The sequence below is a fragment of the Chroicocephalus ridibundus genome, chromosome 2, assembly GCF_963924245.1.
Source record: "Chroicocephalus ridibundus chromosome 2, bChrRid1.1, whole genome shotgun sequence".
Classification (NCBI taxonomy): Eukaryota; Metazoa; Chordata; class Aves; order Charadriiformes; family Laridae; genus Chroicocephalus; species Chroicocephalus ridibundus.
Window position 1 is genome coordinate 121,597,145 of NC_086285.1, and position 72,089 is coordinate 121,669,233.

Below are 72,089 nucleotides of genomic sequence, written 5' to 3' on the forward strand. Positions count from 1 at the left end.
GCTGTAGAAACCCATCTACACCATGCCTAGTCCCACAGTTGACATCTTCTCCCCTCCAATTTAGGTTGGGGCCGAGTCCACCCCTGAAAAACCTCTTACTTAAATGTACATTTCAGAGCATAATAACATTTCCAGTATAATCAGAGTGTGGCAAGTAGAACATTAGCTAGATGATGAAAGGTGCTACCTGTCTATGCTAGTTGACTAGCATTTCACTTTTCTGAGATTGTTATCTTCCCAAGGGGACAGAAGTCTCCAGATGTCTTCCCAGTGACAAGAGGAAACCTCAATGTCTACCTGAAGATTAGGCAAGATGAATCCTTAGGAACTTCTGGGGAGAGGCAGAAGTTGTCAGATCCTATCAAAGAGATAGTTTCTTCAAAAAGAAACATTGCTCCTTTTCAACAAGCAGGGGAACTGCTTGGGAATCTGTCTCCCAGCATGGACCATTACCACTGCTTGAGTCAGACAACGAACAAGCTCTATCACCCATATACTGAGTCTGCATCTATATACGGGAACTGATCTTCAGAAGCATTGAATACATTGAGAAGAAACATGGAGCAGGCACTGAGAAAGCATTGTGGCATTATCGTGCACAACCTGAGGGCAAGGTAAAGAAGGTCTCCTAGAACTGGTTGGATTTCTGGGCAAACAAAGGTCATTTACATTATTTTGTGGAGGGCTTTCTACGAGCCTAATCTCCCCAGGCAAGGGTCATGTTTGTGTCCGTTACTTATTCTCTTTGCTCTAGTGATCCTGCGGTCCTTCCATTGACTGCAATGGCAGTGCTATTCATGGACTGACTCTAGGATTGGACCGTGTACTAAGCAAATAATCAGAATCAGCAGATTTGGAGTCATATGGGCACCCAATAAGCAGCCTGTTTTGTTGTAGGATTGGGTATAAAATCCCAAATCCTCTCAGCTCCTAGCTGCTGGCACCAAGGCTCACTAACAGCAAGCAGAATGGCCTTTCACTCTGTGCTCTTTGTTTTCTTAGCTGGACTGGTATTTTTCTCTGAAGCTGCACCACTGGTGAGTCTCCTTTTATTCAAACTCAATCATTACAAGAATGATAAGCTAGATTTTCTACATGACTAGCATCCTTCTCATCCATGAAGTTCTATAACCATTAGGCTTTGCTGGAGTGTTATTTTACTACCATTTTTTAAGTAGCTTCTTCAGAATTCTTAAAACGTTTTTGACATTTACCCATCTATTTTAGGATATTAAGGAAAGGTCAGGGACCTAGCAGGTGTGACCTTTTATTTCTGTTTCTGTCAGTTCGTGACTCAAATCCTGTATCTTTAGTATAGAGGTAGCTTTACCTTCTTCACCAAACAAGTGCTTCTCTAGAGCACTAAAAGTATGACTAAGTGTTCCTTATAGCGTAATGAAGCTTAAGAAACAAATATTCTTTCAGCCCTAGGGATGTAATAGGTATTTATTTGTTGGCTTCCTAGGCTAACATACTCTGCCTGCACTTACAATAATTTACTACTTCCTTATTTGTGACCTCATTAAAAAGGTGTTCTTATTAACATTTTCCCAGGGCCATGTGCAATTCTAAATATTTATCAAGCAATCTCTTTGTGTGTGTAATAAAGTGATCACTATAAAGCTCTAAGGTACTCTGCTGTGAGAAACAGATGTTTGCAAACTACCTTTGAATTCCTTTTGGCAAAGAACTTGCTTTTAAGTCAATGTTAATTCTGCAATAAGAATCAACCTTTTCTTTGAAAGAAGGCTTTTGCAGAGCTGGTGAACAGCTCCTATACAATCTCTCCTGCTTTCCTCAAGGTCTCCCATGGCTCTGTTGATTCCAAATGCCCTCTCATGGTGAAAGTGCTGGATGCAGTCAGAGGAAGTCCTGCAGCTAACGTAGCTGTTAAAGTCTTTAAAAAGGCTGCAGATGGAAGCTGGCAGGACTTTGCTACTGGGTAAGTTACATGGTCTTATGGAGCCGTTTTCAAGGTGCCTTGCGCAAACAATTGAGAAGTAAAGGGAACAGAGCTCTGATGAAAAAAGCAATATGTTTTCTAGCACATCTCTCACACGATCCCTGTTAACAGCATGTGAATTCAGGTCTAAACCCCGTCAGATTCATGTGGAACTTAACCATGACTGAAATACATGCTAATTGCAAAAACATGTTGAGATGCTCATCTTATCTTTATAAAGGAATAGGTTTAATAAATAATTTTTCTCCTAGCATCGGTATTATCTTTCCTTTCTATAAAAAGAAAAAAAAATAAAAACCTATTTACCAGAATTTTCTAGGTAATACACAGACTAACCTAGCGTCTTTATATGCAATGGATATAAAGCTTTATTTTCAGCAGTCACACACAAAATCCTCTCTGTAAGCTTTGTCCGTACTCATGCAAATAATTAGCATGTTAGTCTTCTGTGTAACAAACGTGCTGGTTGGAAGAAACTCCTTGACCAGAAAGTTTTAAGAAGTCCTATTGTAACAAAACACAGAAGCACAATCTTAGCATTTGTTTGTGGTCGTTTCTATAGATCAGCATGGCTTTTGCTAGAAAGACAGCTTAAAACTTACAAAGCATCCTCAGAACATCACTAAGGGGCAGGCAATAATACTACTACCTTCAGTCTGTGGGGAAAAAATATGGGTAACGGGGGAATACAGTTTACTAAAACTCAAATGGGTGAGTTATTCAAGGCTTTAAGTTTCATTGCAACAACTCATTAAATGAGATTTTTAAATAAATCAAGGGAAATCTCTAGTAACAACAGGATATTCAAGCACAGAATGACAAGCACAACCATGGACAGGAGCCACCAGGGCATCCAAACTGTACTAGGATTTTTATAGCATGATTTACATAAAAGCTGCAGAAAGAAACAGAGGACAAGACTATAAGAAGAGAGATACCTTTCTCTCCACCCAAAGGGTTTCTTTTTATGAAACTCAAAACAAAAAATACTTTTCCCCATTGAAAAGGAACAAAAAGGTTAGGAGATTAAAGGAGAAATAAACTCCTCCACTCCCAAATGCTGAGTGTTAATCTAGAAACAAATCACTCTTGGAATGGATTTATATACTTTAACAGAAAAACCTCATAAGAAATGACATGTTTTCAAGGGAAGTGGAGACAAGGACAATGTCTTGTCCTTAGTGAGTATTTCTGCCATTATTAGGAAACCCAGATTATTTCAAATGTTTCATCAAGTGCTCTTGAACAAGTAATATAAAATAGAATTTACAGAGGAATAAGACAAATGTAACATCAGTGTTAAAAGCCCTCACTTTTTGGGGCATAACAACATTTTCTTGTTCAGTTTGCAACGCTACTCTCAACAAGCCCAAGGAGACAAAACCCACCGTTCTTCTTAGCCAAGTTCTTTTGACACTTCAGGTCAGTACACCCCTGCGAAAATCAAATCACTTTTTAAATATAAATTGAGAGGATTAACCTTAGCCAAGTGAGAAGCATTTTGTTGTGGGAAGGCAGTGGAGGAACACCAAACCACCGTTCTCATTGCAGGCAAAGTTTTTGACTTTTCCCTTGACTTGCACCTTAACCAAGGCTGCTTTCAGCAATACCATTTAGCTGATGACACGTGTTTGAATTGTTTCTTCACACGTGGTTGCAGTTTTTTTTGTCTGGGAAAACCAGAGTTTCTCCATTAAATAACATGAAAATCGGAATGCAGTCAAGGAACACAATCTGTAACTATTCCTGTCAGGTTAATAATATTTTTAAGTTACAGTACCTAGCAAATGCATATGGCAAAGTTACATTTTGTACAAATGTCTATAAAAGTTATTTTTTTACATTTTTTTTACCTTTTTGTTTGTTTGTTTTTACTTTACTAACACATTTTAGGGAATTAAGCAAACGCATCAAGCAACTATTGTATTTGCAGTAATAGCATTTAAAAGACAGGAAGGAAGTTAGCATAGCAACAGCTGACTTTATTGAGGCTTATTTCAAAATTAATCTAGCCAAAAATATGCAAGAAGAGATAACTGGAGCTGAGACACACTTTGAAGAAGGCCTTAGGGCACGGAGACCTGGGAAGCATGTGATGTGGGTTCTCCTTCCATGACTACCTTTGACCTTCTCACTCCTCACATGTTTTCAGAAATCTAGGTCTTGTCATGTAGTTCAAGAGTTGCATTCACCACAGTTCTCATGTGATCTAGCTTGTACATATTAAAAAAAAAAAAAAAAAGAGACTTCAAGACTTCAGCATATTTGAAGTGATTCCCCTCAGCCACCCTTTTTAAAAAATAAAAATAAAAATCCAAAACAGTAATTCATGTTCCCCAGATATTTCCTCAGCAGCGTGCATCTGAGGGCAGAGTTTATCTGTCTCACTGCTGTATGTGTCTCAAGAGTTCATAAATGTCATTGCACGACAGTGTAGATTTAACCTGGTCACAGCATACAACTAAGGTCCAGACAGCAAAAAGGAGAATCAGGATTGTGGTCTAGGCTGGAGCTGTAGTAACTTAACCAGCAGTTTGCAAATTTTTTGCTGGAAAGCTGCAGCTTTTTTAACTTTACTGTCCATCTTACAGCAGGTGCTAGCAGTCCACGTCCTGTTAAGAACGAGCAACCACACTGTATTTATTCCCCCACTCAGAGAGAAATACAAGGGCAGTTCAGAAGGAATCACTTGTAGCGTTTTGCTACCAGGGCTGAATGCAGGGCATCCCCTGCCCTGTGCTAATCCCATCCAGGTTCTGAATCACGCGCTGTCCTGTTGGTTGTCAATACTCCAGTAATGCTGAAGGGTTTTGCTTGTGAGACCACTTGCATTGAATGGCTATCACTTAGTCACTAAAATTAAGAAAGTGCCATTTACCCCAGGTAGTGGGTGAGAATCTTCAAGTGAGCTCGTTTCCAGTTTCCCAGCTGTTCTGGATGGTTAACATCTGCAACTCTGCATCAATCAATTACGGAAAGCAACATTCAAGCTACATCCACACTTTTCTTAAATTAAAAATTATTTGTTTACCTCAACAAACATTTTGAGGCAGACACCATTTTTCCTTATAATTGGTTTGTGCCTAGACTATCCAACGTACAAGCAGATGCATGTGAACCGCTGACTTGCAGTCTAAACACTTCTGCAGAATCTCAGCAATTCTGTTTCACTGTTTCAAGGACACTCACCCATGAATTCTTCATCCTTTTACCTATGGCCATTTACAGGCAATATAGGTTAAGCCAGGAAGTAGTAATAAAACTAAAATCTAACAGATGTTTACACTTCACAAATTGCCTGTGGGCCACGCGTCAAACAGGGCTTGGATTCTCTACAGGTTTGCTTTACCCAGAATACGGTTGACTGATTTCACGTGTATTGGACCAGTGAGACTTCTGTCGGTCTTCAGAAGTGCTAAAGTTGAAATATAAGAAAACCTGAAAATTAGCATAGGATTCTCAGTCCTGTTTAAGCGAAATTTAAGCAAAAGCTCTGTCATTCAGACTTTTTTCATCCACCACCATTAACCAAAATTGATAAATAAGATGAAGGAGGCAGCAATGGCTGTGAAAGAAAAGCTGCAATAGCATAACTGATTCTGTCTCTGACAAGCAGCATATCACTGCTTTCTCCCCTCCCTCTCTTCCTCCTCAAGCTTTTCTGTTTTCGACTTAGACAGCTACTCCTTGCCACAAAATGGGCAAGTTCTTCAAGTCAAGGCTTTCTTCGTTTTTCCTTCAACTATATCATGTGGCCATGAAGTGCTATAAATATCATACAAATATTTTCAGCAGAACAAAAAAAACAACTGATTAAAATAATCAGAAATAAAATAAAAGGTGGGAAAATATATAAATGGGCTTTAGGAGCTAAGTATGTAAATAAAGCTGTCATACAAAGCTTGCTCCTTTTCAAGCAAATAGGGTGAAATGCCAGCTATATTTTCTTCTTGCTTCCAGACTTCATTCACCCATATTTTTTGTTACACGATCAGTACATAATCTCTCTGAGCTGGGAATTCCTATTGCTCATTTACATAGCACCCAGTGGAAAGGTGCCTGCTCTTTGACCAAGGCATTGTTAATTCAAATTAATAAAATCTTGTAATCCTAAATTGCTATTCCAAGACACTACCACTCAGGGTCACATAAAAATTCACCCGTGCACAGATGTAAAACCTATAACCTCAGTGCTAATAAGAGGGGAATAAAATTATTTTCCTCTAAAATCTCTCTCCCCTGTTTAATTATAATTTGAGATTTGGCACCTTGCCTTTCATCATGACAATCCGTTTCCTACGCCACTAGCATTTGGTTCCAGAGGTCACTTGGTACAACTTAAACATGACATTAAAAGAGGAGCCTTAACTATAATCCCTGCTGTAGCAACAGAAATGACCAAAAAAAGCCAGCCAGCTTTGATTTGTGACGTACGTGGATGAATTGGTAGCAAGGACAGGATCTGCAAAATGGAAACACACACTACTTAGGAGGAGGGATTTATTTCAAGTGATTAGAAACAATTCAGTGCAGGCTGTGCAGCCCCTCTGCTATTAAATATTATACATTGACTGTTTCTGTTTAGCATTTAAATGATAGTACAAAATACTTATGTAGATATTTTACTATTGCAGGAAAACCACAGAGTATGGGGAGATCCATGAGCTCACAACAGAAGAACAGTTTGTAGAAGGAATATACAGGGTTGAGTTTGACACCAGCTCTTATTGGAAGGGACTTGGCCTTTCCCCATTCCATGAATATGCTGATGTAAGTATTTGCAAATATACCTAATAAGTTATATACTGTGTAGTGGCATCGGCTGGAAAGAACAAATACAGTCCTTTAATACTGAAAGAGCAGCATAATTTGGTGAAACAGTTCATTGCCACAAAAGATTGGGTAAATAAAGGCAGTATATAGCCTTTGGCTAAGTCAAAGGAAGTAGCCAACTTCCCTGCAAATACTGCCACAGCTCTTCCAAAGTGAAGCCGTGCCCATTCACTTTTCAAAAAGAGCTACATTCTTCAAAAGCACGTAGTGTTTAAAAAACAAACAAGAAAAAAAAAAAGACTGCATTTATCATTGCTGAAGGAATATAGGGATTTAAAACCCCTCATTTTATAGGAAATGAGCTCTTCTTTAATCAGAGGGATTTCCCTCATATCAGTCACCTGGAAATCCGTGAATTCTAGTATGACTTGTAATTACAGGATAAACAAATTCTTTCTGATGTGCCTTTTTTTTTTTTTTCAATATTGATCAGTACTGAAATACATAATAGAAAAAAAAGGCATAAAAATATAAAGAAATAATCATAGTGGGAAAGGAAAAGTAAGCTCTTTCATCAGTACCTAAATTTCATAAGCAGGTCAGCAATATAATCGTGTCTTGTGCCTCCCTTTGCTCTCAGCCCTACACTGATTTACTGTGTGCTCTATCTTACCACACTCACTTAGCAGTTTCAAAAGTTTTGCTTAAATTATTCAGGGTTAATCTGCCATTAAATCTAAGTTGCCCCAAATTAAGTGGTCTGAAATGGCTATAGGTTGTGTTGTAAAACATTTTAAACCACAACTCTATGAAGCTCTGCGAAAGACTAAAACAAATCACTGAGGCCCAGGTCCCTAAAAGCCTGAGGTACAGCTTGGGTCATTTAGGTCAAATAAACAATCTTAAAAAAAAGGTTCCCTAACTGTTTGGATGTCTGAAAGTTGCTGGGGCCCACAGAAGGGCTTCAAGTCAAAAGGTGCTTAAAAGCATGTGTTTGAGACTGTTCCAGCTAGGCTGCTGAGGATGCTTTTCTTTGATGTAATAGCCCATGGGTCAACAAATAAGCCTGGGAAGCGGGCAGAGTTCAATGACTGTCTGTGTACAAGGTAACTGAAGCCTACAGTCCTCACGTCCCAGCAGCTTAGACTTTGGCAGGACCAGGATGTAGGAGGGAACTCTCTAGTCTTGTAGAAAGTATGTCATGGTTAAGAAAGCGGATCAAATATTAGGCTAAAGAGAGCCAAGGAAAGTGGTGGCTTAACCCAGGTGGTGACACTTTCCTGGGAACTGGACGTCCCAAGTTCCAGGGACTGATATAGAGAGCAGCAAATTTGAATTATCTTAGGACAAGGGTCTCCCCCTGTTTTGGGAAGTCTACCCACTCAGTTCTTTGGTGCAAGAACTGACCCATCACCAGCTGTGTTAAAAACAGGAGTGAAGCACTGAAGAACAGAAAGCAGCTTTGGACTCCAACCACCTGCCTTGCTTGGACAATTCACACAGAGATTGTATTCAAGTTCACTAGGTGGGATTTCACCCCTCTGTCTTTCTTATTAATCATTTGAGATACCTTCCCCTCATTCCACATCACAAAGTAGAAATATGCCTGCCTGACTCAGGTGCTAGGTAGCTCCATGTAGCTTCACCACAGCCAAGGCTCTTTATGGACCTGGGTGCAAACCTCACAAATTTCTCAGTATTCAGTGAGCATCACAAAGTAACGGGGAGCACGACCCTTCAGAAGGGTAAAATCATCGATTGAACAGAACTGGCAAATTAGTCTGCAGAAGAAATAGAGTGTGCTTCCTAGTTCTTAATAAGGAAGTTTCGAATGTACATTGCTCGTCGTGATCACAAGTTTTCTCTTTTCCAGGTGGTGTTCACTGCTAATGATTCTGGTCACCGCCACTATACCATTGCCGCTCTCCTCAGTCCTTTCTCTTATTCAACCACTGCTGTTGTCAGTGATCCCCAGGAATAAACATGTAGTGTCATTACGCAAGCACCCTCCTCCGCTAGAATTACCGTAGGCTTTTAGGAGGAAGGTTTTTCCTACTGCTAATGCATAACTTTTTGCTACGTTAGTTTTGTTTTTTTTTCATTTTGTAACCTGGCAAACTTCAGACAAGTCAATAAAATGTTACTTCTTTAAAACTGTTTTGATTCTATTGGTGAAGTTTTATTGTGCTCTAAAGGTGTCATGATATTCGAGTGCAAAGGACATCTGGAAGCCATGCATGGCATATGGAAGCAAATTAGCCCTTGGTTTGATTCTGTTGTCTTCCTCCATTACCTTAAAAAAGTCTCATCAAATGCAGTGGCTCAAAATAAGAAAGTTAGAGAGTTGTGCTACCTTAAGAAAGTGACTAAACACATGTACTTAAAAATAAGAATGCCATCCATGCTACTCATAGTTTACACACAGAAGAGACCATCCCACTATCAACTAGGTCACAGGGTAAATAGGAGAAATTCTGAATACCTAGCAGCAGAACAAACAATGTAGAAAGATTGTTGGAAAATATATATATATATCCAGAGAGCTGAAAGAGTTAAAATCTGTGTACCCTTACTTAAAACTTCAGGTAAACCTCAACACTTAATGGCTTCAAGAGGAAAGTTTGCTGCTCAATCAATCTTGGAAGTTTTAAAGCAATTTCGATTAGCGCTGTTTTTAACAACTTTGATCTTTAACCCACTTGGCTACCGTATTCAGGTGCATTCCAATTAAATCTCTAAGAAGTCAAATCTCTAGCCATTATTAAAAAAAGTCCTAAAATAGACGCATCATCTTAATAGTCCCTTCCTATTTTTAGAAACAGAAAAAGATAAGCTGTAGAGTGACTATGATTCAAGTAACGTTGTTGATAAACTGACCAAGGAGTTTGAGGGCTTTAACAGTGATTTCTGTAGTCTGATTGCATTTAAAACATCCTGAAGCAGAAAAATTGTTACTTAATGGGTAACAGAAACTACAGAGATTGTTACTGAAACCATGCCATTCAGAAACCACTGGCACTCATCTGCCATTGACCTTGGGAGTTTATCTCTACACCCAGAGCCTGCTGGGATGACTGCACACCAAGTGAATTCACCAATTACAAAAGCTTGCCTTTAATGTATCACTGTTTGGTTACTTTTTTCCCTGATTTCTGGACACTACCTCGGTTACGCAACTCTTGTAAGCAGTGCAAATAGTTCCAACACAGCTCCCAACTTAAAGCACACAGATCTCATGGGATCTTGCTATTCCTAGAGCTTGAAAACCAGTAAGTTTGATTTCCAGTGGCCTATGCGTAGCCCTCAAAATTTGACGTAAATATGTTCATACAAGTGTAATCATTAAAAAGAAAAACAACACCAAAAAAAATGCTCTGCATGTAGTCATCTACCTGAGGACAGGATAAACCTACTAAGAGAGTGTACACACGTGTGTCTGACCTAAGATCAGAAAGACGAAGTTTCATTTCAAGAGGTAACATTTCCCTAAAACGAAGCAGATGCTTCTGGTGGGGGCTGACTTGCAGTTGTACAGGGCAAGTCCTGAGCTTGTACTGAATCTAAGCAAAGTGACAAGACTTAAACCACTGTTTAACTCGGCTCCAGAAATGGGTACGTAGGTATCTAGTTATCATGCTGGAAACCAAAAGTAACATATTTTTCGTTCAAGGGAATGCATAAGATAATTAGTTAGCCCACATATTATCCACTTCTCTTTTGTCAGAGGTGGGGGGGAGGCCACCACAGCCAAGCTATAACCACAGAGAAATTCTCACTGATACTGAAATTGCTGAGTTGACAAGAAATTTGTATTTCTCTCAACTATGAGAACTACACAGCACCATTCCTCAATAAAAAGAGAAAAATAAAACAGAATAGATATTGTTTCCAAGAAAATACATCATTGCAGTTGAGCTAGGCAATATTCACAATATTTCCATAGGCAATGACAGAAGAGACTTATTTTTCCAGACAAGGTTCATGTTTGTATGGGTTACTCATTTTCTCATTGTTTACTAAGTCAATAGGATGAATTGGCATGTTGAAAGTCATATGGGTTTTCTGATAAGCAGACTCATTTTAGAGGCCTTGATATAAAAATCACGGATCCCACCAGTTTCGACTTGCTGACACTGAGACTTCCTAGTTGTAGGCAAAATGGCTTTTCATTCTGTATTTCTTGTTTTCTTAGCTGGCCTGGCATTTTTCTCCGAAGCTGCATCACCGGTAAGTGTCTCAGGAATTGAGGTCCTTCCTATGGATATAGTTCCAGCTTTTTCTTCCCCCCCTCCCCTTTTTTTGTATACTTTAATTAGTGTAAATGAAAATAGAATATTCCATTTTATTGCAATTATTTTGATTTTATGGTATGCATTGACTACAGTTCTCTCCTACTGTTCTTTTTCTGGTCCTTCTTTCTCCTTCTCTAGTGACTACTTTTCATTAGACTCAGTGACTACATGAAAAACAATGTAAAGGAAGAAAGGAAAAAAATAAATCCCTACACAAAAGCCTTGGGCCAGTTGAAAAGTAACTAATAGCTCTTATAACACAATAAACAAGCTCCTGTTGTGTGGGATCTCATTTCCTATTGCGAGATCCATGGAGAAGAATGGATTCCCTTCTCAATGTCTCAAAAGAAACAGTAGCGAGGAGCCTATGCGTTCCAGAAAGGGAGCCTGAGGACTCAGGGCGTGCAGGTGGAATAGACACATGCCAATACACTGGTGTGACACAGGGCAGGGTTCCTGGCCTATGGGAAGTTCAGTACATCACAGGCTGTAAGAGGGGATCTAAGAGAGGGCTCTTAGTCTTTAACATCTACATCACAATTCAATTTGCAGTGATTAAATGGAAATCAACAATTGCTATTTTGAGAGCACCCTTGATTAGCACCTTCCACAAAGCTCTGTCTTACTTTGCACTTACAGAATTAGGTAATGGATGGTCAAAGGCCTGATTCAACTCTACCTTTGAATAGGTAAAACAACAGGGCATAACCATTGCTTGTGATGAAAATATTGGGAGTGAAACTACAGCCATCCCATCTTTGGAGGGAGGTTTTCCTCTCCTATCCCTGCATAGCTGCCAAGGGCTGACAAATCTGATCCAACATGGTGTTAGGAGAGAGTCCATACGTGGTACTTATCAGGTTTACAACAGAATTAGGATAACTCTACGGCAACAAGACATCAGAGGCTCTCCAATCCAGAAAGCTGTGCTCAAATTGCCACTTCAAAATACAAAGGAAGAGTTGCCAGATTTTTAAATATTCCTACTACCTTTGATGATTTCATTATTTCCTGTTGAGGTCACAATTTAGTTACAACTTCGTGCTGGAGACGATGTGTAGCTAAGCCGTGACAAAGAAAAAACAGAAATATGTTCTCACACACAGTCACGGTGCCTCCCCAGCACACGTGGCTACACTCCCCCTGACATCTTCCTCCCCAGTTCCACTGTATCCAGCCCACAGAAAGCTTTAGGCTGTATTTCTTCAGTACACAGTGATCTTGTTGAAGAAAATATGATATATTCTGTAGATCTAAAGAATTATGTTTCTTATTGCTTTATTACACACTATTGCTTGCCTTTCTTACAACATAAAAATTCTCTCTTCCTACCTGAAGGACTCTGTTGACTCCAAGCATCCTCTCTTTATAAAAATTCTGGATTCAGTCCGAGGAAGTCCAGCTCAAAATGTTCCAGTTAAGTTATATAAAGAAGCTGCAGACGGATCTTGGGAACTGTTAAATTCAAAGTAAGTCGTACCAAAATAATGAGTGAAAGAAGGGAAAGGTAGTGGGAAGAGGTCAAAATTGAAAAAACAGTTTCACATTCTCTAACAAACAGGTTTCTTTTACTCAGAGGGAAGATAACATACTATTGAATGAATCTGCTGGAAACTGTACTACAGCTTCAACTACCAAAATGTTTTTTAATGCTTTATAATTACTGTGAGCAGAAGAAAGTATTTTAAATTATCCTTTAATTCAATAATCCCTTCTCTTCAATTTCATTACAAAGGATTGTATTACTTTTTAGTAGCCACCAATGAACTGCTGTATTCTTACCAGAAGAATCAGACAGACTCTTTTAGTTTGTTTGAAACTAAGACTCTGGTTGAGAATCCTACCTTTATTGGCTATTTTACTTCTTTCTAAATGGATTTTCATTTCATACAACACTACATCTTTAAAAAGAAAACACAGAACTGTTTTCAACATATATCACATCATAATTGATAGCCTTTTTTGCTTCAAGAAAAGGAATCAGCCAAAAGGAAAAAAAAAATAGGGATAAAGCATTCTCACCTCCTCTCCCAGAGAAGCAATTACATCTTAAATAAATAAATAGAAAAAAAATAATTCTCCCAGATATTTAAATACTACCATGTCTTTTTAAAAAATACAACTGTAGAATTTCAAATGTAGATGACTTATTTTGAAATTGTCCTCAATTTTAGTATATCTCAACACTTTAAAAACCCAAGAGCAAATTTACTTAAAGTTTAATCTGAAATGAAATGGAAAAAAATTCTTAGTGGGTACACAGAGTGAACATTGTTTACCCAACAAGCAACATCCCACTTCCACACTTATCTCTTCAAGATAGTTGCAAAGTCTCATCGGAGATCTTTCGAGGACTGTTAATGGTCCATTCTACCTAAAAAAATGAGATAGGGCTCATAAGGGCCAAAGCTGGCATAGTGCAGAAATTTCAATAGTGGGATCCCAGACTCAGACGCATTTCTAGAAAGTCCATGAGAAACTGTAGGTAAGTGACTCCTTGGTGTCATAGAGCAGTGGGCCAGCAGAAGCAACAGTGCTCTCATACACATCCTTGAAAAATATAGCTACAGTGAAGGCCACACAGATTTGTACAAGGTGGGGAAGAACAATCTATTCATGTTGTCCTACTTGAATTGCCTCCCACCCCTCAAGTGAGAAGATAACTTCACACATATTCTGTCACTGGAAATGCGTGAAATTTTCCGTTACAAGGATGTTCAGTTTTCTTATCTTCAAATCTGATTTTAGGGATTTTATATAAAGATACTCAGCTGAACAGCTAGATATTGACTGAAGCCTTAAAAACATACTTAACATTTGAAAGAAAGAGCAAAGTAACCTTTAGATGAGGTATGCAGAAGTCATGATAATACTAAATCAACCTCCCCTTTTTAATTTGTAAATAATTGAATGATAGCAAGAGATTCTGAAATAACTGTTCTCAGTTAGAGATATGTTTGGTTTTAGCTGAGAAAGCTTATTAGTAAAATGAACAGTAGTCTAACAATGATCAATCTATGACAAAGAAAAAATAGAGACATTTGAACAGATTAAAAAAATCTGATAACTTGTAAGATACAAATGGTGTTCTGACTTCATAGTTCTAAGCTACATTAAAACATAAATCCTAAGTAATGCACTGGACAATGACATAAAATAATTATTTTTCCCCACATGCAATTTGAATAAAATATGTTCAGAAAAAGATTTGGCAGATAGAACACAAAACAGTGGTTTGTGACTACTAAAATCAGGCAGTAGCAGCACTGTTATTTGTGGATAACCAACCCAATCAAAAACCTGGTATTATATAACTTGTTTCACAGAAATAGGTCTCATCCAAGAGACATGTCTGAGACACAGCATTCAATATTGGTTCTGGAACCCCAAATCAGTTGGCCTTCAGGGGTCTGTAGTTTCAAGTCAGCACTATGGTCTCAGAGAGCACTGATAGCATCTTCAGATCAAACAAAACCGTCTGTTTGTTGAGGATGGAAAAAGCAACTGATCAATACAGACAACAGGGAATTCCACAGTCTACACTGTTGGCTGACCTACCATCACTTCAAATAGCGGATCTCAAATTTCAGATAGCGAACTGTAAAAAATATTCATACTGGTAAAACAACTCAATACATTTAAATAAGTAAGAAAACGATGGAAAAATCAAGAGAGTTGACCCTATTTATTTGCACACTAAGTGCATTGTGGAGCTTCCACATTGCTTACAGCAGTGGTGAACTTTTCCCTCTGACTGGGTTCATTTAATTAACTCCAAGAACCTGCCAAGAGTCTGTGAACAATAATGCCAGCTTTTGGCTCACGCCCAAACCATGCAGAGTAGTGACATGGCAGGCAGCCATCTGCTGTGGCGATCATGGAAGTAGCGAATGCCAAGATAAGCTCTGAAGCATCCATAATACAGATGGACGTAAGCCACTGCAGATCAATAGGAGTATTCATCATATTACTTGAGCTACACAACATCGCTCAAGTTCAATTGCTAAGAACTGCATTTTCCTCAGGCTTTTAACCGAAATATAAAAGTGGATTCTTCTGCCATCACACAGACAAACCAATGACAACGGAGAGTTCCATGAGCTCACAACTAAAGAACAATTTGTAACAGGAGTATACAAGATTGAGCTTGACACAGCCTCATACTGGAAGAAACTGGGCTTGAATCCCTTCCATCACCATGCTGATGTGAGTATTCATTCTCTCCTTTACTTTTGTTGCAAAGAGTAAAGATATTTTATATGTCTAGGCTTCAATTAGTAATTGCACGTTTTGAACTTCCTTTTCACTTTAAAATATTTTCACAGTAACACTTTAAATCCACAGTCTTGAAGCTTTGTAACAACATACTCATGAGAGAACACAGTTACTAGCTTCCCTGTAACTCTCACTAAGCTCTTAGATGCATTAATTACAGAGGTTTTCCATCCTTCTACCTCTACTTAAGCCTGTGATTCTGTCTGTGACTATTTCTAGACACCTGAGGTAGAACAGGTGGAGTACTCTGTCAAGTCCCTTGGGAAAAGGGTTTTCATGCCTTCTCATTTTTCTTGTATTTTTTTTTTCCAGGTGGTTTTCACAGCTAATGATGCTGGTTATCGACATTACTCCATTGCTGTTGTCCTCAGTCCCTTTTCTTACGCCACTACAGCAGTAGTTAGTGAGCCAGTGGAATAGAAGCTGAAATTAAGCATGAAAATTTAGATGTGTAAATTAAAATTTCCATAAATAATAAGAACTTGGTTTCTCACTGTTATCAACAGCTTTAGATTTCATAGTAAAACACTAACAGTCGTTTATTCATTTTGCTAACTTTAGGAAGAATATGTGTTGACTTTGTTTTCAAATGGTCTTCTGAATAAAAGTATTCTGTATTGCTCTTCTGAATAAAAGTTTAGGGTTTGAAAAAACACATTAAGCTTAGAAAAAATGCATTGAAACTCCATTACCGGGATTCTGAGAATAAACCAAAGTCTTCCATGAAGTTAATAGACTACATTCCTTCTTGCAAAGGAAGCGAACAAAACACACCTGAAAGGTTATCTCGTGAAAAGTAAGCACACAGGAAATGCAATCCACCACCTACCACCATCTATACTTTATTACTGAAGCCCACAACAGACGAAGTCACATGGGATTACAGGGCCCCACATAATCACCAGATAAACTCACCACCCCATTCTGATTTTTAAGATGTAAAGCAAAAGCATCCTAAAAGTGAAGGCAAGGTATAATAGCATATAAGGATGCTACACATACTTAAAATGCCTGCTTGCCAATATATTATAACTGGTGACACTATCAAGGCAGTGTTGTAGAAAAGTATATTCATGAAACACACTTGAAGTTTATTCATGTATTTTCACAAAATTCTGCAAATACCTTTGTCCCCAGTTGAAGTACTCCCCAAAATTACTTGCATATAGGTATTACAAAAGCGTCCAATGGTTAGAGGTAAGACACAAAGAAAAATAAGAATAACTGATGTTTCCTGAGAAAACCAGCTCCTTATTTAATACCAGGAGAAATACAGATGAATTCTTCTACTTCCCAGTCTTGTAATCCATATATGAGGAAGACTACTCCTGAACAGAAATAAGCACAGAGAAGAGCTATTAGGAGATTCAACAGAATAGCAACGCTATCTTGGAAAAGTACACAAAACTGTTGAGTCATTTAGTCTAATAAACCCAAAAGCTAAAAGCGTATAAATACCAATAACGAGAAAATGATTTGTTAGCTTAAGGCTTGATCCCATCACAGCCTAACTTGATGTATTTGCTGGCCAGGTTTCCCCTCCTTTTGTTGTTACTTCGAGGAACTGAGCACTAGAAAAATTAGCATTTTGTGTACAAGCAAAACACAAAGAAGATATATTCTCCACAGAACCTCAGAATAAACAAACCAACACAATCTTTAGAACATTATATTTCATAAAAGACAATGATAAAAAAGTACAAACATTTTCATGAACAACAAAAAAACAAAACTATGATAGTACACAGGAAATTCCCAGCATTTGTTTCAGTGCATTTTTCATTAAGCCTATCTTACATATCTCTACAAATAAAATAATCTTAAGTACACTTCCTCTTGCCGATACACAATGGATCCTTTTAATATTTTTAAATAACTGGTTCGTTAGTAACCCACTACAACACTGTCATTAGTAAACATAATGATAGAAAAATAGACTGGCAAGATCCAAGAAAAAGGACATTTTGCACTTACTTTTCAATATACTGTCTATTGCAAAATGGATTTTGTATTTTATATTCTCCTGCTTAAACTTGAAATACAGCAAATGGGCTTAAGAGTATCTTAGCATATCAGCCAGACTCCACTGTTAATATTTCTGTAATGTTTTTACTTGTTAATTTGCAAGACCTTGCAAAATCTTGTAAAATACTCCCTCTTTCTTCTCTCTCCATGTTAACTCCTTAAAGAGAAGTCATCCTTAATTTGTCTTGTCAGCAATGCAAAAGCCAATGGGATTGGCTTCTCTCTACGTTTTACAAGAATCATGAAAATATCAAAAGGAATGTGCACAACTCTTAGTTCTGCATCGCATTTATTTTGCTTGAAGGCACTGTCTATGTTAAAATTCACTACAGAGTAGTACTGAGTTCAAGCAGGTAGTATACAAACACTATTTTTGATGTAATTTAAGATGGCAACTTTTAAAACTTCCCAACAAAGCGATAAAAGGTATTTGGAGAAGAGTGTTGTTTAACAATTCATAATTTAACATCCATCACTTTGGGGCACCAAAATGTAAACTTTTTAAGAACTCATCTGTATGTTATAATCCATTCACATACTGGCTTAAATCACATATTTTTTAAGACCATACATGATTAATCACTTAGAGCTGTAAAGTTATATTAGTTCAGCCACAGCATATGTGTAATATAGTATGTATATATGTATGTTTATATACATATATATGCATTGGAATTTTTTTAAATTGCACATTAATTTCACAGAATGCCTAACAAATGGGCACAAAAGCATGCTTCAGAAAACAGTACAGACCTACAGTACCAAAGGATATTTCATAATCATAGGTGTTAAATTGTAGGTGAACTTGTACTGAAAACCAGAAATCACTTCAAAATTACATCAGGGATTTAAAAATTTATTCAAGAGTTCTTAAAGAATTGTATTAGTCTGTTATGAAATAAGACTAACTTTATTTTGAAGATATAATTGTTTGTACAGCATATTAATTATCTCCCCTTTATCCATATGCTTCAGAATATTCTATACACTCAGTTATAGAAAAATATATCAGGAGGTGATCAAGCCGCTTAAGCATGCTCTTGAAGGATGTTTTGTTCACTTTATGCTCACTTTTTGTTATTTTCATTGCATTACGTCATTCCTAAAGCACATTAGCTTAACTGGTAGATTTTAAGGTAATTCCAGTACAGTTTAAAATATGCCTTACAATTGTTCTGAACTACTTAAAATAAAATCATTACATTTCTACTAAATATTTGGAATATCTATAACTAAGCTCATGACTTGACTGAAGAATGGCTAAGGGCAAAATTTACTGCTGGGATGTCAAAGAAATAAAAGATGTTTATGGCAAACAAACTTAAATGTACAAAGCACCACACCATCTGTGGCAGTAATTCAGGAAACCAACACACAGTAATGAGTTGAAGTTAGTATTCTTTGTCAACACTCTTACAGAACACTCTATGGATAAACAATCCTTATTATATACTGCTCTCCATTCATCATGGGAGCAGAAGTCAGTCTTTGGTTCCTAAAGAGTTGAGTAACTGCGACGAACAAAACAGTGTAGTAGATCTTGGTCAATATATTTGCATTAACATAAAAAATAAATGATCCAGTCCTTTTCCATAGTATTAACAACGGGTGTAAAAAAATATTAGGAAAAGATAATAACGCTTAGCAGTGGGATACTTTTAGGTAGCATAACATTACAAGCAAACAGAAAATAAGAAGATATGTTTTTCATTATAAGACAAGGAAAGAGGCTAGTTACTCATACATGTAACACCACAAAAATAGAAAAGCAGACAGGACCAATCCTTAGTGGGACTGCGCAACCTCAATCTCATTGAAAGTCATCGACTTGAGGATACTTAGTGCATCATAGAAGCACTCAGCACTCTACGAGAATAGGCCCTTAAATAGCTATATTGATTAATATATTATGAGTGGAATTTTAAAAAGCACTTGGGATTGGCCTGCTTTCAGTTCCACTGACGTCATCATCAGCAACAGCAGAACAGTTTGACCAACACCATGGTTCTGAAAATCCCACACTGCAAGCATTAGAACTATTAGAACTATGTTTTATTTTTTTCTTAAAAATCTAACTTTAATATTCTTCCAATGAAGACACATTTTTGGCTCTTCTAATTTTGGAGGAATAAAAGTGCTGTTTACTAGGATTTATTTTTTTTTAAAAAAAAGAACAATACCAAAATACTGTACGCACCCAGACACATTGTTTTAGGCATTAAAATCCCTGACATTGACACTAGTGGCACACTTGGAAACAGTTAGAGTTCCTGTAGATCATAATACGCAACAACTGCAAGATTTTTCCATAATACACATGCAATATGCATATAAATAGGATTTAGATGGCAGGCAGGGTATCATACAATTTTGCTCGCAATAAATAAAATTAAAAGCTTCTTTGTAGCAAGTTTATATATGAAATTGATTCTTCTATATAGATATGCAGAAGGCCTAGAGCTCAAAACTAGTATAACAGTTTACAGTCATAGCTGGCCAACAATTAATAATTCCTTCATTTCACCTAAGGTATAACCTTTTTTTAAGAATACTTACATTTTACACTTGTTCTGTCATGCTAATAAAAACATTCCTATAGAATTCAAACAAGAACACACTCAAATACATACTCAAGCATAAAATATTGAGCAATTTAAAAGCGATGTACACACATTAATTTACATCACATATTTACAAAACACATTTTAAAAAGAAACAAAAGCATTCATTTTTAAATACGAGGAAGGGGCAGTTTAGTATAAAAAAATTCCTGGAAGAAGAGGCCTCTGTCACTACTTCCAGAGAAGCTACAAGTCTGTTTTCTGCAGTTTATTTAGCTGAGTGGTTAAGACAGAGAGTATGAAGAATGAAGGCTTGAACAGTAGTCTCATGCTGTAAACATCTGAGTGGTAGCTGCTGGCTTTTCTTTCAGAACAAAATGCATGGTACATACAATCACTTTGCTTCTCATCCCAAATATGCATCATCAAAGAGTCAAAAATCTCTAATTCTAAGCTGCTGTTTGTTGTTTTTGTTTTGTTTTACAGTATCTATTAGTAGCTTCCAGTGTTAAAAGTTTATTCTGGTAGGGTAGCTTGTCGTTCCACTTCTATCAATAGTCTCTAACAGGAGCAAGTTCTGGTATGAGATTAACAGTTATATTTTTATACAATCTACTGACAAGTATTTTAGGAGTATATATTAAATTGTTCAACCCATCAACATACTGACGTTCTCTGGAATACCTCAGAAGTTTATATCTGCAGAGGGAGTTGGAAGAAGAAAACATGAGAATGATTTGCAAGAAACAATTCAATTGATGTTAGACATGATAGTGTAACAGTCATATCATTTTGAAATATGCTTTAAATTCTGGAACTACCTCTCAGCCCTTTGAAAAATACCAAATTACCTACCTAAGCTTTAAAAACACGCCACTTCCTTTTTTTTTTTATACACTTAGATTTTATGTTCACATACACAAGTTAACATTAAGACTTAACAACAAAAAAGGCATTTAATATGTATACTTGTATGGTCCCAAATTAATCTGATTTTTGAAGGACATTCAACTTCATGTTCTTTTGCTATAAAACTCAACATGGAGCTCAGAGAAGATTCAGAAAACTTCACTGTTCATCATTATACATTTAAATATCTGAATTGTTTTTCATTTCATTCTTGAGACTCCTGCATTTGCAAACATCTAAATTTGAGGTGATTAGAAGACCAGTTCCCATTCCCCTGATTACCGATACATACATTTTAGTTTCATATCACATATTTACCCATGTCTACTGTACGTGTCTACTTTCTGCTTTATTCATAATTTTTAAATAAAGATGTTCCCAGATAAAAAGACACCCATTGATAACAGAACGGAGCAGTATTTCTATTTGAAAACGCATACCATAAACTCTTTATTTTGCCTTTCACATTCTAATTTTTATTGCAGCTCATCTGCTACATTCTGCTATTCCAATCTAGGGCAGACAGAACCTACTGGCCAATTAAAGTGTTTTGCATCTTTGTAGCAAAGGAAAGGAACCCTGAAAGAAAAAGTTCGTGTCAATGTAAGCAGGAAATGAGAGGACCTGTATCTCAGAAAAGTATGAAATATGATGGAAGAAACCAGTCCTTGAGGATTTTTAAAGTCTGTTTTCACACAGGAGTCATTTCCCCTAGCTGTACTACTTCCTTTTGCAGAATATTGAAATCAACCAACCAATGGAGCCCTGCCAACACTAATGCACGAACTCTTAAGAAACAATAACATTCTGCATCAAAGATTATGATGATAATATCTTCTGACACACAAACTCAGTCTCTCTCACGGTTAGATCAGAAATATATGAACACCAAACATAATGTGTTTACGAAAATATGAAGTTTAGCGCTAAAGAGGGAGTAACACTGATAAACACTGACTGCTTATTTGCATGTGTGGAAGATTTGCATGTGTGCAAGGAAATAAATTTACATCTGTAGCTCTAGTATTTGAACAGTTCTCTGTTTTTCTTACCGTCCTAAAAACTGGACTTCACCTCTGTGATGATGAGGAATGGATTTGTACTTCCCTAAATCTCCCTCTGGTCTTGTAACATTGTATCCAGCATAGTGAACCCTGTAGCATAAAACATAAACATTTGTACTAAGAGTATTACAAAGATGTTTTTGCAAGTTACAGCAAAAGTGAAAAATACTCATCAAAACCTTTTAAAGCTAAATCTTTGCATCCACTGACATTATCTCCCTAAAAAACCCAACACACTCCTAACCTGACAATCAAAAAAGCTGGCAAAACCAATAAAGTGTGAAATAATAGTAATTTCATATTTAGCATTTCCTGCTTTGTTCTTAAAGCACAATAGCATAAAAATATGACACTAGTAAGGAAAAATAATAAACACACACAAACTCTTCCTTTAAAATATATCTCTTTATATATAAACTTGTGCAGACACTGTTTCAACAGCTCAACTGGAACATGTTACAGTTGTTTAGTGTGAGCAGTTAGTAATACAGTGAGCATTGTTGTCCATTGTCCAGTTTGTGACTATCAATATAGTCACAAATCAACCTCTATCAAACACTGCTCCTAAGATATAAAAGATACTTAAACTCATGCTTACTCTACATGTCTGTGGGACGGTATTTCATAAAGCTAGCAGCAAGAGAGACATCAAAAAGCAACGCAGAGAAGGAATGAGACTAGATATGCTTAAAACTGTTATCCGTTGTCATATCCATTATTTGTTACAAGAACTATCTCTTAAAAGCCTGTTAACTATCCCCAGGCCAATAAAAAAAGAACACATCCCTTCAAGTGTTATGTTCTGATTTTCTAAGTGAACACTAGAAATGTTAGAATTTGTTAATTTAAAACAAATTTAAAAAAAAGTAACAACTGAAAGAAAAAAACAACTAATTGCTTTCAAGGGGTGGATATCACAGAATAATAAGAAAGACATAAGCACTGAACACTCACCTGTTCCAAAGATCATCATCTTCTCCACCCCATCCCCAAAAGGCATTTGGAAACCCATTGATCTTCTTGAATTGTTCCACTGTCAGGCCACTCACACCACCGAAGAACTCATTGTATGGAAGACTGAAAATAAAAGACAAATTCTGTATTATTAGCTGAACTTAGATAGGTAGTCCTTTCTTTGAACAATACCTTTCAAAAAAAAAAAAAAAAAAGCCCAAAAAAACCAACCAAGAGCCACCCCAAACTAAGGACATGAACGGTTGCTGAATGAATTCACTAAGAGAAACTGGTTCACAGATCGTTGGCATTAAGTAACATACATTGAAGTTGAATAAAATGTTTCTAGTAGTGTCTGATTTGTACAGTCTTAGACTGTACCTCAAATTAGCATCAGCACATGAAACAAAAGTCTATCACATGTTTCAGAGGACTGATTTAGACCCAAAGGTGAAGTGTAAAGTGAGGCACTCGAACTACTGAATGTTGACCCTATTCAACTGAAAGAGCACCCCAATCAACTGAAAAAATTACAAATCAGTAATGCATCAATTCAGTAATTTTAATTCATTACTATATTCTACAGAACTGTTAAAACTTGAGAGGAACAGTTTAACAGTATGTATTCAACCATAGTGAAATACATATTTAAAAAACAGTTTTCCAGTTTTTAGAAGCTAAACTTTCGAATCAAAAGTATCTATAGGCTTTTTTGTCATTAAGCAATCAGAAATTACTAAAACATTATTAATAAGCATCTGGCCAACAAAAATAGCCACTATAACTACGTAACATAACATACTAAGGCCTCAGCAATGTGATTTCCAGCTCTCAAAACACTTTGTCAACCTTAAAAAACCAATAAATATATATATATTTAAGTATCTGTGTTTACTTCCATCAATACTGACTTGCATCCTTAACCCAGAAGCTGATACAGTAAGTGCGTTCCTCTTTCAGAAACAGCTCACAATTTCAAAAATAAAAGTAATCAAACACATCTCTCAGGAGATGCTTCCAAATCTGTAACCTTCAAGGAGTTAGGACTATCTACAAAAAGATTTACCATTGCTTAGGACACAATTGCCACACTGAAGGACAAATAACTCCAGAATGCAAGGGGAAAGAAAAAGAAATACACAGTCATATAATTTCTGATCTCTGTGGAAACACAGGATTCAACCAAATCTTAATAGTTTTTGGGGAAGGTTGTTGCTATATAGCCCTTTCAACATTAATGGAAATAACAGGTGTTCTAAAAAAACCACAGAAACCACCCTACCCCCCCCCAAAAAAAGCCAGCAAAAAAACCCCACCAACAGCCTCAAAGCAACCCACCAACAAAAAAAAAAAAAAAAAAAAACAAAACAACAACTGGGCATGACAGTTTATGGCACTATTTGAGTTTTTTATTCATATATTCATATTTAAGTGTGAGTGGTGCACCTGCACTTTTTTGTATATATACAGAAATAGGTACTTATTTATATATTTTAAAAGCATGTACTTATATATACATCAGACATTTTATAAATGTATGTATAAGCACAAAGTATTTTATAAATATGTATAAAAAGATGGATGAAAACTCTTATATATTTACATTGTTTATTTATATATTTTTAAATACATATAAAATCCTTAAATGTTTGTCTGCTAATTGGCCAACAACCTTAAGTCCAAACACAGAGTCACATTCTCAATGCTTTTGATCTGTCGGGTGACCAGGTTGTCAAGTTGATCAGCTTCACAAATAAAATTTCAGGATGGCAAATACACACATGTAGCAAGCAATAAGCTACAGCTTTATGTGAAGTGACTAGAAGAGTGTCATGAGATAGCAGAGTGTTAAAAAGCACGTGAAACATCATTAACGTAAAATGGCAGAAGAAAAGGAGGTAAAAAAATTGCAGGACCCACTACATTCATCAAATTTCAATAGAGACTGAATACAAGACATGAAGTGGTCTATCAGTAAGAAAATCTTCTGTTCAAAAAGTAGTACAAAGCAGAAATAAACTGCACATTTATAAGAAAACTAAGCAAGACATCTTTTCCTGTGGTATTTTGCTGCAGATAATGTGCTTATCTTTGTTAACAGCCATCGCAAAGACTTATGTAGCCCAAAAAGATTTCTAATAAGTAAGACAAGTTTTGCCCCCTCAACACAGGCAGACATCTGATTTTAAAGATCAGCCTCACTGCAACAACTTCAACACTGAAAATTACAAATAATATCTTCAAATTAGCAACATATCAAATGTAGACACTAAACTTAAATCTTCCTTTTAATAACTAGATATTCATCTATGTAAATAGCTTGATAGCAGGCTGTTTTATTGGTTTCACCTACTGTATATACTGTCACAAGATTCATACACACTGTAAGAATGTTTCTAGATCTTTAAGAAGCAACATGAATAAAGCTGATTACTTACATGTACATGTATTTGTCGAGCTTTGCTGCAAAATGGCGTGGCATTTCTCCACATCCATAATAATTTCGGTCATTTTCAGGTAAGTGATCCACATCATGAAATATTATGCAGTCCCAGACGGCATCCTTCATAGCCTCTTTGAAGCCAACATTAAAGAGCATTGCACGATTAAAAGGTTGTGTACCTGTCTTCAAACAGAAAACAGAGGAGACATTGTAAGAATCAAGAAGAGACAAAATTTCAATACTATGAGAAATACATCCTCTACCATGCAAAAAAAAAAAAAAAAAAAAAAAGTATGACAAAGATGCCTGTTATTCCTCTAGTTAAGCAGAGCAATAACTCTGGTTACCACCAATTACATCAACTGTATTTTGTGGTTTAAAAAGTCAGATGTTTTCCCTTCTTACCCAAAACTTAACAGCACTAGCAACTCATAGCACTAGTAGCTCTGAGGTATCAAAATGTGAGTGGTTTGGATTAATACAGCACGACGTTATGAGTTAAATTAATTATAATATTAAAGAAATACTGATACAAAACTAAGAAAGAAACATTAAGTTTTGTTTCTTGTTAAAACAGTCAACTACTGAAAAACTTTCAATCCTGTGAAAATGCCTACAACTTGGTTACATATTTATTATCAACCTTATATTAGAACTTCCAGTTTCTTAGAAACTTTAATAAAGTCAGATTAAATTTTTATTTTAATTTTTATTTCTAGTACAATTTATATCTTCTGATGTCCATTTTGAACAAACTAAACAGCATAGAACCTTTTGATATAGTAAATGAATCCTACGTGCATTTTTTTAAAATGACAATTTAGAGGAACTTTTGGTTTTTTGCAAACTTTTCACTTTGTCACCTGAAAGTATCGCATTACATAGCTTATTTTTCATGGTTTATCTACTAGAGCCAACAATGGTGCAAACTGCTTAAGCAACCTATCTGAACTACTTTCTTCCTTGATTGTGAGTAGCAGAAACTTTTTTCCTTCTTTTTTTTTTAAAAAAAGTCTTTTTTTACCCTCCATATCCATTCCTCTGTTTCCAAAGAGACCCCTAGCCAAGGTACTAGTTTGCAATTTTATATCATTAATGCCTCCATTGTATTTCACATATATTAACCGGACAGTACACATTTTAATACTATCGTCTTCAACTGGATTTCAGTGAGCCTATGCTGTAAAATGGCCTTCTGTAAATGACCATTTCTAATTATTATACATAAACCCTTTTTTTTTTCCTTGAAAACTTAGAAAGACAACAGATTCAAAGAGGCCATGTTATAACCTATAAAATATCAGACCATATTTGAAAAAAAGCAACATGTGTCTCGTCACTGCTTAAACTGGGGAATGGAGCTGAACTTTCCTTTTTCATTCAAAGGATTAGAACAGCAGAGTAACAATTTTTAAATTCTGGATTCATCCAAATCTTGGTAAGAATATAAAATCTGCTTTAGTAAAGAATCTTGAAGGGTGACTTTTCAAGTAAATGCTGTTACCTGTTCAACAACATAGAAGGCAAATTCCAGCCGCTGCTTCTGCAACATAGGTATGAGATGACGGAAAAAAATTGGAAGATGCTCATGGCGATTCCGAAAAGGAATAAGGACCGCCACCTTCAAAAAATTATATATATTAAGCTATTAACATTTTTTGCATGTCAATGTTTTAATACAGATCAAGTCTGCATGGCTTATATAGACTTTTCAGCTTTTAAATTTAAATTGGCTGTGTGTTTTACACTCTCACTCCCACTAGGAAAGAGTGTCACAATTTTGCTCAAAAAAAGAAAAAAATTCCAAGTAAAATATAAGTAAGATTTTCCTTTTATGTTCACTTGCTTCTAATTATACTTTAAGCAATGCACACATAAGACAAGTTTGCAGACATATGATAAAATGTTTAGTAACAACAGTTAATGAACCTTTAGAAGTTCTTGACAATCCGTTTCAAGTTTTGCTTCAAGCTTTAGTCTCTTCTTGAGCTCAGATTTCATAATACTTATACTATAACATACTACGTGTTATATAAAAGATATAGCAGTAAAAGACTGAGTGCTTTCAATGGTAAATGTTCCTATACACCAACAGAAAAAAAAGGCAGAAAAGCAGCATCTCACCTTCCATCGTGGCTTACAGTCTTTTGGTTTCCAGTGTCCTCCTGGTTTAATTTCTAAATCTTTTGAAAACAGTTGCTCAATTTCATCAAAACTAATTTCACTCATATTAACATCAATAAGGCCTCCTAAATCGAGGGGGGGAAAAATTATTTATTAATTTCAATTAAGACGACAGATCTAACACTACAAGGTATATCATAGACCAATAGCATCAGAAATTTGTATTTACACTACCTACAGATAAACCAGAAACTATTTATACTAGCCTCTTAATATTCAGGTTTTTTACAGAATGAATTTCACAATATAAATATTCCTTCAATAAATCCTATAAGCAACATACTCATTTCAGAGGACACAGAACAAGCAAAGTAATTTGAATTCTGTATATATTCCAGAAAATTAGTCATCTTTCATTTCAAGTACCATCGTTAACAACCCCCATCATTTCTACTACTGAACTGATACTCAAATTCTGGGTGTCCTCCTACCTGCACTTCAACAGAAAAAGAAAACACATCATCACTGCACTCAACAAAATTCCTCAATTTACAATCTAGATAATTACAGACATTTCATGTACTGCCTTCAACCAATAATTCACCTCTGTCTACATCAAAGCAATTTATAGCAAGCAGCTAGATTTGAGAATTACCACTGATAAAACTAATTAACCTAATAGGAAAAGCATTCGCAAATGGCTACTGATTAGAGTGGAATTCCATAAGACATTGAATAAAGACCACAATATGGTAGCAAAAAAATCAGGTTAGTAGTTATTATGAGAAAATATTTACACTTAATTGATAGCTAAAAACTTGCCTGTCATAAGCTTATGCATGTGTATAAATTTCAAAACTGGAAATAATGATTCATAGTAAACACTCTACCCTCAAAAACCAGGAGTAGAAGGAGTCAAGAAAATCTGGGGAGAAGAACAGTGTAACACTCTCTAATCAGAAGCTCAAGTTGTTCTGCAGCAACTACTATACTAGATCATCAAATAAAAATCTTGCAATAACTATCTGACAGACAACCATAAAATATTCCACTTTTTTTGTCTAAAAATTAAAGTCTTTTTTGTGAGGGCTGGAATTTTAAAATCAATGAAAAAAAAAAAACACTCCCATTTTCTCCCCCATGCCCAAAACATGGGGCCAAAACTGACCCATTCTGACCCAAAACATCCTATTTGTGTCAAAGAGATTGCTTCATGTTGTAACACTGAATTGACTAGCTATGTAAATCTTTTGGAAAGATTGGAATTTTTGGACCATACTAGGAATAACTATTGTTTTCAGAAGGCAGAAGATATTGCAAGAGCATTTTAGTTTTGGATCTGATTAAATGTAGAACTACTTGTAAATGTAGAAGGTAACTTTAAATAAAAGGAAAATGATAGGAAAAAAAAAAAAGGATCAGGAGCAGCACCATAAGGAGAAGGTCTTTTAAGAAAATATTTAAACAAATTCACATTTATTTATTTATTTTAGAAGAAAAAGGAAACCTGTCAGCTGCTGAAAAAGGACTGTATAAATATACAGTGGAACAAGGTATTACTACAGAGCTTTAAAAAAAATAAAAAAAAGAGAAGCTTAGATGATCATTATGGTTGCATATGTAACTCTTCAATAACCAATAACCTGAAAATGAAATCTTATAAAAACTAGAAACAAGGCAATCAACAAAGGACCAGTATATAGACTATAAACATCTAGAAATCAAATTTTAAAAAAATAAATAATTCACCAGACCAATTTCAACTACTAAGAGATAGAGAAGCAACAGGAACCTTTCTGTTTATTTATAGAATCTAATAGGAAAATAGAGATAAGTAAAGGTCAATTACTATACCAGAAAAGGAAGCAAACAATACATGATGCAAAGGACTCAGGTACCTTAGTCTTCTGAGAAGAGTTTAGATGCACTCAGATGCTTACAGAGTTTAAACAATAAAAACGTAAATTTAAAAAAAAAAAAAAAGGAGGAATGGTAAAACAGTATTTATGTAATGTAAGTGCTTCTAACTTGATGGGATCATGATGAAATTCTCTCCAGACTGTTTAAAAAGTAGCTATAGTAAACATTGAAATATTGGTACCATCAAAAGTACACAGGAGAGGTGCGAATGGAACACAGCAGTATTTCCCTGTCACTGGTGGTGGGCAGGAGAAGACATCTCAGTAAATATCTGGACTTAGTATTCACTACTTCCATTACCATCCAGCATGTCGCAATAAAACATATTTATACAACCCGCAAAAAAAGAAAACTGAAGAAGGAAAAAGCATTTTGAAGAACAGAATCGGAAAACAAAATTATTTCAGCAAATCAGATACATACTGAAATCAATAGAGTGAAATTAATTTAAAAAAAAAAGTAAATCAAATTAGAGAAAGTCTACAGTACAAAAATCAAGAAAGAAGAGCTCTAGAAACTATGTAGTCTAGAATGGCTGAAAGTACTGGTTTATCTACAAAGGGAAAGACTAACAAAAACATACATCTTTTCCAAGACAGAATAATTTGGTACATAGATGGCAACGAACTTTTTTCCAAGTATCAAGAAGGGTAAGGAAAAATGCAACTAACTTGCAGGAGGGTAAAGAAACATAACAAAAAAAGAAAAAAAGAAAAAAATGAATGCAGCTTGAGTATCAGATTGAGTATTAGGAAAAGCTTAACTATTCAGTTGATGGAATACTAGAATATCCTACTTCTGCAGACAGTAGAACTTCCTCCACTGATGACTTTTTCTTTTGTTTAAATACAAAATATATTTTTCTAATATCTATTTAAAATGGTTTAGGTATATTCAACCCCAGTGTATTGTGGTGATCAAACTAGATCTGGATACTTCTTATTGCTCATTAAGTACCAGTAGTTATAGACAAACCATGAAGTGGCTTGGCTAGACTGCTAAAAAATTCTTAACGTTAGGGCTTTATTTGATATAACTGAAAAAACTGATCTGCTTTCCATTTACCTCTCAAGTAAGTATTAAAATTATGCTGATCAAATACTCTTTTGTACTGCTTTCTATCTTGAAGTAGAGGCATCTTGGTTATGAATTAGCACAGCAGCGCTCAACCAGAGGGTTATAACCTGAAAGACTGAGTCACACATAAAAGGCACTAGTTGGTCCTATTTCAAGAACATATGTACTTGGGACAAAACATAATTTTAGCATACTCCTTCCACAGTACAAATTTGGCAAGCTGATATAAAGAAGAGTAGCTGACTTCTATAATAACCTGAGACTATTAAGCAGGTCAAAATATACATGATTCAAGGAACTTCCTTCCCCGGCTATCTCAGGACAACCTACAGCATTTCATTGCATTAAATAATCTTCAGAGAAGTTTTGTTTAGATTATAATTAAATACAGAGATGGTTCTTAAAAAGGTATACATGAGAACCAAAAGGTAAGACATACATCTCTTTGTTGAACAGTAACTTACCCTGTGAATTATTTTCTATTAAAATTACAATTTTTCTATTAAATTCAGTGTGACAGAATGAGATTACTAACAAAAAAGGTGGAAAAGAGAGCAGCAATAAGGAGATCTACAGACAAATTCTGGTAGAATTACACAAAGCAATGAGGTTGATAGCAAGAACTGCAGAGTAGAATGCATCCCTACTCCGGCAATTCTAAATACCTGTCAGTGCAAACAAACCTGCATCCATGATTTCAGATAACATGCTGTAAGTAGGCTGACCTACTAAAGTATCTTAGTATCTTCTAACTTGCCTCATTTCCCCTGGACAGCAGACAAATGCACAAGCAGCACAGGTAGCAAAAGCCAATACAGTTTTGAACTAATCTAGCAGAATTCAACTGCTAGATCCTTTGAAAGTTACATTAAAAATACTAATTTATATGCATTTTTCAATCATCATAATTATCATTCTTGTTTCTCTGGTTATCCACAGTTGACATTTTTTGAACTTTTTATTTGTTTCCCAAAGTAGCTAAAATATTTACTATTGGAATAATTTAGTTTTATTTGTTTACATGTGCAATATTACAGAAAAGAACATCCATATGATTTTGAAAGTCAAACCCGATTTCTAGAGGGAAAGAGACTGAAATAAGGATATAATCACACATGGCTAATTGCTACTTGGATCAGAACAGGTTTTTTACATGATGTAAGTTCATAATGAACAGCAACTGATCCCTACTTTTGGCTATATGTATCTTTACAGTGTAAGAGACAAATTTTAGAATTCGGAGTTGTTGAAAAGAAACACAGATAACAAGCACTGTTACTGTACTCTTCTCTGGATAAACTTCTCTGTTAAGATTAAAAAAGAAGTTACACTGAAATCTAGATTAGTCTAATAAAATCCACTATTTTTATTTGAAGAAAAAATGATCAGCAATTCAGCTTGGCTGTCAGCAACATTATTTGCTATGATATGGATTTGAACTGCTATATTAAATACTTAATTACTTGCTAATGCTGAATGACAGCCCACAGCTTAAGTCAGGTGTTAGCCCAAAAGACAAGAGGTTAGAATTCTCGAAGGTGTTACCAATGTCATCAGAAACTATTTCAAATTTTCTCTCTCACAAATCTGTAGTTTACTTGTTTGATTTTAAATAAAGCAAGTAAAATAAACATGTTAGCATAATAGATACTGCCAGATACTAATGAACAGTCACTTCTAGTAACATATTTAACACTTTTTTACAGAGAATTGTTGATTCTTCTTCTCTAGTTGGTACATTCTGATACCAAATGAAACATTTCAATTTAACTAATTAGCTTTGAGATCTATCCTAATGCTACTATTAAATCTTCACTCAAAAATATTACGTCTGTCTACAAAACATTTACTAGAACAGAAGCAATTCCATGGATTACTGACTCATGTTATAATCTCTTCCAAATGCAGAGCACAAAAAACATTTATACTTAATCATCCCTTGCTTCCTACAGCAACTCTGATAACATAACAATTCCTAACAGAGAGAAAAAAGCTGAAAACTCAATAGTGGTTTCTAAGAAGGAACTATTTTAACCAAGGGACTGCAATTTTATAAAAGTTAAATATAAAATCTATCTTTAATAACAAACAATCAGTGATGAAGGTCAAGGTAAAGCAGTCACCACTAGGAGTGATTTGCTTCTTTTCTTTTTGTGTTCAAAACTGGTCTACTTGGTAGACTTCTTATATACTTCTTGGTCTTTAAGGATTGCTTTCTCTACAAGCCAGAGGAGAGCAAACAATGGCCAGAATTTTGTCTGAATCTGAAAAATGGCAAGTCTACAGGAAAGGGGAATTCCCATGAAAGTTTACAGCTCTTAACAAGAATTTTGAAGAGTATTCCCAAAGCTATACTTTGTCTACAGAAAGAAGACAAAAAAGTCATGCCAACAGCTTTTCAGCCACATCATTAAATCAGGTTAAGGGCACTGAAATTACATCAAGGAACTCTTCCAATCTCATTTTGTGTAACTGCTTTAATTGTGCAATACCTGCTTATAAGACCTTCTACATACATTGGGATACTGCTACTTTGAACAGCTGTGATATTACAGGCTTTATAAAAAAATAGCAAAGGTGCCAAAGCACTCAGTCAGTTGCTTATTTCTGCGTGACACTCCTCTGCAACTAAACACTTTCAAACAAAGTAATTAGAAGTTTAGATTCTAGGCTTAAAGACAAATACAGTTAGGGTTACCTAATCAAGTTCTACTTAATAGTTTGGAATCTTAAACATCTGGGCTTTAAAGATTAATTTTAAAATTTCCTGAGGATCACAACTTTTTACTTGTTATATAAGTACTACTTCCTCATTATGACAAGGCTTTAGCACTTTCTTACCTCCATCAATTCTCACTTCACTACATCTTATTCAGCTTCCTATATATTGAGGTATGCATCTTTGTATTAGGAATACCATTTCCAAAAAGGAATTTTTTACCTAGTCCTAAAAATACACAACTCTGAATGGATACTTTCTATAAAGTTAGAGCATTCCTCGATATTAATAAAAACATTTAGTATTTAATTTGTAGAAAGTAAAATTATTTGCAAATAAAATTTAAAACATATTAGGTGATTAGTAAAGAGGCTAGAAGTTTTAGTAACACAATAGTTACAGGCAAAATTCTGCTAAGCATTATTGTCTATTAACGTATTTTATTCATTACTTTCTGCAATATATTTGAACTCCTTACAATTATATTTTATATTAAAATAATTGTATCTTGTTTTAAGTACAATCCAATTTACTAGATAAACATTAAGGTCAGTTTAAAACTTACTCATGTAAGGCAGCTTCTCTGGACAAGCCTGGTAGGGAGAGTAAGTAAAGTTTTCTGGAAGATACATTGTGGTTTGAGCAACGCAGTCACTAGAATTGTTTCCTTCAGGATAATCTTAAAAAGAGGAATTGATTCTTGTAAAAACTCATGTTATTCACTAAATTTGTAACATATCATCATGCAGGTGAAAGCACTAACTTTGTAAGTAACAAATTCCTAGCAGCATGACTAGAAAAAAAAACATTTTACTCCACTAAAGGAACAATAACTAAATTAAGATATCTTTGTTACAGCTACGACAAATATTTCCTACTAAAGTAAACTGATAAACAGTAACTATTTGGCCTTCACTCCAGCTACAGAGAAGTAGGACTTCGGTCTAGGTTTTCATAATCAAGCTATGTCATTAAGGTTTGGTATGTTTGGGTTCATTGTTGTTTTTAGGGTTTTGGTTGTTGGTTTGTTTGGGGGTTTTTTTGTTGTTTTTTGGTTTTGTTTTTTTTTTTTTTTCATAAAGTTCTCGTAAAAGTGAAATTAAATAAGAAATACTCTTACCTGTGCCATTCAGTGTAGTGTTTTTGTTAGTGTACAATCTGATCATGTGTCCTATTGTTTTTACATTTTCTCTCAACATTATACCACGAGCTTGCACCATAAAGAGATACGTGTTTGCTGATAAAACAAAAAGCAATTTTGAATTTTAATTAAAACCAAAGTATTTCCAGATTACTGCAACAACCATTTATAATATGTTCAATATTTTTTTACTATGTCTGAATCCATGGCTAGTGAACATTAATCTTTTGAGACGAAGATCCACAAAGAGTGAAACCTAACAGCAACAAAACATAAGAATAAAGTGGATTCATAACCACAGGTCTATATAAATCCCCAAAATTATGAAAGGTCAACACACAATTTATATAACACTTTCTTTTCTCTTTAACTTACAAAAAGAAAGTGATTATGCCAGGAAACCATCTAATTTACCAATAAAAGTTTTTCAAATGTAGATACATTCCTTATATGCATTTACATATACATCATAGAAATATAGGACAAAAAACGTCTAGAAAATCTTTTAGCCCCATAGAATGGTCCACCTTTTTACTCATTAGTTAACACAACTTTCAGTAAAAGCGTGCTACTGCATTCATTCACCTCCAACAGCTGTTTCATTATACCACTGCTACAAATCACTGACAATCTTTAAGTATTAATGTTTGATAATTATATGTGAAATATTTATTATAGGCATCAAGTGTGAATAAATCAACATTCTCAGTAATTAAGCAACTCACTAATAACAACAGCATGAAATGTTCCGCTGTCTCAGCCTTGCACTCAAAGCCCCAAATCTGATCTCAAGACAATCCTTTGTCTTAAACAGAAGAGCGCAAGTTGGGAAAGAAGCTGCATTTATGTCTGAGTAAGCAAATGTCTATCCAGGACACCACAGAGCTCAAAAACTAATGTAAAAGTAGGGACAAATTCCCTTTGCTGAACAGTTTTTACTCTGGGTAGCAACGAGGATCAAAGGGATCATCTGTCACTTTACCTATGTTAAGCACTCATTTGTCTGGCAGATATTTGGCTCACTGCAACTAGTAACCATCCTAACCCAAAAATGCTCTGAGGCTTTGGAGGAAAGAACTAAACATCACAGAAAAAGAACAGATTAAACTTAATCTGTCCTAAAGAGATTAAAGAAAGTTAAAAAATTATCCCAGGACCTCCACTTCATCAGATGACCCAGCACCAGGGGCATGACACAAATAATTCCAGATCAGTTGATATCTTCTTACAGCCCAACACAAAGAGACTACAGAGAACTGTTTTATGAAGGACTGGGGCATTTCCAGAGGAAAACACAGTGACTAATTCCAGCACATTAGCAAACAATACTACAGACACCCACAGAGATACAAATACCAACGTAATCTTTTAAGGAATATTATTTGCAAACCCTACAATAATGTTTTTACTTTTAAAAGAATGAATAGGGGTAACCTCCTGGCTTTCAAATAACTCCTTATTAAAACAAGGACTATTACCACTTAAAAGACTCACTATGAACATGTCAGGTGCTATGTAAGGCACATAATTCTCAAACTCTTGGCCAACATAACTAGCTGTTTTGGTTAACAAGAATTTACATGTTACTTGTCTGCCAGGATCCTGAAGTCATCTCAACATCCCCCAGACACTAAACAGAAACAAAACAAAACAAGAAAACTACAACTTTGGCCCGATTACGAAGGTAGGAAATAAAAAAAAAAAACAAACTATTTTTATTGGGATCCAACACAACTGAATCCAACACAACAGATAAGATTCTCGTTTCCTTACAGAAAGGTTGCACAAAAACTTCTCAAAATTTTAACCCAATTCACTGTAAAGTAGCACTTTGTGGCTCCTATTGTTTTCTTACATTCATAGTTTTCCATTAAAATTCTGGGGTTTAAGGTGTCTGTATTAAACATTTCAGGGAATCTGTAGAATTCTTGAGATCATGTATGAAGTTACCTACTTAAGAAATTCTCCTTTATGAATCAACATAAAAACAATTTGATCTGTTCCTCCAAGAGCAATTTTTTACCTTTAAACAATTTCAAAATTTGAGGCTTCCCTGAAAGTAAAACTAAGTATATTTTTGCCTTTCAAATAGGACAAAATTTTCCTAATTAACAAAGAATGGCTTTCTTCAAACTTCAACATATTTCAAACTGGTATCCTTCCTTCTCTTTTCCCCACGTATTACTGTACAGCTCTTCTCTTCAATATCTTCCTATTCCAACACTAAAATACAGTTCTTCTATAATACAAATCAGTGAGTAAACACCGATTTCAGAGATAACCTCTGTAAGACTGTCTGCTGTATTCTCCTTTTTAATGTGATACCAAAAGCCAAAGTCACAAGAGTTTTTAACACTGCAGAGCAACGGGTTTATAGAAATATAATCTTAATTCACATACTTCAGACGTGGTGAGTTGACCTGGCTGGAAGGTAAACCACTACCTAGTTGCTTGCTTGCTCCCCTGCAGTGGGATGGGGGAAAGAATCAGAAGGGCAAAAGTGATGAAGAACAAAAGGAAAAAAAACCACACCAAAAAAAACCCCAACCCAAAACCTCCTTCATCCAATCTTCTCCTCACCACCAGGAGACACATGCCCTGCCAGTACCCAAGCAACAACTACTTTAGGGGGAAAAAAAAAAACCACCAGTTTTATTGCTAAGCATGACATTACTTGGTATGGAATATCTCTCTGATCGCTACAGGTCAGCTGTGCCAGCTGCGTTCCCTCCTAATCTCTTGCCCACCCCCAGCCTACTCGCTGTGGAGGACAGAGTGGAAAACAGAAAAGCCTTGACACTGTGCAAGCGCTCTTCAGCAATAGCTAAAGCATTGTGTTTATCAGCATGGTTTTGGTCACAAATACAAAGCATGTTTCTCCGGAGACAGATGCTTAGACATCTCTCTGGCAGCCCATATATATTTCATTAGCAGCCAGCCCATATATAATTTCATTAGCTGCTTCTTGTTCCTTTTCATCAGCAGCACTGAAAGCCCCAATCTTCAAATTTCCTAAAAATGATACCATCTTTCTTAATGACAAAGATCAGTGCTTTTTCTTCTACTTATATTTTTACCAGCCTTGGGAATTTTTTTTCTGGCTGCTGCCAAATCACATTGATTGCAAACACTTCAGCTGTTAGATAGATGTTACTTACTACACACACAGTGACAGAAATTATGGACGCTGTGCATCCAGTGAGCATACTCTCCAACATTGCTCCTGATATGGTTGAGATGAAAAGATTTGTTCTGGAAGTCACTGCAAGGAATATTAGAAAAATCTACTCAAACTTGTTACTGTTGCAGGCTTAGGAACCTAACACAGTACAGAAATGAGACTTAAGACCTTCAAACAAGTCCACAAGAAAGTCAAGAGGGACATATAACTGTTCTCAATTCCTATGGGAAACTTTACTGTAGTCCAGATAATGCAGACATAAACCTTGATAAAACAGATTTTCTGCAAAAGCACCTGCATCTCCCCTTTGCTGAAGGACAACTTCCTTCTTCCGACAAAAAGGAGAAAAATTAGAACAAACACCCCCAACGTTTGTGAGAGACAAAGCTAGAAAAGACATTTCTTTCAAAAGTAGGCATCATGAAAAGACATAATTTAAAAAACAACCTGGCAAAGTCTGCTGCCACCTTGGCCTAAGCGTTCAAGAGCTGCTCTTGCTAACAAGATCTAGCCTTGCCGTGTTTTCATCAAGTTATTCTTGTAGTGTACCCAAACCCAACACCTCCTCTTCTTGCCTGGTCTGCTTGTCAACTTACCATACAGCTCTACCCAAATACATAAACACAATGAAACATCTTCCTTTCTGTGCACACTTTGTCTCAGCTACCCGGGTCTCCAGCACAATCATAATTACAATGAGTACAGACCTGACCAGTTTATTTCACTGTCATTCAACAGCTGCTTAGGTAGCAGCAGATGCTTGAGTAGCCAATTAATTACTTCAGAAGCTAAAAGGATCAGGGAAACATTAAAGATATTAATTTAGTCCTAAAAATAAATCTCATCTACTGGCACAGGTTTGTCAGCAAAGACCTGTGAAAAAGAGCACAGGTCACATGTCACATCAACCAGCAGCAACAGCAACAAAGCATTCAAGACAACCCATGACAGCCAGAAGAGTAACAGAGAAATACATCTTTCCTGATAGTGTGGGGAGGGAAGAAAACTGAAAGCAGAATACCGAGGGCTGGAGTTTGATGACTTCCACAGCAATCATCTTTCCAGCTGTCATTGATACTTTAATACTGGTTATCTTCCCGAGGTTGGCATGGGTTTCCACAAACCTTACCTATGCTGTCATGAATATGACCCTTAACATGCTGGGGAGCCCCTCAAGTGCCTGTATACTAACGCGCACAGTATGGGGAACAAACATGACAACTTGGAGATCTGCATGCAGTTCCAGGGCTACAATCTTATTGGGATCACAGAGATGGGATATGGCTCCCATGACTGCAGTGTTGCAACAGAGGGACACGGGCTGCTTAGGGAGGACAGGAAGCGAACACAAAGCGGGGCAGTCACCCTTTATGTGAGAGAGCAGCTGGAGTGCATGGAGCTCTGCCTGGGGATGGAAGAGGGGCCAATTGGGAGTTTATGGGTTAGGATTAAAGGTGTCATTAGAGCGCGTGTCTGCTATAGTCCACCTGACCAGGAAGAACAAGTGGATCATGCCCTCTACAGACAGATATGAAAACAGTCTCACATTCACAGGCCCTGGTTCTCATGGGGGGCTTCAGCCACGCCAATAATCTGCTGGAAGGACAACACAGCCAGATAAAAGCAGTCCAGGAGGTTTCTGGAGTGCATTGATGGTAACTTCCTGACACAAGTGATAGAGAAGTCAATGAGGGGAGGTGCTCTGCTGGACTTCATACTCACCAACAAGGAGGGGCTTATCAGGGATGCAAAGGTCAAAGGCAGCCTTTGCTGCAGTGACCATGAGATGGTGAAGTTCAGCCCTGCCCCTAGGGGCAGGAAGGAGAAGTAAAAGCAAGCTCGCAACCCTGGACTTCAAGAGAGCAGACTTTGGCCTCTTCAAAGATCTGCTCAGAACAGTCCCATGGGATAACACCCTCAAAGGAAGAGGGGGGCAAGAAAGATGGATAATATTCAAGGATCACCTCCTCAAAGCTCAAGAGAGCTTCATGTCAATGAATATGAAGTCAGCCAAAAATGCCAGGAAGCCGGCATTGATGAACAAGGAGCTCCTAGCCAAACTCAAACACAAAACGGAAGCATACTGAAGGTAGAAGGAAGGACAGGTAATGTGGGAGGAATTCAGAAACACCATATGAGCATTCAGGGATGCAGTCGAGGTGATCCTTCCCAGCCCTCACTCAGCACTGGCGAGTACTGTTTCCAGTTTTGGGCTTCCCAGCAGCACAGAGGCACAGACGTACTGGAGATAGTCCAACAAAGGGCCATGAAGACAAAGAAACTGGACCATCTCTCCTATGAGGAAAGGCTGAGAGAGCTAGGACTGTTCAGCCTGGAAAAGAGAAGGCTCAGCAGGAGCTTATGAATATATATATACATATACATGCACCCTTTATAATGTACATGAAGGGAGGGTGCAAAGATACAGACTCTTTTCAGTGGTGCCCACTGACAGGATCAGAGTCAATGGGGACAAACTGAAGCACAGAAGGTTCCCTCTGAACATCAGGAAACACTTCTTTACTGTGAGGGTGACCAAGCACTGGCACAGGTTGCCCAGGGAGTTTGCAGAACCTCTATGATAGTCCTCATAGATACTCTAAAGCTATCTGGACATGGTCCTAGGCAACTGCCTCCAAGTGGCCCTGCTTGAGCAGGGGGGTTGGACCAGATAACGTCCAGAGGTCCTGTCCTATCCCAACTATTCTGTGATTTTCTTCCACTATTGTCTTTCTCCATTTCTACCAACCATCACTCCTGGCACAGTGCAAGGCAATGCACGAACCAGGAAGACAAAATTCACATTTAACCAAAGAAAATATCTAAAAACATAACCACCTAGAACTAGTTTTATTTTTGTTGTCCTTATTGCACTGTACATAGTCCATAGTAAGTAAGAAACAGCACTTCTGATTCAAGAAACATAGAATCCGGACTGTCACTCGGTGTACAAGGTAAGCAAATGGGAAGTGCACTGCAGGATATGAAACAACACACCCATATAGGACACCTTGGAATAAATACCATACCAAATGTTCCGCCTAAAGCTACTGCAATGTGAGCATGAGCTCATACCTAATTCAGATGAAATCTTCACTAGCAATTGATCCAGATCTGTATCAGCAATCATGGACACACAGCTACACGTCAGTCATCAAAAGTCCTCGTTTCAGGGCATTATTTAAAACTCAATCTGATAAAACACATTAGGGCATTAAAGAGATCATCTTGTATTTCAGAGATGTTAAAAATATCACATGGATCATTTTTTTGTCTCCGTTTTTTATAGCTTGCTAGTTATTAATAGTTTTATGTTTTAGACTGAAAACAAGACCACTGGGGGACGGATGCTTTCCTTCTTAAAAATATCTGTAAAAATGGCTCAATGTTTTACCTCAGGTAGTTTCCTGTTATCTAAATATTCTTCACAACACTGCATTAGTTTATCATCCCTTATCTTCACAGAAAAAACACAAAACTCAGTTTTATACAGAAAATTAATAATTTATCATGCTGTACACTTATACCAAATCAAAGCCTAAACAACATGCCATGCACTTAGAAGCAATCAACATAGTGAAGTATACAACAGAACAACTAAATTTAACACTGGATCAATGACTAACATTCTGAAGAACAGTAGTAAGTTAGAACTGTGATTATCTAAATGAGACAGTCAGAAAAGCATTAGTGAGATTACAAACTGTGATTTCTTACGTGCCAAAGAAGAAAAGATTAACAGACTTGGAGATAACAAATTTCATTTAAGAAATCGAGCTGTTATCATACATTAAAAAAAAAAAAAAAAAAAAAAGAAAACCACTACACAAACCCAAACCAAAAACACACAAGAAAAAAGCCTTACATCAAGAACACTTTCAAAGCAATTAGCAAAAAATTTAACAACCACATATTTAAAAAACAAGATGCTCATCATCAGAGCAGCTCTAGCAACATTATACACCAATCTCCTGAGGAAAAAAAAAAGAAAGAAAAAAAAATACTGAAAAGCTCAGACAGGTAATACTTCATAGAGAATCCAGGGACATTGTAAAATTCAAATGAAATAAACACAGCTTTGCAGAAAACAGGTCTTGCCAAAGTTCCTCATCTGCTAGTCAACAGCTGTTTTCACAGGATTTCCAAAAAGCACATTCAACACATTGCATAAAAATTGACACAGATTCAAATGGGTTAACAGAAAGTTCTCCACTATTAATTGTAAATGGGGAATCATCTCATGGGGACATTTCTAGAACAAGTCCCATATGGATCTCTTCTCATCTCAAGGTTATATGATACTATTCTCAGCAATATGGGAGTTATAAATACACTATTGGCAGACTTCACACATGGCAAATTAACACAAAAGCGTTAAAGATTAAATTCTACAAACTAATCGAAATATACAGTAAGTAGATCTCTGCTGAAGATTGCTTCTAAAATACCATAGTCACGATTTTAGGAGCTAGGAATATTTTCCGCAACTACAGGATAGGGACTTTAGTCTGTAAAACAGAATCATTAAACAATTTTGCAATGAAGGACAATACCCAAAGTAACGTAAGACTACTGTAAACTGGTTCCTAGTCACAAATTAAAATCCACAGAGAACACAGATAAATCCTATAGTAAGTGTTCAACTTCCATAGGATTTTATTTGTTGTTACACATTTGTTGTTAATCAGAAGTTGTTTCTAAAACATATGCAATAACCAGCAAAAAAGCAAAAAATTGTATGTAATTGTATGTAATTTTTTTTACTTGATTTGTTGAATATTTAATATGAGTTTTGCACTATTTGTAATTTAACAATAAATTCAAATTTATTTCATGGGTATGGCGAGACTGCATTTGAGTCTGCATACGTATACCTCCTTGTATGGAAAATAGATTAGAAAGATACAGATCCCCTCAACCTACTCAAAACACCAACAACTACAGATGTTTCTGGAGGTTAACAGGCATCATTCATATGGTGCAAATGGATGAATCTGTATCAGCTAGAACAGAAAGTCTTCAAAATTGTTTTTAGCAGTGGTGTTTTTCAATACTCCAGACAATGTACATTCACTGCCATAAAGATGAAACCTCTAACTGCAAGTCTGAAGAACTGTCAGTTCACTGTTTTTTGGAGCCAGTAAAAGGGGAAATCTCATTGGTCAGATCTCCTTTTATTAGTGAAGAAAAAAAAAAATAAAATTAAAATTTCTTCCTCTAGCAGTATTTTTAAACATGATGCATGACACAATGCTCAATACAGCTTCTAACACATTTAATACTGTTCTATTCTCCAATCTTGGGCTATTAGTTGATTATATAGCAAGTCAGAAATAATTCAATAGCTAATTCTGAAACGGTATCCTACAGAAACTTAAAAATCAGCATTGCTATAACCACTAGAAATGCAACTTATAGATTTATTTTGTTTGGGTTTTTTCCCTCTACTGAAAGCACATTCAATTAGGAAAGTAAATATTTTTACTTAAGTATTTTTCTTCTAATTTCTACAATTTTAGCAAAATTTCAACTCCAACTTTAAAATAATTAAATTTCATTAAGATATTTGTTCAATTAAGTCTGTTCTAGACAGGATGACTTTGGACACCAACAATGAAATGGTTTTATAGTGGCATTTTAAGTCTAAGCTCTGCCAGTTCTTCCCGAATTTTGCTTTAATGAGTTCAGTTATTGAGAAAAACAGAAAACTGTAGTGTCTGTAAATCAAATATTCCAACTATCATCATAAATTAAATTTTAAAAAAAATACAGACACAATAATGTGAAGGTAAAGAAGGACAACTGCAAATTTAAGAAAGTGAATTGACCATTTGGGATACCTTGCAAAAAGACATCTTTAGTACATGAAAGCCCTGAAACCAATCTCTGCACTGTATTCATACAAATCTAGCACTGGATCCCACACAGTGCACAACCATCACATGCTGCTCCCCAGAACATCATTGTATCATATGAATACAAAAGATTACCCAAAACAGACTAAGAGCTGTAGAAAAACAAGCAGAGATAGTCACTTGTAGAAACAGTCTTAGTAATGAAAAGCCAGTAGATGAGCTATCTTTCACCACAGACAGATGTGGAAATGGTTAAAGATTGGACCATGTCAGTGAAATACCATAGCTCAAACGTTTCCAGTGCATACAGTTTTTCCTCCTCAGTGAATGAGTGCACCACATTCAAATAACTGGCTGGCTTAAGTGAAAACTCATTTCACCTAAGGTCTCACAATTACTTTGTCCTTGTGAACTTAGCTGTGCACCGTAAGTGCCTGTATTTTTTTCCCTTTTCTGACTAAGAGCAAGGCCACAAAAATGAGTACTCCATGAAATCTTATGCAGGCAAGTTCCCTGACTAATAACTAAGTATACCTAAGGGCTTTAGGAAAACTATCAGATAAAAATACAAAACAACTGATTCAGAAAGAAATATGCATGTTTAGTCAAAGCTTATCTGTTGGTAAAAGTGAAAGACAGTCATGAATGACTGAACTGCAATAATTTATTCAGCATCAGGTGGTAGGAATGACTGTGCTGCGCTAACATCATGGAAAAAATCTTTGCACTCACAGAATAAGGCAGAAAACTTACACATGAAACTGCCTGAGTTCATAATGAGCTCAAGCCATTAGTCAGAATGCCAAGGAACTTAAAGGGAAGACACTATTCATCAGAAAGTTGACTAAAATGTTTCTGTTAAAAGGTTTGGTAGCAATCTGTGGAACTGAACTGAAAATCTGCACTGCAAGCCCAAAAAAGACCACTGCCTCCAAATTAAGCCTTTAATAACAGCCTTTAATCTTAATAAAGGAATATAGCTGAAAATAGCTGTCAAACAACAGCCACATCTGAGGTACAGACATGCCCCTGAAGAAATTATGAAACAAAGGGACAGACAAGTTTCATTCAAGAAACTTGTAAGAAATCCATGAGAACAATTCCCTAGAAAGGAGTAAAAGAAGGCAATAGCAGCAAAAAAACATGAACATCTACCACATCCTGCAAAACCCATAGGTCTTTTATGAGGTGATATTTCTACACAGCATCAAGGGAGGAGATTAACAAAGGATTTGTTTTGTTTTAAACAGGCTAGCTGTATTATTCCTATTTCAGTGCAGCCCTTGAGCTGCATTAAACTTACTGCCTTGAAGACACAGGCTCTACTACAAAACCCTCAGACAAGATAATATTATCTGTGTATCATTGTGGCAAACACAGTCAACAGCATGCTGCCCTGTATTAGCAACAGCATAACTAGCACATAGACAGGAGTAACTATTCTCTATTCAGCAACTTGTGAAACCATATTTGGGGTACTGTGTCCAATTTGGAGATCTCAATAAGAGAGAGACATTAACATAACAGAGCAAGCCCAGAGGAAAGCTTCCAAGATGGAGCATACGATGTATGAGTAGAAACTGAAAGAAATGGGCTTGTTCAGTCTTAAGTAGAAATGGCTAAGGGGAGGATGATTTTTATTTTTTGCCATCTTCAACTATGTAATAGAATTGTATAGAGAAGATGAACTGAATACTTGGAGGTACACAGAGAAAAGACGCAAGACAATTAATACAAGGCACAAGATGAGAAATTACAATTACATATTACAATTTTCTCACAGTTGTCAAACACTGTAACAGGTTTCCCAGAGAGACGGCAAAACCTCCAACCCTGGAGTTATTCAAAACTCAACCGGACATGGACCTGAGCAACCTGATCTAGTAGGATCTGCTTTCAGGAAGAGGTTGGATCAGATGACTTCCAGTCCCTGCCAATCTAAATTAATCTATGATCCAACAGCAAGTCTTTAGAAATACCACAACTGCCACACACACCAGGAACAAAGAATATGAGCACATAGGCTGTGCCCACATCTATGGGCTCAGCACCTGAAAGCACTGGCAACCATTTGTCTTGTTGATAGCATTTTCAGCTCTTTCCTCCATTTCTGCACAAGTCCAATTAGGAGTGATATCACCCTTTCCAATTAGGAAAATTATTTCCTAATAACAGAATTCGGTTGATAGCAAGTTGCGAGCTAAAACCAATGGAGATGTATCCAAGTTCTACCTAGCTTGTACAGCCTCCCTTTGTTTAGGGATTGCCAGAGAAGTAGTAAAGTTTTAATAAGAGAAGCAGAAGACGAGAAGAGAGAAAACAGTAGCTGTTTTTTTCCTCCTCAATCTCATTCCACTGTTCAGGATTTCTTGTTACTGATGTCAAAGACAGACTGCATCTTCCCTGATCACTACATTGTTCCATAACCAGTTCTTAAGAGAACTACAAAGGTCCAAGCTGAACAAGTTAGACTGCAATTGACTACAATATTGAGAGCTCTGAGGTACTCTTCCATCCAATCTGGTAAAGGTTCTCTGCTGGAGTTAGACAGAAAGGAAGAGCCCAGACATGAGTAAGAGATAATTTTTTGAGATCAGTTATGTTGTCCAATGTGATTTTGATGCTGACAGAAAATGGGAAAAGCAAAGAAAAAAATTCTCTGGCAATACACAGATTGGCTTGCTAGTAAAATAAGATCAGCAAACACACTCTCTTGGTCACCACTGTCTTGCTCCTTTGTCTTATTCTCCTCACCTTTGGATCCTTTCCATGATGTAAATTTGAAGCTAAATGTGTGTTCTAAATAGCTGTCAGCACCAGACATTGACTATTCAAGTCCCTTTTATTAGTACTGTTATCTACAACACTGAAAAAAAATGCATTGGTGCCAAAGGTTCCTGCTCTCAGCTTTCAGTCTCTAACTGCAGTATACATAGATATTTGTAACTTCCAGCAAAGTTTCAGAATCATGGGCCATCTTCACTGACTAATTCAGAAACAACTTCAGTCTGTATCTTTTTATTTCATGTACAAGAGAAGGAGCATCAGATGAAGTACTATGAGAAAAGCAGTCGTTCTGGAGAAGCAGCATATGTTATCTGCTCCCATCAAATACTTTAGACTATCACATAGAAGTATAATTTAAACAAGATTTTTAAATTTTAAACGTTTAAAATGTTTTCTACCATTTTACTTTGCCATCCTATCCCTCTAGGTTTTGCTTCAAAACATCCACTCAGTTAAACAGGGAAAATGAAAAACAGTAAAATTGATTTGTAACTGCTGACAGTAGAAAACAACTATCCATTTATGTGTTTGAGCTCCTCTGACTATCAAAAGACCACCAGGGTGCTGAGGTAAGGTTGCAGTCATCTCTACCTCATCCCATCTTCTGTTCTTACAGAAGAGAGGAAAGGAGGCACACAAACAACCCAAACATAGTGTTATGAATTCTTCTCAACCATATAAACCCTATATTTTTATATTATGTGGAATATTATAATGTCTTAGTCTCAAAACACAGAACAGTGTCTGAAAACCTGAAACTTAAATGCTTTTCCTCTCCTCATACTCTGAAATACATGGGATAACAAAGAACTAACATTTTGCAATGCCTCTACAAAAAAAAAAAAAAAAGAAAAGAAAAAAGCGTATACAAGTAATTATTGTGTAAATACAAACATTTAAATGTCGGACAGAAATAATTAAAGACCTTAAAATAAGTAATTAAGATTTCTCCCTCTAAACACATTGTCAGTATTCCAAATTGACCCAAACTGCGTTTCTCACAAAATCTGCAATTTCGCTAAAAAAATGCAGTAACTATTTTCTAATTAGCATGAAGGACAGAGGAAATGCAATAATGACCTCTTTGAGAATTCTCCCAGTGTTATGGTCTTGCTTGTGCAGACATCTGCTCCCTTTGATAAGCCATGAACTGCTTGCTAGGAGGGAATTCCACTCTATTAGCCCATAAGAATTCAAATTTTCATTCAGCTTTGACATGTCAGGAAGCCATTCTGCCACATAATCCACTTATTTTTCCCCTCCCACCTTCCAGTACACTGCTGCTCCATACAACATTTGTGAGTCCAACTTCTCCTTATCTTTTCAGTTCCTCTGACCATCAGGAAGAGAAACCAGCCAGGGAGCAGCTCCAGTTCCCTACAACACAGTTAGAACTTTCCTTCTATCTGCCACTGCACCTTGTGGCTTGTTGAGGAAGGAAGTGTTCTGATGAACCAAAATATCTTCACTGAAACATATCTTCACACATAAATTATGACAGATCCCAGACATTTATGACTTAACTGCAGGATATATTTCATTAAAAGCTGCTAACAGGTAAGGTGGCTGAACTTCCATAAACAATCTTAAGCCCTCCTCCTCTCCACACACAGAGTCAGCTTTGACTTAGAGACACCTATGTCATCACGCTCAGTGTAAAGGAGCAAACACACTGAAATATTCTATTCTATTCTAACATGCAAACGGTATGAGCATACAGCATAGGATTATTAGATGAATCATCTGCCTATAAACTTGGGGGGTAGGGCGTTATTGTTTGGTTTTGTTCTTTTTTTTTTTTTAAATCTTCCATTCTTACAACTTACGGAATCATGGAATCTTCAGAGTTGGAAGGGACCTCTAGAGATCATCTAGTCCAACTCCCCTGCTAGAGCAGGATTGCCTAAAGCACATCCCTCAGGGCTGCATCCAGGCGGGTCTTGAAAATCTCCAGAGAAGGGGACTCCACAACCTCCCTGGGCAGCCTGTTCCAATGCTTACATTTTCCCCAAGAGTACAGCCAGGATGCCTGTTGGGTTTAAGATAATATTTGACCTTCTTTCTCTCCATTCTATAGAGTAACATTTCCAGAAGCAAACTCCTGGGAAATCAGCATCACATCTACAAGCTGACAGACTTAGATTACCGGTGTAAAACTTTCCTATAGCCCTTTTCTTTACCATTTTCTATATTCCCTCCCTAAGTAAGACCGATCCAAGAAGTGCCACAAAGAATAACTCAAATATTGTAGGGTTTTGATTTATTTAAACTGGATGAGTTCACAACACAACTGCATACAGAATTAGGGCAGCACACCATCGAACAGTAGCTGGGAAGAGCGGTAATCTCACAAACTCATGTAACTACTGAAGATTTTTGTATCATTAAACCAGAGCTTGAAAGGGCTAACTGCAGTGTATACGTCTGAGATAGCAACAGAGAACTGTCTGAGTAGGACTTTTTTCCTTAAGGTTGATCAGACCTAAATAACCTACCCCCCCAAGAATACTTTTGATGCATACTGTCAATTTCATTTCACTCCTGGTACAAAGGAAACCAAACAGAAATATAAACCCCAATAGCTGTGCAGCAAGATGAAGTCAAGAAAGAAAAGCCTCAGCACTAGAGGCTCTGATTCTGAATAAGGTACTGCATAAGCCTTGTTTAGTAAGAGGATGTACTTCTACAAAGATACCCATTGAAGAAGAAACATTTAAATAATGAAGTAAAACTCCAGCTGCATACATTATGTAAGACTCTAATAGTTTCACTTACTTATAAAGATGCGGAAACTGCATTTTGCTTTCTAAATCATGCACCAACTGCTTGTAATTAAAGTCTACTCTGATATTGCACTAGTGTCTCATAGAACTAAGATGTCTCAATGGACCCCAGTAGCATCATTCTCTCAGTTGCAAGACTAAATTACATCCCTTTCAGTGAAGAAACACTGATAGACAAACCACTGAAAGAACTCCAACCCATTATATATTCCCTGATATTATTTTATATTTATTTGAACTGTAATAATAATTGACAGGCATGTCAATATTGTATGAGCGCTGTAAGCACGGGAGAAGAAGGAAGAAACTTTATAAGGGTTTACAAGTTAAACAGAAGATTGTGAGTGAACAAGAGGATAAAGACACCAGTCAACAGGAAACAATTCCTGCTGTTTCAGTGGTCCAATGAATGTGGACATTTTGTAGTAATGACTGCAGAGAGGAGTTTTAAGCACTAAGGACAAACAGCGAGATGGTTTTACAGGTATTTAGGTAGCACCTGATACGCAAGAAGTGCAGGAGAAAGCATCAGCGTTCCCTGGAAAAAAAAGGAAAACATTGCCTAGCCAGTAGTCACCCAACAGAGTGAAACGCCACCAGAGCATCAAGATACCGCCTGCCTTAGCTCAGGGGTAAGGCTAACCAGTTCTGAAAGGATCATCCAGTGAGAAAAAACTTGATGGTCTCCCAAAAACAGACAAAGAGAACACTAAGGAAAACAGCACATTTTTTTTGTCTGACACAGACTTGCGCAGTTATTTTACGTAGCTTTTCTTAAAGAAACTGTCTCCTCTCTGAAGCGGTTCTTTCAGAAGTGGAAGTTAACAAACTATAAAACCTGCGAAGAGAGATCCTACTGACAGAAGTAAACAACAAATATTCAAATTGTTTCTTAATTTCTGCTCACACGTGCTTTATTATTAATGCAGTTACTAATGTTTTAAAAGATGAACGCATTCCAGTCACTCCAGCAGGCAGTTTTGCAGTTCTTCCCTGGTTTCTACCTTTAATTTATAACACGATGAAACGGCGAGCTGTTTTGTTTTGGGTTTTTTTTGACTCACTTTTCCGGCCTGGGAAGCAAAAGAACAGCATTCACCTACCTCGCGACGGCAGATGAATCTTCTAGAGCATTTGAAACCGACAGAACAAAGATGCGAGATTAACACACGTTACCCGCCGCGGCGACGGCCCCCTTGTCAGCCGCCCCGACCCTCCCTCGGCACCCCAGAAGCCCCTCGCCCGGCGCCGCCCGTGCCCCCCCACCACCCACCACCCCCTTTCCCGCCGCGGTGCCCGGCCTGTCAGGCCGGGGGAGGCGGGTGCGCACCGCCCAGGCCGCCCCGCAGCGCCCGCCGGCCCCCGCCCGGCCGCGGCGCCTACCCCCGCCCTCACCTCACCGTCCCCCCTCTCCACCCCCTGAGGCGGGCGGCTCCCCACTCACCGATGCCGGGGGCCACATAGATGAAGTAAAGGCAGGAGGAGGAGAAGGAGAAGAAGAAGATGAAGGCGAGCATGGAGCGATTGGAGACCCGCAGCACCTTCCGGAGCAGTGGCATCCTCCCTCCCCGCCGGCGGCCGGCCGCTCCGCTCAATCCCGGCGAGCCGCGGCGGCGCTTCCCAGAGGGAGGCGGCCCGCTCCTCCCATGGATCGGGCAGCGAGAAGGTGACGAGGGGGCTGCGCTCGCCCTCTCCCTCCCTCCCGCCGCCTCCCCGGGAGCGAGCGGGCCGGTGGCGCCCGGCAGGGGCGGCGGCGCTTTGTGACCAGCCCGGCTGCCCCCCTGCCTTCGCGCTGCGCCTGTGGGCGGGCTGAACCCCGCAGGTGACGGCCGGAGCGGGGAGGAGGGTGGGGGTCTCCCTAGTGCTGCCGCGGGGACCGGGGAACGCTACCGCCGCTGCTCATGCCGCCGGGTGCCGCTGCCGCCCGCTCTCCCGCCTGCTGCCCCCTCACAAGCGGCGGCGGCAGCGGCAGCAGCATCCCCGCTGCCGGCGGGCAGTCACCTCCGCGCCCAGCCCAGCCCCGCCGCTCCCTCCCACCTCCCTCCTCTCTCCTCCGCCTCCTCCCGTACCGGCGGGGAGCGCGCTGCAGCCGCGCGGCCCCGACCCGAGCCCCGCCCCGCCAAGACGCGGCGGCTGCGGCGGTTGGAGCGCGCGCGAGCCCCGGCGGCGGCGGCGGACTGCAGAACTGCGGAGGCCGGGCGCGCGCTCGCCCCGCGCGGCGGCGGAGGGGGCCGGGGAGGGGGAGGGGGACGGGGACGAACGCCGGCGGTGCCGCCCTTGCCCCGCGGGCCAATGGGAGGCCTGGGAGAAGCGAGCCCGCTCTCCCGATTGGCCGGTGAGAGGAGGAGCGTTTGTATCAGCGGGGAGGGGGTGCCGAGGTCCGCCGGGGTCTCTGTTGCTGTCACGTGAGGGCGGGGCGGGAAGAACGGTTGGGGCCGTGAGGGGAGAGGAGGACCTGGGCGACCCTCTCTCCCGGCGTTCTGGTGGTGCCCGGCCGTCGGACGGGGGATACCTGTTCCTACCTCGGCCTTTTGCGGGACGTGGCGGGGAAGGGCCGGGTCCACCGGGCGGTGGCAGCGCCGGGCCTCCCAGGAGCTCGGCCAACCCCGGCCGTGCCAGCTTCCCACCCCACTATCTTCCAGTTCACAGCCGATGCTGCCCCTCTGCCAAGTGCGGGCACGGGCGTATCGCTCGCTTCAGCTGCTGTCAGCGCTCAACGGCTGGAAATGGGAGTCAGGTCTGGCAGAGCCAACAGCTCTCCACAGGGCAGGTTAGAAAACGTTTCCTGAAGACCTGGCTACACTTGCGCTTTCAAGTTTGCTGAATTCATGTGTGATAACCTACACGCTTCCATGAGCAGTTTGCTCTCAAGCCCACTGCACGCAAAATGTATTCTAACAGTCGGAAATATAAGCTTTGCATCAAGCAGCTGTTCTTTCTTGCATTAGCAACTAACCTTGGCTACTACCCCAAGTTGCTAGGTGATCCGGCCAAGCCGGCGATCCCTCCACACCTCTGCAGAATGCTGTCACCGGTGGGAAGATGTGTGCCAAGGGGCTGGCAGCTGGCCAGGACGTGCCTGAGTGCACCTGAGATGGCAGCAGGGATCCAGTTGCTTAAGAATCCAGGTCTGTATTGTTATGTGTGTTGAGTTTATTCAGATGTAGGACAAAAAGCATGGAGATACCGAATTGCTCCCACCCACTTCCACAAATACAATTTTGTCTCAGTCTCTATATTTGTGCTATGGTTTTTATGCAATAGGCATTATTGATAACTTAATTTTGTTTCAGTAATAACCGAGGCAAGTTATTTTGTTCACCCACCACAGCTCACAGTCAGGTAGAGTTTATCCTTTAGGACAAGGGGATGACCTTATCACTTCCTTCACTTCAGTCACAGGCAAATGGTTTCCAAACACTGCAGGCTTCCATATCAGTATTTTTGTATCATAAATGTAAAAAGCCTAAGTCAGTTGACATGTAAATGTCAGGGCTCAAAATACAAAATTATTGGTTCATCAGTGAAGTTGTGATTCAAATGAGTGATAGTAAATAACAAAACTGCATGTTTACTTAAAAGACCTTTTTCTTAAATAGCCAAAAAGAGGTTACTCTATCCTCTAGTCTTGCTAGACGTTGAACAGGAACGTCTCTATGTACAGTAGAAAACAGCACACACAGTAATGATCTATAGCCACATCATGGAATTTCCTGCTTGTCACTTCAGTGCAGAGCATAGACATAAGAATTTCCCAGTAAGGGTTTCCATAGGAGAGAGAGAAATTCTGTGCCTTCAGCTCTGAAACAGAGATTTGTCAGTAATGTTTTGATGGATGTTATTGCAATGGGTATCAGATAAACGGATAGACTGAGTGATGCATTTTGTCACAAAATTGTTTCTGAATTGCCAGTAGTGGCTATGTATCTTGATATATGTCATTTATTTTATTGAGCAGAGTGTAAAACTAGCTATAAAAATACAACATTGAACCACTGTATACATATATGGCTTAAATTTGAAGCTTCAGCTGACTGTAATATAGAGGGTCCCTATGGACGTGAACTCAAGTTTATGAAGCAAAAATATACTGTATCTTTATGTCTTGTTACTATCTTACATTAAAGTAAAATTTATTATATATGTGATGTAGCATTATTAATGTTTTATTTTTATGTATTGAAGCTGTTGATTTACTTTATTAACTGTAATAACTGTGTATTAATTGACACATACTCCTCCGGTATTCCACTTTTATTAGTATTTTTTGATATTGTTTTAGAAGATTTTTTTCTGTGCTGTAAACATAGAGGAGGATATTAGAAGATCAATACAATGACAACTTGCAGAATCTTGTCAGAGACAATACTGAGATCCGTGGTACATGAAATCTTAAGACCGGCCTTTTGTGTGTTCCTCCACACAACTTTTGTGTGGAGAAAGATTAAGTGGTGCTGTACATATCACTGTCTCTGCATAGCTAAAAGCAGGTGCCATGTGTTCAGCTCAACAACGTTAATTTCATTTTAATCACATAGGCTGTTAGGTGCCCTTTTATAAGACTTTAAATGCTACTGTGATGAGCATGAGAAAACCTGTGGAATAATATCTTAAATATATAGAGATATTTGTGGAAGAATATAAAAATGGGATTTCAGAAGATAGATGTGTCATGTTTAACTGAATCTCCAGCAGCAGGACGCTGCAGGAGCAGCAGCATGACTCACATGCAGTTGTGGTAGACAACTAGGCCCAGATATCTGCTCTGAAAATAATACTTGAAACATCCTCCATCTTCTTTAGATCATCCTTAGAAAGATCATTGCACAATAAGTAGAGAAATTTACTTATTTCATTGAGTATACGTTGCTCTTTGCTGTATTTCATCCTGCCATGGAATTTATGCAGAAAAGTTCTTAAACAATTGTAGCTTACTCTGGAAGAAGATGATAGTTCAAAAAAACTCCATCCTCATTCCTGCTTTCAATCTAACCATCCAAAAGCAAGTTTTCTATGGATCAGCAAACATGAAATCAAACACTATCTCACCAGAGCAACAACTGCAAAACCACCACCGTCTCCAAAGCTACAGTTATCAACACACCTGTTAGTTGTTCCAAAATGTCATATATTTCATCAAGTCCAACAAGTGCTGCCATAGGAAGTACATACATTAAACTAACATGCTTCCTATGTTGCATTGGCACAACCGTGCATGACAATATTCCGTTAACAAAATCAGGACACTGAAGTAAGAGCACTTTTTTGGTAGGGCAAGAAGGACAGATTTGATGATTTTTCATCTGGATCACTTGATCCAGATGGATTTGAAAGAGTGACATCCATTTGAAATCCATTTGAATTTGGAATCCATTTGAAAGAGTGACAACCCAAACCATTGTGTCTTTATAATTGTGGACATCGAGTGCTGTGAGACAACAGCAGGAAGGAATGCCAGAAGACCTTGAGGGAAGCAAAAGTATCTTAAACTCCTGTAGTCACTGAGTGTAGAACTCGAGCCTGACACAAGCGTCACTGAAGCTGTGTCAGAGGTTCCACTGTCCAAGGAGGCAGAAGGTGGTATTCTGCTTAAATCATCTGTTAGAGTTGGGGTTAAAACAATACATGTATTAATGTGCTGTCCATATAACATCCAGTTTTACAGTCTGCAATACTAATTTAAAATCTCACATTTTGTTTTTCAGGTCATTTACTGCTGGATTTGTATGTTAGTTCTTATTTCTCATACCCAGTCTTTGAATCAGGTGAACTATTCCAGTAAACTTTTGTTTAACTAGATGGTTTTTTCTCTTCTGTGTAATGATCTATCTTGAGTCTGTCTTTCCTCCAATTAATACTCCTGTACACATTGCCAAGTTTTACCTGTCTGCCTCCATATTCTGTAGGCCTCCATTGTTCAGGCAGAAAGACAGCGTGACTGTCACTTCTTGTCATTTATCTGCTTAAAACACTTTTTATCAACAATAAAGTACTAAAGTGCCATACAAATCTTGCAACTTTTGCATTGTCTTCTTTGTTTCTGCAAGTTTAATCATTAACACTGACATCATGTTGTCCTGCCTACATCCTACCTTTAAATTCCAATACAGTCATATTTACTTGCTCCTTGGTTGCTGCCTGTCAGTTTGTCTTCATTTTGAGCTAAGGCAGCCCAACTGCCCTGTGTTAATTGTCTGTAATCAATAGCCCATCAAGCAGCATAGTTCTTTCACAATCTTTTTGCAAGAATTCTCTCCCACTCACAACACCTATTCCCAGTGAACTGCAGTCAAGCCACAAACCTCCCTTCACTCCCCAAGCCACAGGCAAAAGTACGTGATCAGCTTTCTCCTCACCACAGGGAATTCCATGAAATCTTCGCCATGGCTTGGCTTCTTAAATCTTTTGCCATCACTGCTTTAGTTTTCTTCCTTACCTTTTCTCTTTTCCTAAATGATAGTAATAAAAATAGATAAACGAGTGTAACATGGTTTCATTATTAATCCTACAGGTAGCAGTTACTTTGTTGGTATTGTTCATAAGTACCTGTGGTTTTTCATTGACTTGGATTTAGCAGCTGGATTTTTATTAATAACACTTTGTTATATAGGGCAGCAGCTTTTCGGGATCCTGTGCAGTAATCAATACGTAATCCTTCTTGCAAGGTCAACAAGGAGTTAAAATGCTTTGAGTTAGAAAGCTCAGGCTAAGAAGCATGAGAACAGGCCTGACAATTCCAAGAAAATGCACAGTCTGTGTAAGGTTTTTAAAGATTAAGATTTTTAAAGATTAAGATAAAGATTAATTATGATTAAAGATTAAATCAAGTTGTGTCAGGGGTGATCTAGACTGTAATTTAGCATGGAAAGTTAGTGTCCTTCAGAGAACTGCAGTAATGTGCTTAAGTTTGGGTCATGTTACCTAACCTCATTACATCAGTTATAATCCCATTATTAAATCAAATGTCAAATTGGAAGTATTTTGAGAATGTTTGAGATTTTTCTGGTAGTACAACTTTGGACCTGAAACTTATTTTTAATAACTGCAGTCTCTGAATTCTACATTCACAAATAAGTTTGTAAGTGCGTTATAGTTGCTACCATAAGAGAGTATTATCCAACAAGAATGACTGTGAGTCTATTTTCTTTCACAGGCAGAATGGAAAAAAATGAAACATTAGGCAAGGCCTGGTATTCTTTGCTTCCAGCATTCCTCCCATATGTTTCCCAGGCTGTGATATTTTGCAAAATCATACTCCTTTATTTTCAATTAAGTTAATAGATAACAACTAGGTTCATATTTCACTCATATTTAAGTTTTCTGGCCGATACTGCTTATTTTGGTTTGAAGTAGATCCAGATGCCATTTTTTTTTATAAAAAGCCTCAATTACTACTTTTGGAAAGCTTCCCTCCGTGGAATGAAAGGCACCTTTTTCTAATGCTAATCCTGAATCCATAGATCACAAGCAGTGTCTGTTCTAGAGCTAACCCATGCAACATACAGAAGTGGGAGGAAAGCTGTTAGTTTTTGTAAAGAGGCTCATCCTAGGATTTCATATTGTTTTAACACTGCAGATAACCCAAAATAGAGTCATTTCTCTCAGTAACAGTTAAAAGAAAAATGAGGAAAAAATATTTTGGAGGGGAGGATTGCTTTTGTCAAATTTTAATGTTAAGTGTTGGAAAGCTACTTCCATTAAAATCATATAATAGCCATTATATGTCCATTCTACTAATAACCATAAAATATGCAAAACTCCCCAGCCAAATTGTAACACCCAGTTTAATGAAGTCAAGAGGAATATGTAATAAACTATTACATGCCATATTAATATTTTATGAAAGAAACTAGAGCACGTATTAGGGGGGACTAAGTTTATAACTCAACAAAGGAAGTTAAAATATTCCTACTTAAGAATCTGTCAAGAATTTTCTGTTAGCAGAAGGCCAGTCTATCGAAGCCAAAGGGACAAATAAAGGGAGACACAGTAAATAAAATAATTAATTGTCACCTTTGGATTTACAGATGAGTCTTTTAGCAAAATCAGTTGGAGCAGAGCAAGGAATTGACATTTCAGAGTATCATATGATAAAATAAGCCATTATCATCATTACACATCAGCGAGCTGTGGCTGAGTATGCCTCTCACCTTTTCCCCCATAGCACAGATCAGAGCCACAGAACACGTGTTCTTGTGCAGTCCTGTATTGATATTAGTTAAAGAGAGTAAAGAGAGACCTGTGCAATCAGAGAGAGGGGATAATCCCTTCACATAACTTCAGGCTTTCTTACATAATTAACTGAGAGAAAGAAGCACCTCACCTACATTTTACAGACTCCACTGTTGGCATAAGGAGCCTCCGTTAACTACGCTGTGTGATTATTCTCCATGTTATCAGAGGTACATAAGATATACAGAATCACAAATAATCAATCATTACTGTGGGAAAACACTCATTGTGCTGTCACGTATCTTAAAAAGAGTGAATTTAATAAGGATTATCATCTTGAGATTAGGCAATTTGTAAATTTTTCTGTGTCATGGATATAACTATTTGCTATGCCATAACATTGTAAGCATCTTATGTGGAAAAGACAGTATCTTGCATTCGATCATGTACAGATTCGTCTAAAATAGTGCATGCATAGTTGTTTGAAATCTATGTAGCAAGAATAATGTGCCAGTAAAAAATATTTTTATTGCTATAAAAGTGCAGTATGAAGAGAAATTGATAAAATAGTAGGTTTACTATTTGGGTATCATGGGACTTATTTCACTGTGAAATACAGGTGAAAAATAGATGCAAAAGGAGACATAATCACCACTAACTAACATCAAATACTATTTTTACAGAAATCAGAATTTAAATGGCCTGAATTACTGACATCAGAATTAGTCTGAAACCTCTCTCTGCTGCATTTGGAGGAATAGCTGTTCCTTAAAACGTTTCTGAAAAAGGAGTGTGACTAAGGAATCCTAAGAGCAGACTGCAGGCTAAGCTTACACTCTTGGAGTGCTTCCCTAACATCACTTTTAAAGATGTCATTCAAGTCTTAAAAATCAGAGTACAAAACTAAATCATGCAGTTTGGCTGGTAATCGCTTCAGTGGTGAAATAAATTAATAGAAGATTTTGTGGAAGGCTTGAGGGCTTTTGCTTTGCTTTGTTTTTCATGGGTAAAATCTTATCCTCAGAGACACAATTCCTTCGCATATATAAATAGAAACAATCTGGTCCCACTCTTTCTACTGCAATTAGGGAAAAAGCAATCAGAATTTGTTAAACAGACTTCAGAAAGAGTAGTCTTACGTCTTGAAGACAGATGTTTTCTGATTAAGCTTTCTCTCGTGGTCTCATTTAGAAATTGCACAAGTCACAGATAACTTTAGCAAAGGTTACAGTTGGTGCAATTCCACTGCTTTGTTCAGTTCTCAATACCAGCTTTATTTAGTTTGTGATATAGTGTTTAAATAGTTTGAACCTTCTTAAGAGATGAAGCAATGCTACTGTCCTCAGAAAAACTCTTTGGTTCACTGTTAACCTAAATACTGAAGTGTCATCTTGCTACTTTTCTGATGATGCTATGCAAAAAGGAAGTGCTAAAGTGCTAAAAGTGAATAAATGTATTTTCATGAACACAATCTCATTTACACAGAGGCTCATGTACTGACAGTTGCGTAGAGATGGTGATGCTGACCATAATTGTTGTTGCTTATACTTCCCACTAAAAAATCTTCTTTTATTGGCTTATAATTTAAGTAACCATTAATTTATTAAAAAAAAATTGTGTGAAGTGTCTTTCCTAGGTTGAGCTTTTCCCAAACCTAGGAACACATTCTCTGTGTAGAAAAAAAGGAAGCAAAATCTACCAAACTCTTCACATCTCTTGCTCCCCAAGAGAAAAACAGCAAGACTATTTGGTCATAATTTAAATTAGCTGTATTTTAAAAGAGAAATAGTGGCCTTTTGTACTATCTGTTTGCTCAGTCATGGCCATGAACATCTTCCCAAATGTTGCCAAATAGTAAGCACGTGAAAAAATGCAGCTGATTTCTTAGAAAAAGTGACAAGCATATGCCAACCTCTCTGAGTTTCAAGCACTGACAGTAAAATAATGTTTGGCAAAAAGATTAAAGATTATAACAGTACTGTAGTTACTCCTTGGGGAAGTAAGACATTCTGTGAGGAGGGGATACTATGTATATATATTTTTATATATATATATATATATATATATATATATATGTTATACCTGATACAACAAACACCCAGTCTTTGGAATTCTATAAATAATTACAAATTCCAGTGAATCTTCCAGACGCTATAAGTATACCAAACTGGAAGTTGTTTGTGGGTTTTTAAATCATATTTAGGTCTAGATTTAAATAGATTTTGAATTCTAGCTTACCTTTGTTAGAGTTAGATAAAACTCCTTACTTCCGTAGGTAACTTTCCTTGCAGTACATTTCTAAGTATGCCTGACTGCTTATAGATTAGTGGTGATGTGCTACCTCATGCCACAAGACCTCCTTTCCAGTGTCCAGGCCATCAGACACAAGAAATAAGGTTAAAAAAGACTAAAATAGCATTTGGCATAACCTACAGCAACCTGAGACCTGATCTAGGATGGTACTACTATCTGAGGGTCTCCAAGGCTCACTACAGTGAGAAAACAAATAACAAGTGTTCCACACAACTCTGAGGAGGTAGTAGGATAGCCATCTATTCCCATTATTTATTACTGCTATTGCAATAGCACCTGAAAGTCCCAGTCACAGAAGAGAACCCCAGGATTGTCCTACGGCCTGTATAAAAGAAAAATGAAAATAAACCTTACATCAAGAATTTGTGGCTGTCCTACCTTCAGCATCTGGTGCTTCCATGATAGGTATTTATACACACACACACACAAATGTCTACAACTTGCAAAAATGTACATCTTTTCATCTACTTCTCAAAGCTGGTAATTTATCTCGATCTGAAACACAATGACAAAAATGAAGTTCATGCAGCTCCATATGCTTAATAAGAACAACCAAAAACTGCTGTGGAAATCAGTCTGCCAAAAACTGATTAGATGCTGTAATTGTGTATTGTTGCTCAGAGAGTTTTTCACAAGGGAAAACTCGCTAAGATGAATTTTTCCAAGTTCCCGTGGTAAAAGCAGTAAGAAACATTAAATTCTTATGAGCTGTGGTTATGAAATTATTGTTTGTGTTCTCAAATATAACCAACAACAGTCAGGTCTTAGATATAGTTAAATTTATTTAGGAATAAAGATTAAAAAAACCCTAAAGCATGAACAGTGTCTTAGAGAAATTCGTGAATCTGAACATCTTCTGAGCAAATGTCTACTTTTTTCCCCAAGATCTTTTGTTAGAATGACATCACAAGCATTTAAATACAAACTGTGAAGAAGAAAAAATGAAAGGATACAAGGGAAAGAGGGCCTGCATTTCAGAAAAGTTTTGGAGAGAATCAAACAGACCAAAGAATGGGTATGAAATTTTATTTAAATTGAGGATTAGTGACATGGCACCAAGTGCACCTGCAATCAGATACAGGCAATCTGGAAAATGTGTTTTGTGATAGGAACAGAAGGTCTTTTCATTCATAATACCTTCCACATAATGTAAATGTTCTCTCTATCTTACTTATCATCTAGTTTCCATGGCTAACACACCTCTCTGAAGAGAATTCTGAGTTTTAGTGATGATAGAGAATAGCACTTGACACCATAGGAAAGCAGAGATTACCTGATTAAGTTACAGTCTACTATTTTGGAAAATTAACATCCGTCTGTTCCACTTTTTTCTGTTATACTTAGGATAACGTGGCCATTTAATTTACTTCAGAGTTGGCGCTTTCTTTCTCTGTTTGTCATGAGGTTTTCTGCAGCTATCCTTTTCATACCACTGGGTACCCTCCCCATAGTTTCCAGCTGATTGCCTAAATGAAAGGTTACAATTCAATTCTCCCAAGGGCAAAAAAAAAATGCAACTTAACTTATGTGGAAAGCAAACAAAAAGTCACAGGAAAAACTTTATATCGGAGAAAATATCCACAAAGCAACCAACCAATACTGAGACAGTTACCCAACATCTATGCGGTCTGTTTGTTCAAGTTTCTAGTCATTTTTATCCTTTTTTTTTGTCCTAGTTTTGTTACTTAGGTGTTTTTCAGTGTACTTGCCATGATACTTGTGTTTTCACTGATTGTTTTTTAATTGCCTTACAGTCTTCCATGATCTCTCTTTGTTTTCTTCATTTTCTGTTTCTTTTTCCTGTATTATCATTTCAGTAAACACAGAAGTTCACAAAGAAATAAGTGAACAAAAGAAGCGTTTGAAAATATATAGTCCTGCAATACATAATAACATTAGTAATTTATAATATTTGTGGTTCAACAGAAAATACTTTCTAGCTTTAGTTTCCTGAAAATCGTATGTTCATTTTAGTTATTCCTGTATTGGGCGTGGCTTAGTTCAAAATCCTTAGCTGAAGATTTTAGAGTTCCTTATGTTCAACTAAGTCTAGAAAGAGTTTGAATGACACAAATGCTTTAAGAGGCCACACTACACCATTAAATTTCCAGGCTGTTCTAATTATCCTAGATGCATAAGGGATTTGCGGAAAGGTGGAGATGAAAATATCTATAAAATATGCTGTTGCAGTCCTGCAGGGAACTTTGTGATGTTTGCGTCCACACAGGTTTCATTGAAGGATCAGGAATTAAGAAGGAAATGTATTTTTCTAAGTGTTGTATAAAAAACTTCTCTTTTTCAATGGATGAATTCATAGTTGCAGTTCTGATCATTGCACCTCCAAAAAGTATAATTTAAAAGGGTACAAGGAAAAGTGAAAAAAGACAGGCAGAGCTATGGGTGGATTTCATACAAACGAAACTAAACGGGTCAGGACCCTTCAGTTTTGAATGAGACAACTAGAACAAGATAATTAGTGAATGATTATCCTTTTTTTTTTCTTACAGATACAGAAACCGGGAGTCCTCCAACTAAACGATCAGGCTGCAAGTTTAAAGCATATAAAAAGAAGTATATTTTCATTCAATGCAAAATTAAATTTTAGAGCTTGCTGCCACAGGGACTTATAGGGGGCAAATGTTAATGTGGTTTGAGAAAAATTAGTCAAACTCAAAAGAGATACATTTAATAATTACTGCTGGACTCAATGGTTCTGTCTGAATTTCTGGTTCCAGCAACTCCCAACCTGCTGACCGCAGAAGCTGAGGAGTTTCTGTGTCACGGAGAAGCAATTGTATCCACCCTCTTTCTTGACATAGCCCTTCTGTCTGGGACAGCACAGTGAGCTAAAAGAATCCCAACCATTACGGATGTTTAAACATTGTGCAGTATAAACAATCACAGCAGATTAAACAAGCAAATAAACACTCTGTTGATGGAACACAGTAAAATAACATTCTATCTCAGAGCCTAAATTTGTGAACTGTTTACTTCTTTTGGCATAACAGAGAAGTTCTTTCACACATACAGGAGCTACATTACGAAGCTGCTGTGCCACGCAGATCTGAAATGCAGAGGGAGAGGCAAAGCTTCAGTAGAAGTTATCAGACAACCTGGCCCTGGAGCAGAACAGTATGGATGAAGTCTTACACTTTGAAACAGGGCTAAATAACTTGCAAATTTATTACCCAGCATTATTTATGATCTTGGTATCCATGAGCCATGCTGTGACTTCTGTGATTAGATCAGTTCCATGTTAGTTTTGAAATACTTTTATTTGAAAGGATCAGCAACTAAGAATCTGTATTATCCAAAGCTATAATTATTGTAGCTTTACTGAATATAATGGAGATTAAAGATTACAGTTCAGATCGAACCATTCTGTTCAGCACATACATGAAACAATACAAAAGGTAACTTCAAATGATGAGGTTGCTTGTAAAAGAACAGCTTAAAAGGAGGAGCTATGTCTAAGGCTCAGATTTATAATCCACACAGCTGATTTTGTAACTGGCTGGACATTAGGAGGGTTTACAGTAACTGGATACATATGCATTCTCAGCCCCAGCAAATGCAAAACTCTAAGCAGGATTGCATGGGAAGTCTAAGCCAAGGCACACGATTGCTGTTGCCTGGTACAGCTCTATGTTCTGTGCAGCTGAGAAAAAACAGCAAGGTCAGTGCATTTTATTGTTCAGAAATTGTTTTGGGTGCCGAAGCTCAGATTCATGATCTCCCCCTTACTCTTGGGGGCACCTTTTTGTCTAGACACTACCCCTTCTTCCAAATCTATACATGAGTATGCATGTTGAGGTCAGGGTGATGCAGAAGAGAAAGGAAGGTGGTATCTCCTTTTCCTAAAGAATGGGGATCAGATGAAGAAAACCTTCCAACTTCCTGTCACAGAAGAGTTTGTCCCTCTCCACTTCCAGTTCTCTCCTTTTGTCTCCTGGGAAAAAGAAAGATGTTTAGGCCTGCCTCATCCATTCCCTTATGGCAGCTTGAACCACCCTCTGTCTCTTCTTTCCTCTAGGCTTAGAGGTCTGCCCCATCACCTTGCTGAAGGCCACATGCGGAAATAGGATGCAAGTATCCATAGCATCTAGGCATCCATTCTGTTCCACTCTTACTTAGCTAAGCTGCTGAGGTTACAATCATCTTTTGGCTTAGGCTGAAGAAGTGCAATAACTTTTCACATGTACTTGTGGCTGGTTTTCCAAACTTCCGCAAAATAACATAGGAACTTCTCCTACCTGAATACAGAAATACTAGCTAGACAGTATAGACAGCTTTTAAATGCCTACTCTATTTCAGGAGGATCTACTGACTCACTTGATAGTATGATTTTGTTTGTGCTTAGGATGCTTAGAATAGTGGGCTTAGAATACAGTGGGCTGTAAGGCGGTATGGCCTACGAGCATCACAAACAAACTGATCGTCTCTCACCATGGGCAAGAAAGGGCCACTGGCATATTAGCACCTTCCTCCCCTTTACCCCTTCTCCCCCCGTCCTGCTTGTTCATTAGTCATGACCATGCTTCCAAACCTTTATTCAAGTATCTCGTGCTATAAAAACTGCCATATACTGCTATAGATATCTATAAAACCAGCCCAACAGTATAGTAACGGGCAAATGAAAAGTAGAGATGTTTGTCACTGAAATAAAGCATCAATAAAGGCTTGTTTATCATTTTTGGAACTGTCAGCTCTCAAGTTTCATTTGTAATGCATTCAGATTTACTTATCAGGGTATAAACTGAGCACATCAACCTTGCTGATGATTCATGTCTCATTTATTCTGTCCAGGCAAGAAAAAGACAGATAGCTTCAGATGTTTCAATGGTAGGAACTAGCAAGGGAGTAGATTTTCTGTGGCATGTGCTTTGCTTTTCTAATTTGTCTTTTTCCTGGAAACAATGTTTATTGCAACAAGACCACACAGGTCACAGTGAGTGTTCATTTAATCCATTGCCCTTATAATGGACAGACTTAAGGTCTCGGATAATGGTTGAAATTAGTTTTTTTCATTCTCTGATCATTCTCTGAAGATTATATTCCAGTCATTAAAAAGACATATGTGAAATAGGAAGAAACAAAAACATTAATCTCAGATATATTTTTTTTCTTTTTAAATCATATTACCCAATGAACTTGTTCCTGTCAGGAATGCAGTCTTATCTGTGGCCATGAACTCAGCAAGGTTAGCGCTTCTAAAAGTTATTCCAGAACTCTTATTCATAAAAAATTGCAGAACTAATAAGATTTTAAGCATTTCCCTTTAATGATTTCACTACCAACCCATTATTTTATTACAGCCATAACTCCACAGTGCTTTTTTTTTCTGGAAAAAACTGAGATCTGGACTTGTGCTCATCATAAGCGAGCATGAAGTGCTGTGAAAGTGCACATCAAACTCTGAGTTACAGCTGTCACATCTTCATAATCTGACAAAGCTTTAAATCTGTTCTTCAGACACCAATTTTAGGGTAATTAGTTAATCCTTGGGTGTGTAGTTCAGCCTTCATAGGCTCCTTTTGCAGACCACTGGCTTCTGGCATGCAAAATGGACAACATGGCTTTGCTATAATGCACATGGAGACCTTCAGATGGAAAGGCGTGGTATTAACTTATATTTCTAAATGTTTTAATGGATGATGTTTAGCTGTCATTTCCTAAATTATATAGTAAGTGTGGAATTATTTTCTCCAAACGTTGCATTCTGACAGGAAACCAGAAATCAGACTCAAGATTCTCTTAGCTGCTGCAAAGTACCACAGTTCCAGTAAGCCAAAGATCAATCAACCTATCCAGCAGATTATAGAAGACAAACTGAAATCTACTCTTTAGCAAGGGTCAATATTTGCTCTTACCTCAGTTTATAAAACAATAAAATGTGATGGTGTCTGAATAGAAGGGAATAGACTTTAAAATTAAGAGGAGGGAAGGAGCAAAATTGATCATCTCTCTTACAGAATGCTTCCCAGTAAGAAAAAAAAATACCTATGATAGAGACAGTACACATATTAGGGAAAAAAAAAAGGGAAAGAAAAGGTATTGTATGGCAAAAGGAGGGTGAATTCTTAAATAGAATCATTGTGCATACATTGCTGTAGTAATATATGCACAATGATATATTTCCAGATAAATAGAGCATTTTTCGTCAAAGCATCAGGAAAAATATGATATCCGTCTTTCAGTCTATGGAAATAGACTGGGTTCTTATATTACAATATTGCCTGAATAGTACATAACCATCAAAAATATAGAAAAAAAGCCGTTGGTTACTGGAGAGCTGAAGGAGAGAAAAATCACCCTATTTCTCCAGGATGCTAAAAGCAAGAAATTATTTAGTGGTGAATAAGCAATTTGAAGCCAGCAGCCTGATTTCATTACCTTATGCCACGTAGATCAGCAGGAAAGACACAGAGATGAGTATTTAAATTAAAGATTATTTTCACTCGCCTTGCATAAATGCAAATCATACCTATGTTATTTGCCTCTTCCATGAACAAGGCAATGAAGTTTCACATTTCTGGCTTTAGAATTCTGAAATACTTTAAATATCTAACTTATAATGAGATGAATAGCCTTCAGGAAATGTTTGTGAGTTTTTTCCTCTCTGTTTTCCTACTCTCTGTAAAGTAGTAGTAAAGAAACTTGTTTAAATATTAGCAATTTAAACCCATTTTCAGAGTTAAAGATTTTTACATCTGTCATTTTTAGACTTTTCTAATAGATGGCTAGGGAACATCAGATACTTGGGAAAGACTGAGTCAAGGATGAAAGAAAATTAAAATCGGCCAAAATGGATAGTTGAGAATGGCTGTATGTTGACTGAATTTCATTCTAGGGCTGGTCCTATGAATAGAATGAGGACTTTCTTTCACAGCATCTTCTTCTGATCCCATCGTCTCCATCGATTGCTTTCAGTTGGCCTTTGTCACCTACTATTAGCATACTGCGGTACCATTTCTAAAAGTGTGTTTTATTTGCCACATGTATGTTGTTGCATTTCAACTTCATGTTGCAGAGATCCTGTGGAAGAACATTGAATTCACAGTCACAGGTCACACTTCATAACCTCAAGACACTCTATAATGAACTACAAGGTGACTAAAGCATAAAAGACACTCTAAAAGAACTTTGTGGGAGTTATTTGCAGCAAGCACCAGTTGTTAATTACCCAACAGAAAATGTCATCTAGATTTCACATATTAATGATCCCTTGTAACCCAAGTAACTCATTTTAATTACATTTGCAAGAACAGAAATGCCAGCTTCTTAAAATGAACCAGAAAGTTGATGTTCTTAGTAATAAGCCAGCATAAAAATGAAGCCTAAAAATTAACTATAGACTCCAATAACAAACAACAGACCTGAAAATTTGGATGGGTACATTATCATTAAAACTTGCAGGATTTAAAAAAAAAAAATAATACATATGATTCTTTCTTTAAAAATCTCAGATAGACAGTTTGTAAGATTAGAGTCCTTTGAAATATTGTAATATATTAAGACAGTAGAAGAGGAGGCCATTTGAATTGAACTACAAAGGAATGATGTAGGTTGCAGTGTAAGCTGACCAAAAAATTATCTCTTATTAACATTTATTAGAATCATGTTGCTAATCCTAACTCCATGTATCTTTATGAGACTCTAGGAACTCTTAGTTTATTTTTCATTTACGTATCAATGCATTAAAATACGCTTATACGTCCACCCGCATGTATATTTGTTTTTAGTAAAGATCAAGTACCTAGCTGGAGATACTGCGTACTTTGAGAAGTAAGCAAGTGGTTAAATTCACTAGGTTAGCCCCAAATCTACAAGTCTTTTCTTTTTACTTCATAGTGTTAAGGAGGTATAAGACAGATTTCTCAGGCTTATAGTATTTCTTACATTATTATCAAATAGAAATTGAAATCTCATTGCAATAGTCATTTTCATAAGCAATGCAGGAAATAGAACTTGCATTGAAGACTTTTTTGTTTAATAGGAAGGACCTTATTACTGCCTTCAAATGTAAAAATAAAGTTAATCAAATCCCAAATATTCCAGACTTCCCTTTCAAATATAAGATAAAATACTTTACTGTGTTATCTCATGTCTGTCTTGATTTTTTAAAAACTTCTTTCTGCACCATTCAGAGGCAGGAAAATCTCACAAATCTTCTTCAGCAATGTCATGTCACAAAAAACCACAATTGTCAACAGCTGAAAACCAGACAAAGGAATATTATAACTATTTTATAGATAGAAAAATCAGAGCAGAACTGAAAAGTATATGCAAATTTCCAAAAATAGACCAACCATAAGTTCATTCTTTCTTTAAGTTTTAAAAAAGTACTATCTGCTGACAAAGTAAATTGTTCTCAATACTTATGTAAAACCCCTTTTTTCAAATAAATGCGTTCTTCCCCCCCCAACTAAATTGTTAATTTATTGTTAATTTAAATAATTGTTAATTTATTTCTGGATTTGATTATTCCATGTTGTGTCTGAGTAATTTAAATGTAAAATCAATAGTATTACAAATGAATCCCCTACTTTTCACATATTTGTTATATTTCTCTGACAGATGAGACGATTTTTTCTGGAAAAGTTGCTGTGCGTTTGCGTTTGACAAGGAGGAGTTTATTTCAGCTGCAAAGAGGACACAGGTAATCTGTCAATTTAAAAGTGGATAAACTTGTATGGTCAAACCTGTAAAGGATGGTGAAAAGCTGTGAACACATTCATCAGCAAGTGAATTCCAGGAAAATATTTATTTCAAGCGTGGCATTGGAACTAGAGTTGGAGCAAAGCACTGGTTCAGGCAGCTACAACACTTGCTGTGGACTTTTTTTGTTAAATGAAGTTAATGACAGGTAGTTAGGGCACAATGCTTAAACCTAAACCCCAGCACTTCTGAAAAGTATAACCAAATGCGTATAATAAAGAAGACTGCAAATTGGCACACAAACTTTGATGGCCAAGTTAATGAAGAACACAAACACTGGTTATTATAAGAAAGTGGAAGATGCAATTAATGTTCCAGTGGTACAGAACAACTCTAGTAATTAAGAAAATCCTTCTGTAATTTTAAGGCATAGTGCAAAATGTTCTAGTACCTTTCTTGTCTAGAAAGTTAATTTGGGATGTTGCTTGTGCGTTGTCCATAACTTGGCTGCTGGGCACTGGAAAGCTTCTGATTTAGCCTACCTGAGTTCTCCAGTTTTATAGTTTTCAGTGTTGCTTGTTCTGGAGATGGAGAGTTTGTGCAGAGCCAACAGTCCTCCAAAACAATCCAGTTAACTCCTTCAGGTTCCAGCACCCCAATATTGCCTGAGACAACATGGTGGGTAAATCTGTGGATAGTTCAGAAGATCACTGAGGTTGTAAACCTGTCTCTCACGCAATTAAACCAATCATCCAGATTAATTCTGTAATGAAAGTGTAACTCCAGCATTTCTAGCATTTCCCAAATATGAAAGGGATCAGATAACTTTTCTCTGACCATCCGTGAGAACTCTGAGAACAGCAATACCATTCCTCAATCACGTGGCTTTAATTTGGTGACCCTTTCTGTAAATTCAGGCAGAACAAAAAATCATTCTGCCTGCTAAGAAGATTAAATACTACTCATAAAGTACCTTGTCAGCTAGGACTTCAAAATCTTTTTACAAAGTTATTGCACATAATAAAAGATGCCTCATTGGTTACACAACTGGGATATTAGGAAAATTAGCTTCTGTTTAATATGCTTGCTTGAGTGTTTTTTCAAAACCGCTGAAATAGGCATAAAATTAGGTATTGTAAAAAGATATATTCCTACTCTTTACTCATTCCCAAGTATAAATCAGGAAGAGGAATTACAGAGAAGTAATAAAAACTCCCCCCAAGTGAAGTGGATATATTTAACCTCTGCAGCAAAATCCCTGGCAGCTGACTTTGGAAAGGCAACCAGGTTCTGTTACCCAGCTTGCACAATACTGTGCTTGCTTTGATCTGTAAGCAACGAGCAATTAGGCCAGGGACACAACAAAGTGGAAGTATTGCACAAGTTGATTGCTATATGAAGAAGTTCATGTGTTATGAAGAAGCAAATCAATTCACATGGAAGGCTAATCAACTGTAGTCTTGAAATAAAACAGGAAATAATTAATTTTTTTTTGTCTTGCAAAGGGTGTATCACATATTTTAAGACAGTCACACAGTGCAAGCTCTTAAAGGTAATTATATGTGCACTTCTCTTTATAGGGAACTTAAAACTTCAGTGTCTCCTGAGCATACCAGTCAGCTCATTTCAGAGGAACGGTATATCCTATAGGTATCAACCTACAATAGTAGCACACAGGACAAACTATGAACTTCAACTACAAATACCCAACTGAAACATGAGCCATTCCTCAGGTTTCTCTTTTAGAGGATAGCAGCGGTTCACTGCAGAGAAGATTTTCAGTAAAAATCAATTCTAGCTAAAGAAGCTTTTAAACTGAAAGAGGGGAGATTTAGATTAGTTATTAGGAAGAAATTCTTTGCTGTGAGGGTGGTGAGGCACTGGAACAGGTTGCCCAGGGAAGTTGTGGATGCCCCATCCCTGGAAGTGTTCAAGGCCAGGCTGGATGGGGCTTTGAGCAAACTGGTCTAGTCAGAGGTGTCCCTGCCTATGGCAGGGGGGTTGGAACTGGGTGATCTTTAAGGTCCCTTCTAGCCCAAACCATTCTATAATTAAGCTTCCTGATTTTCTGTATTTTTCTGCATCTCTTTAGGTTTATACAACTTCTCTTACCATATCTACACTGCTCCAGCAATTAAATCAGCACAGGACACTTACTTCAGGGTAGGCAAGAGAGACAGGCAAGAAAGAACCACTTTCTAGAAAAGTCAGGTTTTTTGCAAATGCCCCTTTTCTTTATTCAGCTACTTTTTTGTTCTCATTAGCCTCGTCCTTTTCGACTTTTTATGTCTTTTGTTAGGGAGGGAGGGGGTGGCTGGGGCTATTTTTAGAAGCACTGATTCACAGTCTTTTATGCTTCCCTATTCCCATCAGGCTGAGATAAGTGCTGGTTATTAGTGGAGTACAGTATCTGGCACACACCACAACAATACAATTACAGCATCACCTGAAATTACCTTAGTAATTTTCCAAAACCAAGAAGACCTGCACATTTAATTAGAATGTTGTGGCTTCCTTTTAATGGATTATATTCATAATTCAGACTTTATTTTAAATAAGTATTTAATATGTTCTTTCCTTCCAGGTTCAGGTATATTATAATTTATGTCTGAAGGAGCTCTCTTAATCACTTGCATGAAGGAGATCGTATCAGTTAGCTTTGTCAATAACATCAACCAGTGTGAAAAGGGCAGGAGAAGCAGAGACAGAAAGAGGCACTGAAGCAGAAGTTTTTTCTGAATCTGCAGTATTCATTAATATTTTGATTCATTTTTTTTCCTCAGCCAGTCGAGTAGAATACATTTTATTTTTATATAGCTTTTTACCGCACAAATCTCTCTCTCTGAATTTCACTTACACTTAATTTATAACCTCTGGGCCAGACTTTTCTTTCATATCCATCTTGTGCTGGGGAGCGCTGTCAATTTCTGTGGAATTACTCCCCATTTCAAATTAAAGAAGAATGCATCTTCCCTTCATTCCCTCTCCATTAGAGCAGAGTGAGCAGCAGCTGTGCTCCTGCTTATGCTCTGCAGGGAAACATCTTCTAACTCTCTCTAACGTAGTAGGGTAGGTATGAAATACCAACAACAGTGTTACTCAGTTTAAATAGGAATCACAGAACTATTAAAAATAGATAGTTGTGCAAGGTGGTGTTTGTTTTAGTAATTGTACATTCCTCTTTACCAGGGAAAGCAAGAACACCACAATCAGAACAGTTCATCCCACTTACCAAATTAGAGGGATCCAGCTTTATCTCCGTTACATCCATAGTACACAAGAGAATCAATACTTCTCAGCTGAATTTTTCTCATTTGGTCCCCATCACCAGCCAAAGGCGGTACAAGACCTAATTCCATTATCAGATTTAAGGGAAGCCCGCCAGCTCCCATGATTGTCTTCAAGTGGTTAGCTCACTGATCTTGATTACATCTAAACGCTGCAATCTTGCACAAGGATTGTTCTTATTCATTATATTGGAATGAAACATGTTCACTTTCCAGCTACTTTGGACCCCGCTATTTTTCAGTAAAACCAATCTGACTTAAAAATCAGATACGGAGAGATGAGCACTATTCATGGAGAGTGACACGTTCTCCATCTGTATTTCAGTTAAGAAATGACACAGTGTTATATCTGGGCATATTGAAGGAGAAAAAAGAAGACAGGAATTAAATTTCCTCTTACACATTTGTTGTGCACCCAGGTATAAATACACTGAGAAACCCTGAATTACAGTCACAGAAAACCTGTCTAAAGCTGCAGTTTGGCATGGCTCAAGAGCTAAAAACAAGAGGAAGCTTGGGGAGCAACTCAATGTAGTGTCTGATTAGAGTATACCTTTAGTTAATTGATAAATCTGCACATATGCTTGCTGAACTTAATAAAGGCAGATGTTTTCTAAGAAGATTCAATTATGGCATTTTTACTTGACATGGGAACTAGAAAGGCACATATTAATTGCTTCAAACTATTCAAGATGTTGACCATCCTCTACAGGATGTATGCATGTGATGCATATTACAGGATTTGCTATTGTTAACTTCTGTGAAAGTTTTCAAATGGCTCCCACCTGGGTTAAGAAAATGAGAAGTCATGAT

At 37.3% G+C, this 72,089-nt stretch overlaps 3 protein-coding genes across 4 annotated transcripts; 2 read left to right on the plus strand and 1 right to left on the minus strand.

The window, feature by feature from the left end:
* Positions 1-880: 880 nt before the first annotated feature.
* Positions 881-8,893, plus strand: LOC134510757 (transthyretin). The gene is made up of 4 exons (XM_063323990.1): positions 881-1,037; positions 1,803-1,942; positions 6,598-6,733; positions 8,610-8,893. The coding sequence occupies exons 1-4, from the start codon at positions 969-971 to the stop codon at positions 8,715-8,717; spliced, it is 453 nt and encodes a 150-aa protein (XP_063180060.1). The 5' UTR covers positions 881-968; the 3' UTR covers positions 8,718-8,893.
* Positions 8,894-10,807: 1,914 nt separating this feature from the next.
* Positions 10,808-15,925, plus strand: LOC134511951 (transthyretin-like). Its single transcript, XM_063326775.1, has 4 exons — positions 10,808-10,963; positions 12,367-12,497; positions 15,099-15,234; positions 15,616-15,925. Exons 1-4 carry the CDS (start codon positions 10,895-10,897, stop codon positions 15,721-15,723), a joined length of 444 nt encoding a protein of 147 aa, XP_063182845.1. The 5' UTR covers positions 10,808-10,894; the 3' UTR covers positions 15,724-15,925.
* A 1,031-nt stretch (positions 15,926-16,956) lies between these two features.
* On the minus strand, positions 16,957-50,957 carry B4GALT6 (beta-1,4-galactosyltransferase 6). 2 transcript variants are annotated; one of them, XM_063326774.1, is made up of 10 exons: positions 50,291-50,391; positions 37,399-37,502; positions 34,220-34,336; positions 33,665-33,778; positions 27,384-27,508; positions 26,764-26,880; positions 25,255-25,442; positions 22,817-22,939; positions 21,851-21,952; positions 16,957-20,588 (listed from the first exon to the last, which is right to left on the minus strand). In XM_063326774.1, exons 2-10 carry the CDS (start codon positions 37,433-37,435, stop codon positions 20,441-20,443), a joined length of 1,071 nt encoding a protein of 356 aa, XP_063182844.1. In that variant the 5' UTR covers positions 37,436-37,502; positions 50,291-50,391; the 3' UTR covers positions 16,957-20,440. The 2 variants fall into 2 exon arrangements, with proteins under 2 accessions (XP_063182844.1, XP_063182843.1); XM_063326773.1 differs by lacking the exon at positions 37,399-37,502 and having other exon boundaries at positions 50,291-50,957.
* Positions 50,958-72,089: the final 21,132 nt, after the last annotated feature.

What these genes read in the sequence shown, in the direction of transcription:
- B4GALT6 (XM_063326773.1), bottom strand. Translation starts at nt 50,405, where the DNA reads ATGCCACTGCTCCGGAAGGTGCTGCGGGTCTCCAATCGCTCCATGCTC. An exon ending in CTCGACAAATACATGTACAT is followed by an intron (nt 22,940 to 25,254) that starts GTAAGTAATCAG and finishes TTTTATTTTCAG; the next exon opens with TCTTCCATACAATGAGTTCT. An exon ending in GAAGTCCAGTTTTTAGGACG is followed by an intron (nt 20,589 to 21,850) that starts GTAAGAAAAACA and finishes CTCCCTCTGCAG; the next exon opens with ATATAAACTTCTGAGGTATT.
- LOC134511951 (XM_063326775.1), top strand. Translation starts at nt 10,895, where the DNA reads ATGGCTTTTCATTCTGTATTTCTTGTTTTCTTAGCTGGCCTGGCATTT. An exon ending in TCTCCGAAGCTGCATCACCG is followed by an intron (nt 10,964 to 12,366) that starts GTAAGTGTCTCA and finishes TCCTACCTGAAG; the next exon opens with GACTCTGTTGACTCCAAGCA. An exon ending in TGGGAACTGTTAAATTCAAA is followed by an intron (nt 12,498 to 15,098) that starts GTAAGTCGTACC and finishes GCCATCACACAG; the next exon opens with ACAAACCAATGACAACGGAG.
- LOC134510757 (XM_063323990.1), top strand. Translation starts at nt 969, where the DNA reads ATGGCCTTTCACTCTGTGCTCTTTGTTTTCTTAGCTGGACTGGTATTT. An exon ending in TCTCTGAAGCTGCACCACTG is followed by an intron (nt 1,038 to 1,802) that starts GTGAGTCTCCTT and finishes GCTTTCCTCAAG; the next exon opens with GTCTCCCATGGCTCTGTTGA. An exon ending in CATTCCATGAATATGCTGAT is followed by an intron (nt 6,734 to 8,609) that starts GTAAGTATTTGC and finishes TCTCTTTTCCAG; the next exon opens with GTGGTGTTCACTGCTAATGA.